The following is a 72089-nucleotide window of genomic DNA, read 5'->3' as shown; positions in this document are numbered from 1 at the left end:
AGTCTCTAAATAATAATAAATAAGAAAACCCTTAACATGATAGATTTCATAGGTTCAAATAAGCTATAATAAAATGTCTCAATGTTACGTGAAGATATGAAAGAAGTCAGGAGTCAGGAATGAGAAATGATACAGTAACAACATTCATCCTGCTGGGACTGACAGAAGACCCCCAACTGCAAGTTTTGGTTTTTATCTTTCTCTTTCTCTTCTACTTGCTGAGCATAACCGGGAACCTGACTATCATCTCTCTCATCTTCTTGGATTCCCACCTTAAAACAGCCATGTACTATTTCCTACAAAATTTCTCATTCTTGGAGATCTCATTCACATCTTCTTGTATTCCCAGATACTTGTATAACATAGCAACAGGTGACAAGGTCATTACCTACAATGCCTGTGTCAGCCAAGTGTTTTTCACTCATCTCTTTGGTGTAACCGAATTTTTTCTCCTGGCTACCATGTCCTATGACCGCTATGTGGCCATCTGCAAACCCTTGCATTATGGAACCATCATGAATAACACAGCCTGCAGAAGACTTGTCTTTTCTTCTTGGGTAGCTGCTCTATTTATTATAACCCCCCCCGCTTAGCCTAGGCTTAACTCTGGAATTTTGTGGTTCTAATACCATTGAGCACTTTATCTGTGATGCATCTCCCCTCTTGAAAATCTCTTGTTCAGATACTTGGTTCATGGAACACACCGTTATAATCTCTGCTGTGCTGGCCCTCCTTATGACACTTACATGTGTAGTTCTGTCCTACATTTACATCATCCAGACAATTTTAGGATTCCCTTCTGCTCAGCAAAAGAAAAAAGCCTTTTCTACGTGTTCTTCCCACATAATTGTGGTTTCCATCACCTATGGCACCTGTATCTTCATCTATATCAAATCTTCTCCGGAAGAATCAGTGGCCATTAACAAGGGCGTGTCAGTGCTCACTACTTCCATTGCGCCAGTACTGAACCCTTTCATTTACACACTGAGGAACAAGCAAGTCAAGCAAGCCTTCAATAACTCAATCAAAAGGATGATATCTTCCAGAAATAAGAGAATGTGAAGTCAAATGAACATGCATGATGAAATTGTCGAATTTTCTAATGAAGTTAGCTTCCTCAGAACATGCTCATTTATCCTCATCTAGTGACATCTTCCTCACAAATCTCTTTTTGGATTTTCCATAAACAGGCATATTAATAGCTTTTTAAAATTTAAATCCTGGCTTTACCTCCAAATTAGCAATATCAAAAAACAAAACACAACAAATAAAACAGAAGTATATCTACAAATTAGAAATATCAAAAGAGAAAAACAAAAGCTAATAAATTTCTACATTTTCTAGCAACAGAATACGTAATAGTTGCTATTGTTTCTTCCAATCCAAAGCTTTCAAATGATTTAGTTAGTGATTCACTTAAATATGTATTGAGTACTTTCTTTGGGCCAGGTGCTGTTTTAGGCACTAAAAATAGATGGAAAAAACCAACAAAAACTTACTCCCCATGTACCCTCAGAGGTCAACAGAAACATTTCTATTTTAAAGAAAGCAAAATAGTTACTTTTAACTCAAACATTTTTTCATGAGAGAGAATTATAAACATTATAATTATGGGAAAACATCTAAAATACTGAAATAAAAATTTTAGGACTGGCAACATATGCACAATTGATAATAACCTAAAATTTTAAATGCTCTAAGCTTTTCTCAAAAAATACTTGAAGAAGGGAAGGTGTTGAAAACAGTAAGTTTTCTGAGGAATTTAAATATTTTGATATTGCAAAAAACCTGCAGATGTAGACACATGTATTGAAATGCCAAGACAGAATGTTGCTAAAATAAGCAAACACGTCAAAAATGGAAATGAAAGAAATCAAGGAAATAAAAGCAACTAGATCTATGGGATCTTGGAGACTTAGAAAAGTTTTCAAGTGGAATATGAAAAGTTGTGCATAAAGGTACTGCATCTTTTGTGGTACAAATACATACCTTGGAAGAACAAAGACAGTCTACTACATTTCCTCCAGAAAAGGAAGCTCATACATTTCATCATCTGAAGCTATTTCCCGCATCCCACCACACTCTAGGCTCCAGGAATCGGAACCTGCATTCCCCCTCTGTGTGCATGTGGAGTCTTTTCTATCTGCTATTTCCCTGTCAAAATATATTTTCCTCATTCTTTATTGGCTCATTCTTTTTTTCCTTCAGTTTTCAATTTAAAAGTCATTTGAGTTCCCCAAAAAGTTAAACATAAAACTATCTTATGATCCAGCAGTCCCAATTATGGGGATACAGTCAAAAGAATTGAAATCAGGGTCTCAAAGAGATATCTGCACACCTATGTTTATTGCAGCACTGTTCACAATAGCTGATATGTAGAAACAAGCGAAATGTCTATTACTGACAAATGAGTAAATTAAATGTGGTTTATACATACAATGCAATACTATTCAGTCTTAAAAAATCAGGAAATTCTGCATCATGTGACAACACGAATGCACCTTGAAAACATTATCCTACGTTAAATAAACCAGACACAGAAAGACAAGTAATTCGTGATTCCGCTTATATGAAGTATCTAAAATAGTCAAATTCATAAAATTGAAGTCTAGAATTGTGTTTAACAGGAGCCTGAGAAGGTTACGATGAATGGGGAGTTATTAACAAAGAAGCATGAAATTTCAGTTAAGCAAGGTGAGTAAGCTCTAGAGATCTGCTCCACAACATTGTACCTGTAGTCAACAATAATGAATTTTGCACTTAAAATTTGTCAAGATCTCATGTTGTGCTCTTACCATAATAAAACTTTTAAAAATACACACGCATTTTTCAGATTAAAAAAAGAAACAAACCTTCATAAATACGATTTCCAATGAAAGCCTAAATCTAAAGCTAGATACAAGTTAACATTCCTTTACTTGATTACTAAGTCATCATTTAGCATACCTATTGTTACTAAAAAGAACCTTCCTTTGAAGTTTCACATTTCTATAACATCCTTAAGACATGTCGATGCTTCACCCTTGAAAAAATTTATGAAAAGAGCATCAGAATATCTACTGCATATTTGGTGAAAAACAAAATAAGCTCAGAAAACAACACGTTACTCATAATTACAACACTAATACTGTTCTCATGAACAATGAAGATCTAGCAGCCTGTGATATTGTGATTTATAAGAAATATCTATTTCGTCTTTGTCCAGTTCCTGGCACAGAGCTCCTAAGATCTTGGGAATTTCCAAGTTGATGAGAACAATAAAAGTGTTTTTTGTTTCATTAATAAGGTGACTTGGGAGTTTCCTAGGTAACTTCAGGGTGGAGGCTGGTTGCCAGAGGAACCAACCTTTGATTCGAGGGTTTGAACCTTCAGTCCCCCTCCCACCGCCTCAGGAAGAGAGAAGGGATGGAGATTAGATTCAATCACCAATAGCCAATGATTTAATGAACATTGCCTATGTAATGAAGCTTCCATGAACATCTGAAAGGACAGAGTTCAGAGCTTCTGGGTTGCTGAACACATAGCGGTGTGGGGAGAGTGGTGCATTTGGAGAGGCTATGGAAGCTCTCTGGCCCTTCCCACAGACCTTGCACTATGCATCTCTTCCATCTGCCTGTTCCTGAGTTATATGCTTTTATAATAAACTGGTAATCTAGTAAATAAAATGTTTCTCTACATTCTGAGTCATTCTACCAAATTAATCAAACCCAAGGAGGGGGAGTCGATGAAACCTCAACCTATAGCCGATGGGTTAGAAGCACAGATGATGACCTGGACTTGGCTTTGAACTCTGAAATGAGAAGGGGGAAGTCTTGTAGGACTGAGCCCTTAACCTGTGGGATCTGATACCATCTTGAGGCAGATAGTGTCAGAATTGAGTTGAATTATAGGACACCCAGCCAATGTCAGAGGATTGCTTTGTGTGGAAACAAAACACACATCAGAGCTGATGTCAAAAGCGTAAGCTGGAAAACAATGTCAATTCTACTGGGAATTCTTTACTGCCCAATCCCACATGACCCCAAACACCAAGAATCACCATGCAGTAAAACTCTATATCACCCCTCTCATAATATTTTCTCTTTTTCTATCTATATCCTTTAGTGTATTGTAAATATTGAAGTCAGAGACTTGTTAATATTGTTCCCTTAAGTATGAATAGTGCCTGCCCTTTCACATATGTTGATGACTTTCTCAACCTCAAAAACATCAAAACTGGTTGAATCATTATTTGTAACAGAAAAAACTTTTTAAAAGCTTTCAACCAAAAAGAGAGAAAAGAATTAAATGTGTCAAATGTTTGAAATCATAGATGGGTTTTGGTTATAACATAAATATGCTTATTCCATTTTTATCTTTGTATGACGGTCTGAGTGAAAATGTAGTTGAAATTTATTAACACACTTATACGCACCTATCACTTTATATGTTATTAGTAATCTTCCAAATATCACCAGACGAATTCTCTTTTCTTACCCTCTTTCATACATGATAGGACAACTACCTAATTTATATAGGATACATAATGGCTCACTGTACCAGACTTCCAAAGTAATAATATTGCATAATAATGAGCTTTATTGTCTCTGAAAAGTCTCAACTGTTACAGCAGCTTTTGTATTTAAAGACTTGATAAGTTCCAGCTCCTTCGATCTCTTGCTGTATCATACCTTTTTGTTACCATCTACCATATTTCTAAGATGTCTCACCACCGTGACCACATTCCAAGCAGAAAGAGGGGAGGCAAGACAGAATATGCAAATGCTTTTTTCTTTTAAGCTATATCCTAGATTTGCAGAGATCATGTCCACTCCCATTATATTGACTAGAATATAGTCACTTGGTCAGCTTCAAGGGAGTTTCAAAAATTAACATTGAGGCCATAATTTCTAAATTCAGATCCTGCTACCACTCTTACTAGCCGTGAGATTTTTATCAAGTTAGTTAACATTTTTTAATCTTTGGGCATTTAGTCCATTTTTAAAAACTAGCTTTGTTAATATATAACATATATCATACAGTTCACCCATTTAGAGTGTACAATTCAGTGATTTTTTGGTACATTTATAAAGTTGTGCATGCTTCACCATCATCGAACTTTAGAACATTTTCTTCACTTCACAAGGGTCCTTGTACCCACCAGCAGTCACTCTCCACTCATCTCTCCCCACATTTCTTCCCAGCCTCAGGAACCCCTAGTATATTTTCTTTCTCTATGGATTTGTCCATTCTGGACTTTTCATATAAATAGAATGATACAATATGTCATCTTGCATAACTGGGTAATTGGTTTCTTTCCAGTCTATTTATTTTAATGTAAAGGTTTTTTTTTTTAGCCCTGCCATGTTGTTAGGTGCTTTCATTTTGTTCCAATTTTTGTGCTTCGTATTTTATCTTTGAAATCTCACTATTAATTTGTACGTTATACAGTCTATTCTTTTTTATATACACTTTGTGTTTCCTCCAGAGTTAAAACTACTTGGTTATCTTTCTAATCTTCTAAGCTACTTTTTATAGGTTTCCATAATATGATTATTTTTTATCTTGTCTTTTGTATCTTTGAAAATAGTCGACATGAATTGTTGAAGTCTATACCTTGTATTTCCATTATCCAAACTACTATGGGTTTGTTTCTGTTGTCCACTTTGCTTCTGTTTCACTCACATGGATTCTTTCCTTCTCATATGTCTTTTAATTCTCATTAAAAGACATATGAGAATGTGGACATTGTACAGTACTTGAGGATTATTTGTTAAAAAAAGGTTAAAGGTAGAATAAGGTTATCATCCTATGAAGAAGATATTTCTTTGATTTCTGCTAAGTGCCTGATTAGCAGTCTGGACACATCTTGAAACAAGCTCAAAAGCAGATGTTGTAAAATTTGGCTATAATTCCATGGCTGGGTTCTTACAGTCCTGACTCACCTTACCCTTTAAATACATTCACTCATGTCACAATCCAAAGAGTTGAGTACTTCACTAGACCCACCACATTGAGATTTGCAAAACGCCATAGGCAAAAGTGGTCAGCAAATACAGAACGTTGCTCAAACTTTCATCTTTTAGGACTTCTTCACAAATGTGTTTGCTCTTTGGTGCTTTGATTGATCATAAATCCCAGAATTCTCTTCGTCAAGTATGTTCAGGATTTTCCTCAAAGTCATCAATCAGATAAGTCACTATAACATAGAATTTCTTAAGCTAAGGCACGGAAGACTTCTTGAATTGAAGAGGAGATTAGGGATTTAGGAGGCTGGAACTTCTTCCTTGTAAGTTCCAAGCACTGCAGCCTCCTTGGAAGAATTAATATTGTTAAAATATCCCTACTATCCAAAGCAATCAACATTTTCAACACAATCCCTATAAAAATTCCAATGACATTTTTCACAGAAATAGAACAAATAATCCTAAAATTTGTGTGGAGACAAAAAAGACATTGAGTAACCAAAGCAATCTTGAGAAAGAAGAATAAAACTGGAGGCATCACATTTCCTGATTTCAAACTATATTTCAAAGCTATAGTAATCAAAACAGTATGGTATTTCTATAAAAACAGATGCATATATCCATTGAAAAGAATAGAGAGCCCAGAAATAAACTCAGACAAAAATGGTCAATTATTTTTTGATAAAAGAGCCAAGAATATACAATAGGGAAAGGATATTCTCTTCAATAAACAGTGTTGAGAAAACTAGATTGCCACAGGCAAAAGGATGAAACTGGACCCCTACCTTACAGTATACACAAAAACCAATTCAAAGTGGATTACAGATTTGGACGTAAAATCTGAAACCATAACTCCTAGATGAAAACATAGGGAGTAAGCTCTCTGACATTGGTCTTGGCAATGATTTTTTTGAATTTGACAAAAAAACAAAGGCATCAAAAGCAAAAATAAACCCATGGGACTACATCAAACTAAAAAGCTTCTGCACAGCAAAGGAAACCATCAACTAAATGAAAAGGCAATCTACCGAAGGGGAGAAAATAATTGTAAATTGTATATCTGATAAGAGGTTAATGTCCAAAATACGCAAATAACTCATACAACTCAATAGCGAAAAAAGATAACAATCCAATTTGAAAAGGGCAGAGGATGTGAATAGACGTTTTTCCAAAGAAGACGTATAGGTGGTCCACAGGTAAAGGTGTTAGACATCACTAATCATCAGGAAAACGCTAAGCAAAACCACAATGAGATATCACATAGCACCTGTTAGAATGATTATTATCAAAAAGACAAGAGAATAAATATTGGCAATGATGTGGAGAAAAGTCAAACTTTGTGCACTGTTGGTGGCAATGTAAATTGATGCAGTCACTCTGGAAAACAGTATGAATGTTCCTCAAAACATTAAAAGAAGAACTACCATATGATCCAGCAACTCCACTCTGAGGGATCTATTTGAAAGAAATGAAAGCACGAAGTCGAAAAGATATATGCACCCACACATTCACTGCTGCATTATTTACATTAGCCAAGTGCTCATCGACAGATGAATCATAAAGAAAACATGAAATAAAGCTATAGATATAGATATAATGGAATATTATTCAGCCATGAAAAGAAGGAAATCTTGCCATTTGTGACTACATGGATGGATTTTGAGGGCATTAAGCTAAGTGAAATAAGCCAAACAGGGAAAGACAAATACTGTGTGATTTCACTTGTATATGGAATCTAAAAATAAACCAAACAAATTCATAGATACAGAGAACAGATTGGTGGGTGCAAGAGGCAGGGTGGGGGTGGGCAAAATAGGTGAAGGTGGTCAAAAGGTACAAACTTCCAGTTATGAAATAAATAAGTCATGGGGAAGAAATGTACAGCATGGTGACTGTAGTTAGTAATACTACATTGTATGTTTGCAAGTTGCTAAGAGAGCAGATCTTAAAAGTTCTCATCACAAGAAAGCAAACTGTATCTGTGTGGCGACGTATGCTAACTAGACTTGACGGTGATCATTTTGCAGTGTATACAAATATCAAATTATTGCATTGTACAACTCAAACCAATATCATGATATACATCAATTCTATCTCATTTTGTTTTAATTTTTAAGAATCAATAGGCTGAGAATGCCAAGTACTAGTAATGACTTGGTGCAGCTGGAAATTTCACACACTATTTCCGAGAATGCAAACTATACAACTATTTTGACACTGTTTGTCAAACATAAACTTTCCCTCGATCCAACAATTGAGAACCAAGGATTTACCTGCGAGAGATGAAAACACGTGTCTATGCACAATATTGTAGATGAGTGTTCATAACCATTTTGTTCTCAATAATTCAAACCAGATGTATTCAAAATTACCATCTATTGTTGAATAAAGAAACAAATTGTGATATGTCTAAATCATGGGATATTTCTTAGTAATACAATTGAACTACTGATACATGCAATAGTAAAGATAAATATTAAAAAACTTATAAGGGAAGAACGCCATGTATGAGTCCATTCATGTGAAACACAAGAAAAAGACAAATCAAATCTAACCTAAAATGATAGAAAACGAATCACTGGTTGCCTGGGAACAGAGGGTTTTACTAGGAAGAGACATAAAGGAGCTTGTAGGAAGACGGAAATGTTCAATGTATTTGCAGTGGTGGTAATAATTTGAGAGGTATATATATTTGTAAAAATTCATTAACTCAAATGAAAAAAACAGTCCATTCACTGTATGTAAATTTTACTTCAATAAATCTGCAACGCAGGCTTGACCCAAATTAGTCCATTAATGGATGAAAGTAATAAATGTTTAAAAGAAAAGAAGATGCACATTCTTGCCATGAGTGTATGCACAGGGACATTCTTGTACACTTGACTTGAAAGAACATATTAATTATTACTTATTACAACACTAGTACATTATAGTTCTCAATATGAAAATAAATATTCTGAAGAAATTTCACTTCTGTTAATTATTCTGACAATGTATAAAAATATTTTCACAAGGATTCTTCTCATATGTTTTTATAATTGTAAAAAATATAAAAGATGCTAAGATGATTTAAGGGAAGTGGAAGCAGCTTAATTATTCATAGAGTGATATTTTACAATGATGAAACTTTGGAAACAGCATACGTTTGCAACAGTGGTAAATTTTGGTTTAAACTCTTACAGCTACATCAATAGTGGAGTGAAATAAAGAAGACTTCAAAGGAAGCATGTCAGTAGCTACTGAGATGTAAGTAGGTTCTCACGTATCTGAGAGGAGAATAGCTGTAACAATCTGTACATCCCAATTGAGAAGTATTTTTCATTTAATGTCTGTGCATCTGCAATTATTACGTGTGACATGCAGGGATGTATTTGCAGGAGGAAAGTATGGAAGGATATGCTCCAAAGTATTTCCTCTTGCTACCTCTAGTTTAAGTCTTTTTCTTTGTTTTTATTTCACTTCAATTTGCTGTTGTTGCATATAATCAAATGTCTCAATATATAGTTTATTCATTTTATAACAAACTGAAGAAGCAGAGAGGGAGATCTGTCATCTTTTAACTCCTTTACATGACAAGAATTTGTTGAAAGAAGGTGGACTAGATTTCACTTTTAATTAGAGTCATTGCTGTCCTACCAGTCTCTTGAAACTGATTCTGTTGCTTTCCCTGTTTCTAAAGGCCATGTCCCCACTGCTATCATGTTAGGGTTTTTTGGGGGGTTTTTTACCGAAAGGTCAGATGATCAAAGATGGTTACACAGAAGATGCATTAGATATTTCTGAACCTGGGTCACTAAGGACTCTTTTGTTTATTAATTTTGTTGCAGATCTGGCAAATCAAAAAATTATAAAGCTTGAAAATGGAAAATCTTCTCTCTGAGCAAAATAGTACCATCAACTCTTCCAAGCTGCCAAAAGTTCCTGTGAACCTGCTTTTCTTTTCAATAATTACAAGTCAAGTTAAAAAAAATGACTACCTAGGCTTGTGATAGCACGGCATCTATTGGGGAGAAGCTGAGGCAACTGGCCGAAGATAAAAATCTCAAAGAAATTTTGCATTCCTGAGCTGCTCTTACTGTGGGAGTCACCAGATTCAATTAGTAGTGACCAAAAATTCTTATGCTAGTTCTCAACATTGTATCCCTTTTCAAGTAGTAGCTATAAGAAGAGTTGTAGTTAAACAACTGGCAGAGAGAGGCAGTGATCAACTGCCAGAGTGTAAGTGTTATAAATTCTGTCATTTCAGTTACATTTCCTTTTTTGAAACTTGTGTCCTATTTGCCTCTAATAAATGAATCTCTCCTCACTGGATAAAATTTAGCAATGGAAGTCCTAATGTGGGTATTAATTAAACATCATATTTAGAGTGCTTTAATCTTGGATAGTGTGTAATCATTGATAAGATTATTTTAAGTTACAATAAGAGATCATCTAAAAGTAGCAGAATTTGAAGGCCTTGATGAAGTAACATACTTCCCGCACACAAATTCTTGGGAACTAAAAATTTAAAACCAATGGTTGAGTATGTGGATTCCCAGCAAAATTGGAGACTGGGGACAGAAGTGGAATGGGGAAACATGGAACACTTGAGGGAAGATTACTCCAGATGGATAATCGAAGTAAGGTGTTTATTTCCATATCTAGTGTATAGCAAATGTTCAGTAAATATAACATAGTAGTTTGAATATAAAAAACACAGGAGGAGAAAGAGTATAGGAGTGTGGAAAATAGAGAGTCTCATTTTGGGCATTTTGTGTTTGGAGTGCATTTGACTATATAGAAGATTGAATACACATTTTTCTTGAGTGCACAGGAATCATTCTCAAAGATAGGCCCTGTGTTGGGAAACAAGGCAAGCCTGAGTAAATTTAAGAAGATTGAAATCATCCCAACCATCTTTTCTGACCAGAATGCTATGAAGCTGGAAATCAAGTACAAGAAAAAAATTGGGAATGTCAGAAATACATGGAGACTAAACAACATGCTATTAAACAACCATTGGATCAATGAGGAAATCAAAGGGGAAATTTAAAAATACCTAGAGACAAATGAAAATGAAAATGTAACATACCAATTATTATAGGATGCAGCAAAAGTGGTCATAAGATGGAAATTCATAGTAATAAAGGCCCACCTCAACAAACAAGAAAAATTCCAGATAAGTAATGTTAGAATACTCCTAACAGAACTAGAAAAAGAACAAACAAAGCCCAAAGTCAGCAGAAAGAGGGAAATAATAAAAATCATAGCAGAAACAAATGAAATAGACACTGAAAAAACAGTAGGAGGCATTAATGAAACTAAGAACTGGTTCTTTGAGAAGATAAACAAAATTGACAAACCCTTAGCCAGACTCACCAAGAAAAAAAAGAGAAGGCTCAAATAAATAAAATTAGAACTGAAAGAGAAGAAGAAATGACAACAGATACTACAGAAATACAAGGATTATGAGAGAATATTATGAAAAACTATATGCCCACAGATTGAATAACCTGGAAGAAATGGATAAATTCTTAGACTCATACAACCTCCCAAAACTGAATCAGGAAGAAAAAGAGAATCTGAATAGATCAACTACAAGTAAAAAGATTGAAACAGTAATCAAAAACCATCCACAAAACAAAAGTCCAGGACCAGATGGCTCCTCTGGAGAATTCTAAAAAACGTTCATAGAAGATTTAATACCTATCCTTCTGAAACTATTCCAAAATATAGAAGATGATGGAATGCTTCCTAACTCATTCTATGAGGTCAACATTAACCTGATACCAAAATCAGACAAGGACAAGACAAAGAAGGAAAATTACAGGCCAATATTGCTGATAAACATAGATGCAAGAACCCTCCACAAAATATTGGCAAATCGAATATAGCAATACATTAAAAGGATCATACACCATGATCAAGTGGGATTTATTCCAAGGATGCAGGGATGGTTCAACATCTGAAAATCAATTAATGTGATACACCACAAGAACAAAATGGGAAATAAGAATCACATGATCATCTAAATAATGCAGAGAAAGCATTTGACAAGATCCAACATCCATTTATGATTAAAAAAACTCTCAATAAAATGGGTATAGAAGGAAAGCACCTCAACATAATAAAGGCCATATGTAACAAACCAACAGCCAGCATCATACTTAATGGTGAAAAACTGAAAGCCATCCCTCAGAGAACAGGAACACGAGAAGGGTGACCACTCTTACCACTCTTATTCAACATAGTAGTAGAGGTTTTGACCAGACCAATTAGGCAAGAAGATAAATGAAAGGAATCCAAATTGGAAAGGAAGAAGTGAAATTCTTGCTGTTTGTAGATGACATGATTTTATATATAGAATACCCTAAAGAATCCATGAGAAAACTATTAGAAATAATCAACAACTACAGCAAGGTTGCAGGGTACAAAAATCAATTTTAAAAAATCAGTTGCATTTCTATACACTAAAAACGAACTAGCAGAAAGAGAAATCAAGAATGCAATCGCATTTACAATAGCAGCAAAAAGAATAAAATATCTAGGAATAAACTTTACCAAAAAGGTCAAAGACACTGAAAAGTATAAGACATTATTGAAAGAAATTGAAGAAGACATAAAGAAATGGAAAGATATTCCATGCTCACGGGTCGGAAGGATAAACATAGTTAAAATAGCCATACTTCCTAAAGCAATCTGGAGGCATCACAATTCCTGACTTCAAAATATACTACAAAGCTATAGTAATGAAAACAGCATGATACTTGCACAAAAACAGACACACTGATCACGGGAACAGAATTGAAAGCCCAGAAATAAAACCACACATCTCTGGACAGTTAATTTTTGACAAAGGAGTCAAGAACATACAGTGGAGAAAGGAATGTGTCTTCGATAAATGGTTTTGGGAAAACTAGACAGCTACATGCAAAAGAATGAAAGTAGACCATTATCTTGCACCATGCACAAAAATTAACTCAAAATGGATTAAAGACTTGAATGTAAGACCTGAAACCATAAAAATCCTAAAATAAAATATAGGCTATTTGACATTGATCTTAGCAGCATCTTTTCAAATACCACATCTAACTAGGCAAGGGAAACAAAAGAAAAAGTTAATAAATGCTAATACATCAGACTAAAAACCTTCTGCAAAGCAAAGGAAAACATGAACAATGCAAAAAGACAACCCACCAACTGGGAGAAAATATTTGCAAAGCATTTACCCGACAAGGGGTCAATCCACAAAATATATAAAGAGCTTACACAACTCAACAATAACAAAAAAAAGACCTGATCTAAAAATGGGCAGAGGATATGAACAGATATTTTTCCAAAGAAGATACACAGATGGCCAACAGACACATGAAATGATGCTCAACATCACTAATTATTAGGGAAATACAAATCAAAACCACAATGAAATATCACCTTACACAGGTCAGAATGACTATAATTACCAAGAGAAAAAAACAACAAATGTTGGAGAGGATGTGGAGAAAAGGAGATTCACATACACTGCTGGTAGGAATGCAAACTGGTGCAGACACTATGGAAAAAAGTATGGAGATTTCTCAAAAACTTAACAATAGAAATGTCATATGGTCTATCTATCCTACTGCTGGATATTTATCGAAAGAACTTGAAATCAATGATCAAAGTGATTTATGCACCGCAATGTTCATTGCAGCGTTATTCACAATAGCCAAGATGTAGAAACAACACAAGTGCCCTTCTACAGATGAATGGATAAAGAAGATGTGGTATTTATATATAATGGCATGCTACTCAGACATAAAAATGACAAAATCATGCCATTTGCAACAACATGGATGGAGCTTGAGGGTATTATGTTAAGTGAAATAGGCCAGACAGAGAAAGACAAATACCACATTATTTCACTCATATGTGGAAGATACAAACACATTACCAAAGGGGGAGAGGGTTGGGGGTGGGCAAAAGGGGTAAAAGGGCACATATGTACAGTGACAAACAAAAATTAGACTAATGGTGGTGAGCACAGTAGAGTCTATTCAGAAACTGATAAATGATAATGTACACCCAAAATTATACAATGTTATAAGCTATTATGATCTCAATAAAATCACTGGGAAAAAATGACACTTATGAGATATCATATTCCCAAGAGCATAATGCTCTATCTGTCATCATTGAACTATTTTCTTGACTAAGTAATCGATTTTGTGATTTCTTTCAAATAGTCATTTTTGTCCAAAAACATATGATCCCAGCCATAAACGTCCCATTTATGTGCCAAGTTCTGGAAAAGCACCTAATATGCAAACTCGTACAGAGCCTCACTGAAAACATTTATTTCATACAATAAGATCTGTGGAAAATATAACATTGGAAATTCTGCATTTCGAAAGCTGATAAAGGAACACGTTTATAGAAGAGAATTTCTAGCCAGAAACGATAGCATGGAAAGAGGCCCAAAATGGGCTAAAATAACTAATATGATACATACAGAATAAGACAAAGTAAACCAAGATGAAAAGGGGACATTTGTATGCATTTTACGTTCATATTTTTTAGAATTTTCTCATTTGTTTGAAGCAAATGGATGTTTCTGGACCATGTCCTTAAAGGCCTGTTTCACTTGCTGGTTCCTTAGGGTATAAATGAAAGGATTCAATAGCGGAGCAACTGAGGTATTGAGCACGGCTACTCCTTTGCTTAAAGTCACTCTATCATTCGCTGATGGTTTTATATACATGAAGATGCAGCTACCATAAGAGATGGAAACTACAATCACGTGGGAAGAACAGGTAGAAAAGGCTTTGGTCCTTTGCTGAGCAGAAGGGAATTTGAGAATCGTCTTGACAATGTAGCCATAGGAGAGAATCGCTAACATCAGTGTGACCATTAGTGACACCACTGCCAACAAAAAGGATATTAGCTCTAGGAAATGTGTGTCTGTACAAGAGATCTGCAGGATGGGAGAAGAATCACAAATAAAATGGTCAATGACATTGGAAGCACAGAATTCCAATTTGAGTCCCAAGATCATCGGAGGAAAGATAATCAGAAACCCAGTTACCCAAGATTAGAGTACACGTTGGTAGCAAACTCTGTTGCTCATGATGGTGGGGTAATGCAGAGGTTTACATATAGCCACACAACGGTCATAGGACAGAACAGCCAGAAGGTAAAATTCAGTTACTCCCAAAAAGATAAAAAAAATAACTGACTCATACAACTCCTATAGGAAATAGTTCTGTCCTTTGTCACAAGGCTCCCCAGGAAACTGGGAATACAAACGGATGTGAATGAGATTTCTAGAAAGGAGAAATTTCGTAGGAAGAAGTACACTGGTGTCTTAAGGTGGGAATCTAGCAGAGTAAGAATGATGATGGTTAAGTTTCCTGACACACTCAACATGTAAGTAAAAAATAGAAAGAGGAAAATTACAACCTGCAACTCAGGGTCATCTGCAAGACCCAAAAGAATGAACCCTGTCTGCATTGAATGGTTCATCATTTCTCTCTTCTGGGTTTCAACAAAGCTGGACAAGAGTTTTAAAAAAAAAAAAAAGAATGGCTAGGATTAGCTACTAGAATCAATGAGAAAGAATAAAGAAGGAGAGAGAGAAGCTAACATTCATTGATCATCCACACTGTGCCAGTTGCTATGTTTGGAGATTTACGTAAGTTTTCTTATTAATATCGCCAACCACCCTCTTTGAGTAGAGTATTACCATCCCCACTTTTTAGGTATGGAAGTAGAGTCTCAGACTAAAGAGTTTGTCTGGGGTATATATCTACATCCTAGCTGTCTCACAGAAAGATGATGAGTCTTTAACAGAGATAAATGCCCAAGGCACAACCCAGACAATCTATTTGAACACCTTGGATGAGATCTAAGCATTTGTATTTCTACAAAGTGCACAGGTTCATAGCCAAATGGAGAAGTCTTGTGTTAGTAATTCAGTTGGGAATTGAACTTAAAGCCTTTTAAATATTACCCCCTTGCTCTTTTTAACCTTATCATACGTAACAGCCATCACAAGGTCTTAGCCTTTAGTACATGGAAAAATTTCAGAATCTTAGTGAATGCACTTAAATTCTATGGAAATTGTGTCTGAGGAGGGCATGCATACCTTTTTCCTTAAAGAAAGAGCACATGACACACAGTATGTTTAAGACTCACTGTGATATATATCATTGCTTCATGAATGGCAACAATAAGAACATAATTCAAAACTCCATGCCAATTGGGTGAAAAGTCAGAAAATTATAGATAAGACCTAAAAATCATAGAATGTAGTCACAGCATCTGAGAGCTTTTAGAGATTTTGTAGATCATTTGCCCAATCTTGTGCATAAAGCTAAAATCCTCTCTACAAAATTAAGGAAGCTATCTATTTATCCAAAATTTACTTTTAAAGATTGTCATTATGATAATTGAGAGACTTTAAGAATAACAAAAACTTTAGAACATAAGTAAATGTACAGAAAAGGGAGAAATCATTCTATAAATTCAAAAATGTACCAACTCTTGCAACCACATTTTAAATAGCGATTTTTCAACTCTCTAAACACATTTTAGAAATCAGCTTTTTTGCTTGTAAGACCGATATCAAGAGTTTTTCTTCTTCTTCAGAATGTTTTTTTAGCCAGGTTGTGGACCAGTTGAACTATTTACATATAGAATTCAGGATTAAAATGATCCCTAAGAGAAAAAAAATCACACACACGAATAAGTCAAAAATTACATTTTCACTTCTTTAGAATTATCTTTGTGAAACTTTGGACTATTGGTGATGACTCTCTTTCCTAATATAATCAAGTGCTCAGCTGTCTTTTAAAATCTACCATATACATAAAATTTATAACATTTTAGGTTTTATTTCTTTTTCTCAATTCCTATGTCAAAATTTATGCCTGCAGAGAACAATTATGTATTCTTCCCTAGTAGTTTTCCCCTTGTTTGATTTGAAAAAGTAAAGCTTGACCTAGTCCAGACAGTATATCAGAATATCATAGCCATTTCCAGAACCAAGTAAGAAAGAACTTAGAGTAATTCATGATATCTTCTGTGGCTAAAGCTACTTTGTGTTTAGTGGCTGCTAAATGAAAATAGCATATTATTTCTCACATATATTCTCTTGTAATCAGCGTCTTCTTAACTTCTATTTTTCAAATTAAGGAATAGAAAAATATCTCTCTAGGAAGATGTAATCAGGCAAAAAGAAGTTGGTAACTAAATTGTCACAAACTGATGGCCGAAGGGGAAGATTTCTTTCTTTCCGGAGATCATTTCATTAGTCTCCTTTTCTCAACTTATCCATTGCTATATTAAATTTATATATTTAATTTTAAAAAGCAATGGATAGATTTAGGTGCATTTTATGAATAGGTAACTCCTATACATTTTATATTTCTATACCAAAAATGATGTAAAATGATTAACCAAAAAGAAAAAATCAAACAATTACTTATAAATATCTGCCTTTGATTTCCATAAAAGTTACCTTAATTTACTATCAAAAATAAAAGATCCAAACTCTCACACACTTACCTCAGTTCCTGTATTTTTCAGTATTTCCTTGTAGGATGTGAAAATGGAGAAGAAAGGAACTAGTAAAGGATTATGAATGTACTCAACTCTAGACAATATTATTTCAGCAAAACTTGAAAGAAAAATGACTTTTGAGCTGTAACTCTATGCAAAAAGATGGAGTGTATTCTGTCTTTCTGTAAATTTTCCACCTCCCGCCTCACTCTTGTATGTGAGTTTTGACTTAGCCCAAAGTTCTGGGCTTAGGTAGTGGAAACTACTATATTTGGTTTTATCTAAGATAAATTTTCTAGCATTTACTGTGAATATGTGCAAATGCTATCATATCTATTATTAAAACAAGTGAAATATATTCTTATATTCTTTACGTTTGGAAATGAAAATAGAAAAAATCCAGGAATATCTGAGAAAGTGTTATCAGATCCTCCTAGTAGGGAGTATTTCACTAATAATCTTATAAGCTAAAAATGTGAGCATTCTTTTATCATTTAATTAATTACATACTCAAGGGATTCCATTGAGAAGGGAAAAGAAAAAAAGAACACACACAAAAATTTTCCCCTGGGATTATGATTAGAAGAAAGTAATGATGTACAATAAAACCAACTCATATAGCATATTGCATTAGAATGTGGAGGGTGAACATACCTAAGGAAAACTGAGGTTATTAAAAATCTATAAAACAGTGAACAAGAGAAATTCTGGGGTCTTGATCACATTCATTTTATTATTCAATATTTACCTTTACTATTTCAGGTTAGAAGTATAAAATTCCATTAGATTTACCATATTTAACATCTTTCATTCACAAAAATCTTGCTGAGGTGGTTGTAAAGTTACTCATTTTGTCTTGTGTTGTGGCATGCTCCAAGCTAGTTGATTTGGGGATCCATTACCTCAGTACATAAAGTCCAACACGAGGAGAGCAGAATCTCAAGCCACAAAAGAAATATCACTGAATGAAATGAGATGTGAAGCTAAATGATGATATGAGAGTTGTAGCCAAAAACTATAAAATATGGGATACTTTTAGTGGCATAAGAAATTAAGCAAGGATGACAGACATAAGTAACTTTAAAGTATTTCTCTCAAATATTTTAAAAAATAAAAATATTAAAACAAAGGATGTCCTAACCCTTGACTTACCACATTTGAAATAAATAGAAAACCTGTGAAGCAGAAAATAAATGCAGTATAACTCCAGTTACACACCTTAACACAGCATGGCAAAGACTGGATATTTACATGGACAATGAGGCCATCAGAAGACACAAATGAGAAGGCGCCCCATGATGCTATTGACTCTTGCTTAGAAAGTTCTGCCAGGAAAATAGCAGAGCTCTCTTTCATAAGGATGGCATTCTTGCAGGCAAACAATAGGCATTGTTCCTGATAATTCCTAATATAACAAACTATGAAATAAACTCTATTACATGATTACCTGTAGCTCTGAATTACTTTTGACTGTAGGATTCTTTCAAGGATAAAGAAAAGATTTCATAAATCCAAACTTCAAGTTCTCCCATTAACTGAGCTAGGACTAAAATAAGTTTTAAAAAAGGCATCTTTAGCCTCAATAATGAATAACCCAGCCATTGTGAGGAAAGCATGAAAAAAAGGGCAATCTTAATTGTGTCACAGTTGAAAAGAAAGGAAAAATCTGAGAAGTAAGAGAAAATATTCTGTTATGAAATTAAATTATTGTAAGGAATAAGAAAAACATTAGGAAATGAGTAATTTGTGGTCAAATGATACAAGAAGGCATTGCATCTCTGAAATAAAAGCAGAGATCAGTAAATGGAAAATATGAACTTTCATAACGATAGAACAGAAATGAAAGCATAATTTCTTTTTTGCTGTTGTCTTTGAGATATTAGCATTTTTTCAGGTTTTAGAAAATCTAAATTAAATATTTTCCTCTCTGAAAAAGTTTTGATGTCCAAGGGGAGAGGAGGAAACAGCAGGAGGTGGTAGTGAATTGCTTTGATCTTTGCTGTTTGAATTTTTTCCAGATTCATTGACATATATATAATTGGCATATAAAATTGTGTAAGTTTAGGGTGTACAATGTTGATTTGATACACATATATTGCAAAATTATTACCACCATAGTGTTAGCTAACACCTCCATCATGTCACGTAATTACCATTTCTCCTTTTGTGGTGAGATCATTTAAGATCTACTCTCTTAGCAACTTTCTAGTGTATAATACAGTCTTATTAACTATAATCACCATGCTGTACAGTAGATCCCCAGAACCTGTTTTTTAACTGAAAGTTTCTACCCTTTGACCAACATCCCTTTACTTCTCCCAATCATCAGTCCCTGCTAACCGCCATTCTACTCTATCTCTATGAGATTGGCTTTCTTATATTCCACATATAACTGATATCATAAAGTAGTTGTCTTTCTCCATCTCACTTAGAATAATGCTCTCAAGATCCACCCATGTTGTCTCAAATGGCAGAAGTTCCTTTTTTCTCATCGCTGATCAATATTCCATTATGTGTCATCTCTTTTATTAATTCATCTATATATGTACACTTAGATCGTTTCCATATCTTGGCTACTATAAATAATACTGCAATAAACAGGAGGATGCAGACATTTCTTCAAGCTCCTGATTTCATTTCCTTTGGATATATACCCAGAAGTGGGTTTAATGGATCATGTAGTAGATCTCTTTTTAATTTTTTGAGGAAATTCCATACTGTTTTCCCTAGTGGCTGCACCAATTTATATCCCTACCAATAGTGCACAAGGGGTCCCTTTCTTCATAATCTCACCGACACTTATCTCTTGTCTTTTTGATAATAATCATTCTAATAGGTGCGAAATAATACCTAATGGTGGTTTTGATTTACATTTCCTTGATGATTAGTGGTTTTGAGTACCTTTTCATGTACCTCTTGGCCTTTTGTCTGTCTTCTTGGCAAACTGTCTATTCAGTTCCTCGGCCCATTTTTTAATCGGGTTGTTTGTTTTTTGCTGTGTTGTATGAGTTCTTCACATATTTTGGATATTAATCTCTCATCAGATATATAATTTGCAAAAAATTTTCTCACATTGTGTGGGTTACCTTTTCATTTTGTTGACTGATTATTTTGCTCTGCACAGGTTTTATTTTGATGTAGTCCCACTTGTTTATTTTTGCTTTTGGTGCCTGTGATTTTGGTGTCATATCCAAGAAATTTCTGCGAAGTCTAATATCCAGGAGGTTTTTCCTTATGTTTATTCTAGGAGTTTTACATTTCAGGTCTTAAGTTTAAGTCTTAAATCCATTTCCAGTTAATTTTTGTGGGAAGTGTAAGAGAAAGGCCCAATTTCATTCTTCTGCATGTAGTTATCTAGTTTTCGCAGCACCATTTATTGAAGAGACTGTCCTTTCTCATTGAGTATATTTTGCCCCCTTGTCAAATATTAGTTGACTGTATATTCAAGAATTTATTTCTGGGCTTTTGATTTTGTTCCACTGGTGTTTGTGTCCATTTTTATACCAGTGCCATACTCTTTTGATTACTATAATTTTGTAGTAAAGTTTGAAATCAGGAAGTGTGATGCCTCAAGCTTAGTTCATCTTTCTAGGATTGCTTTGGGTATTGGGGGGTCTTGTGGTTTTATTCAAATTTTAGGATTGTTTTTTCTGTTTCTATGAAAAATACCATTGGAATTTTGATTGGGATTGAATTGACTATAGGGATCGCTTTGTCAGTATGGACGTTCAATAATATTAATTATTCCAATCCATGAAAATGGGATATTTTTCAACTTATTTGGGTCATCTTAAATTTTTTTCATCAAAGTCATGCCATTTTCAGTGTACAGATGTTCTTCCTCTTTGGTTAAATTTATAGCTAAATATTTTATTGTTTTAAACTATTTTAAAGTTTTTTAAATTTCTTTTTCAGATAATTTATTTTTAGTGTATAAAAGCAAACTGAATTTTTATCCTGGAACTTTACTGAATTTTTAAATTATTTCTAATTTTTTTTAGTGAAGTCTGTAGGATTTTCTGTATATAAGATCAAGTCTTCGAAATCAAGAAAATTTTACTTCTTCCTTTCTAGTTGGATTCCTTTTATTTCTTTTTTCTTGCCCGATTGCTTTGGATAGGACTTTAGATTCTTTTTTGAATAGGAGTGATGAGATTGGGAACCTTTTTCTTGTCTCTGATCTTAGAGTTAAAGCTTTAAAGCTTTCACCATTGAGTACAATGTTAGCTGTGTGCTTGTCATATATGGTCTTTATTATGTTGAGGTATAGTCCCTCTACTCAATTTGTTGACTGATTTGTCATGAAAGGAGGTTGTATTTTATCATTTTATTCTTCTGCGTGCATTGAAATGATCATATGATTTTTGTCTTTCATTCTATTAATGTGGTGTATCACATTTATTGATTTTGTATATTGAATGACTCTTGAATGCCAGGGATACAAAATTCCCTGTCTTTGATATTTGACAATTTAATTGTAATGTGTCTTTGTGTAGCCCTTTCAGGTTCAATCTATTTGTCATCCTTTTGGTATCATGAATCTGGATATCCATTTCTCTTCCCATATTTTAGAAGGTTTTCAACTATTATTGCTTAAAATAGACTCTTTTTCCCTTTTTCTAGTCTTCTTCTGAGAGTCTCATAGTAGCAGTCCTGAATGGGAGATTATCTGCTGATATAACTAAGGTCCCTGCCCTCTTTAAAATGTTCCGTCTCCAAAAGACAAAAGAAGTAAACAGAAATCAGGCAAACAACAGCGTCAATTTTGAAGATATTTAGGAATAAAGACATGGCCTCGAGTTTCCATAGTTGAGGAAGATAACAGTTAGATGTCTCAAGACTGGAGAAGTGAGAGGTACATGGGCTGTATATGTCATCTTTTCCTATATCTCAAGTCTATTATTCTATTTCAATATCTTATTACTTAATCTGTTGTTAATATTTATTTGATTTATTGTTACTTATGTGACACTCACATTCTTGGGAGTGCCCCAGCTCATCCTAAAACATTAAACCAGGGTCAGTCCTCCATCTCGCTAATGGAGCCTGTAAACCCTGGTAGATTTACTTACTATGGGAAATGGGCACAAGGTGAGTATAGAGTATCCCACACTTCTGCAGGAAAGAAATATTTTAAAGCAATCAAGCGAAACCTTCACATAGTCAATTAACTGGAATTTCTAAAAGAAATCATGTAGTTGTTTGAAAATTTATGGATGATCTTCGACAAGCAATGGGGAGTGAAACCATTTCAGCAGACGTTAGTGCATTTAGTTAGCGTCAGCTGAGGAACAACCATAGAGTAACTGTGGGTCCAAGTCCATAATGTAAGAGTCCTGAATCTCTGGTGTTCTTATGTCTCTGACAGGAGTATTGAGGGAGCATAAGGAGTAGCCATAAAAGGAAAGCTATTTCTCCGCCAAACACAGTGAGAACCCAGGTAACACTTTTTGCCTTCATGCAGATATTTTACGTGCTGGGTAGGTGGTCAGGTTGTGATGTGATTTCAGAGCCATTCAGAACATTTCCTCCACCAAACGTAAAAGCCAACAAGAATCCCCTCAATTAAAGTCCGGGATATGGCAAAGGAAGGGATGTGAGAGTAGTTTGAAGATTGAGTCCACATAATAAACAATACAACTTGATCTAGGTCTGAGGGTAAATATTATCTTGAATTAACTCTATGTCTAAGACTCCTCCATCTCTGTGATCATTACACTACTCCTTTCCCCAATATTTAAGAGAATTCATAGCATTTAAATTTTCAACTTGATATTCACCCAGTGCAACTTGGCCTGAATTTTCAGCCTTTTCCCTCCCACTTTTTCCTTGTGGGGCAGGCTGTGGAACTAGCTTCCATAACGTGAAGCAAAGGAGAGTCTTCCCTCTCAAGCACTGGGAAAAAATATTGCCTGTCCCTGGAAATGTTTTAAGTTGTGCTAGGACTTACTAATGCTCAGCCAATCCTAGTGAAAATTTTCTTTAACTATTTCTGCTGTTATTTCTGGACGCTCTTCCTCCTGATGCTCATGTGGATCCTGGTGTCAGATGATGGAGCAGCTGTTCAGAAGTCTGTTCCTGCTGCCCCCACCGAAGTAGGTGTCTCTGCTGCCCCTCTACTCTCTCCACTGTCCTTCTACTCAGTCCACTTGGTGCTCCTCCACTGAGGCTTCTCATGGTGATGAGCCAAGTCACGTCACACCTCTGTCATCCCACTGTTGGCAGAGGGTGGCTGGAAAATTTCTACAGCAGAAAGGATGGGTGAGGAAAAGGAAGGTGTCACTCTATACTTCAAATAATCTTTTGAAGAATATCCTGATGGGCTGCTGTGGCAGAGACTGGTTTTTCCTGTCCAGTATTTTCCTTCCTTATCCCTAGCAACTGAACTCCAATTTAATTCAGGGTGAGACGTGCCCAGCTAAAATACTACCCAGCTTCCCTTACAGCTAGCATGCCTGTGTCACTAACATCACCAACAAGGATATAAGAGCTGAGGTACTGAGCGTGATTTCTGAAAAGGCTTTTAAAAAGAACTAAAAGTTGGAATATGATTTTTTTTTCCCTTTCTAATTTCTCCTTCTTGTTTACTGCAAGGTGGACCTGACGTCTGCACCTCCTTCAACCACCTAGGACCATGGGGCTAACTTAGGACTGGAAAACAGAGGCTATGCATGGTGGATAAGAAAAAGAAGAGGAATCTGGACTCCACATGACTGTTAGTCTACTTACAGACTTCTACATGAGATGAAATATGAAATTTTAATGTGTTTAAACGACCACTATTTGTGTTTTCCACTAAATGCAGCTGAACCTAACCTTGACTGCTACTCCTGCCTGTCTCTGGATGTGGGCGATAGCTGAAATATTTCCCTCTTGGAAGAAATATCCTGCATGCAGTGCTTAAGTTTCCAGCTTCATCTATGTCTGTCCAAATGTCTCATTACTCTATCTCAGAGTCCCATTCTTTGCAAAGGCTTTCCTCATCTTAGCATAAGATACTTGGCTGGCTTGCAAGTTTAATTGGTGCTGAAGCTGGAATGCTTTAAAGCACTTCTTTACAACTCATAGAAAGCTATTCTGATTTGCCACTCATGCTTTTAATTAATTTTTTTCCTCAATGTGCCCTTCAGACCAGGCATACACAGCCCCTCACCCCAAAATTATTTTTATTTATGTTTTAATTAAACTTTTTATTTGAGACAATTGTAGGTTCACATGCAGTTGTAAGAAATAAAAGAGAGATACATGTACCCCTCACCTAGTTTCTCCCAGTGATAACATCTTGCAAAACTATAGTACATCAGAGCCAGTATATTTACATTTATACATACAAGATACAGACCATTTCCGTCATCACGAGGATCCCTCATGTTGTCCTTATATAGCCCCACCCACTTCTCTCCTGCTCCCACGCTTTCCTTAGCCCCTGTCAACCACTAATCTCCATTTCTACAAATTTGTCATTTGAGTAGAGTTATAAAGATGGTATTATGCAGTTTGTAACCCTTCAATAATGACTTTTTTTAACTCAGTATAATTCTTCGGAGAGTGAGCCAAATTTTCACACGTATCAGCAATTTTAATTGCTGAGTAGTATTGCATGTTGTGCATTTATAACAGCTAGTTTAATCATGAACCTATTGAAAGACTTCTGGGTTGTGTCAATTTTTGCATATTATGAATAAAGATGTCATGAATATTTGTGCACAGGTTTTTCTGTGACCATACATTTTCATTTCTATGGGATACAATGTCCAGGAGTGCAATTGTTGGGTTGTATAGTGGATGTATGGTAGTTTATAAGAAGCTGCCACAATTTTTTCCAGAGCGGCTGTACCAGTTTACATTCTCACCAACAATGAGTTAGTGATCCAGTTGCTTCACACCTTTGCTAGCCTTTGATATCATCACTATTTTTTATTTTAGCCATTCTGATAGGTGTGTCATAATCACTGTGGTTTTAATTAGAATTTCTCTAAAAGCTAATGATGTTGAATATCTTTTCATGCATTTATTTGCCATCTATATATCCTCTTTTGTAGAATATCTCTTCATGTCTTTTGCTCATTTTTTAATTGGATTGTTTGTGTTCGTACAATTGACTTTGAGGATTCTTTATGTATTTTATATAGTGGTCTTTCATCTGATATATGATTTGCACATTTTCTCCCAGTCTTTGGCTTATCTTTTTATCCTCTTAATAGTGTATTTCACAGAGCAAAAGATTGTAATTTTGATGAACTCTAATTTATCAATTTTTTCTTTTATGTATTGTGCTTTTGGTTTGGGGTCTAAGATCTCTTTACTTTGCCCTAGGACCCAATGACTTCTTCATAAAAATTTTTATAGTTTTCTGATTTACGCTTGAATTAGTGATGCAACGTCAGTTGATTTTTATATAGGGTATGAAGTTTAGGCGGAGATTCTTTTTCTGGGCTATAGTTGTGCACTTGCTCTGGTACCATTTGTTGAAAGGTTAGCCTTCTCGCTGAATTTCTTTTGCACTTTATAAAGAATTAGTTAAGCATATTTGTTTGCATACACTTTTGAGTTCCCTCTTCTGTTCTATTGATCTATGTATCAGTACTCTGTGGACAGCACAGAGTTTAGAACACAGTAAGTCAGAATAAGTCTTGGAGTCCTGTAGACTAAGTCCTCGGAATTTTTCTTCTTTACTGAGCTGTTTAACCTCTTACGCTATTTTCTTTCTCCCTGCAAATTTTAGATTAATTTTATCCACATATGTAAAAAATCTTTCTGCGGTTTTGACAAAAATTGCATTAAACTTGTATATACAGAAAATATATGGCATTAATAATTGAACATTAAATTTTACTAGGCAAATGCTCGGAGAAGTACAAGTGCCTATATTAATATTAATACGAGCATGGATATAAATCAACACAAGAAAGTATCAAGACGTATGTGTATTAATAAGAGAAATGAGTCTACATGAACAAATATATGTAATGAAGATTTATTCCCCTAAAATATTCAGAATCTAAAATTTTTACAAACACAAAACCACACCTCAAAAATGAAGAACTTCCCTATAAAAGGTTAAAAAATAAAGAGGTCAAAGTATTAGTTTTGAACACTGCAATAAACAATTTTTATCTAATAAATCAGGGCCTAAGTGATTTTTACATCTTTTGAACAGTGTAATTTAAAAAACTGTTTCTGTAGGGATTATGGGCAAATGGTTTTTAATGTTTTTCAAAGGCATGTAAAATTAAACAAAGTATAAATTGATAAAACTTGAAAAATAGACAGTATAGAGGATCAATATGAACTAAAATTATTTGAAAATATTAATAAAATTGATAAATCATTGGCAAAACAAGAATGAAAAAGAAAGAAAATAAGATAAACAAAAAACTCCAATTAAATCAGTTATAAAAAACAGTGAACATCTCTACAAATACTACAATAAAATCAATAATAGGATATTATGAACAGATTTATGCAGACGTATTTGACGATTTAGGTGAAATGCACAAGTATGTTGAACGACCCAAAGTATCAAGAGTGACATAAGAAGATATTAAACATCTATTAAAGAAATCGAATATGTAATTCAAAATCTTTTCCAGGCCTAAGTAACTCCACTGATAAAACGTTCAAAAATTTTGGGAATAAAAAACACCAAACTTTACACACAAATTTCTGGAGCATAGTTAAAGAAGATAAACTCCCTTTCTGTTTTGATGGAACCAGCATAACATTGATACTGGTACCTGTTGAGTTAAAGAAAATAAGATAAAATTATATGCTAATCTCTCTTTAACATATGGCAAAGTTTAAAAAGTATCAGAAAATTAAATCCAGTGATATGTAAAGTTGATGCTTCATCATGATGCACTTGAATTAATTCCAGGTATGTGAGATGAGTTGATATTAGAAAAAAAATTAATGCGATTCATTAGATAAACAGATGAAAATCTTATGTTAATCTCAGTAGGTTAGAAACTTAGCATTTGATAAAATTGAATACTCATTTCTCACAAAATTCTTGACAACTGAAGAGTAGAGGAAATTTCTTTATTTGGTGCAGAAAACCTAAAAAGTAAAAGTAAATCCTATAGCAATTACCATAATTAGCGGTAAAATACTGAAAGCTATCCCTCTGAGACCAGGAAAAAAACTGACTCTCATTAATTATACTCAGCATTGTATTCATATTTTTGGCTAGTTAAAAGAAGCCAAATAAAGAAAGAAATGTAAATGAACTGAAAAAGGAAAAGTTCGTGTCATTGGTCATAGATGACAGGTTATGTATATAGGAAATCCAAATGAATCTAGAGACAACATTTAAGTAAACACTAACTTTAGCAAAGTTGCTGAGATCAGATACAAATATAAATTGTATATCTGTACTTGCAACAAAGAATTAGAAATAAAAATAAAATAAATTAAAATAAGGATACTATTTACAGTGACATAAATGAAATACCAAGGAACAAATCTATTAAAACGTGCAAAACAGCCTCCGTGGAGCCAAAAATCTTTATTACAAGAAGCAAAAATGACTTAAATAGACGGAGGGCTATGCCATGGTCATGTATTGGAAAGTTCAGTATTATAACAATGTCGATTCTCTCCAAATTAATCTATTGAATCAATACAATGCAATAAAACCATAGCACTTTAATTTTAATGCTTCACTAGCTGATTCTAAAATTTAGGTTGAAACGCAAAAGATAAAATACATTTAAGGCAATCTTGAAGAACAACAAATTTGCAAGACTTACGACAAATATCGAAACTTGTTATAAAGCTACAGTGTTTAAGATGTTATGGTATTGGTACAAGAAACAATAAATAGAACAAAATTGACCGGTGAAATAAAATATGAATTCCAGTAACAGATCTACAGCGCCTGATTTACAGCAAATCTACAGCTGCAAAGGGAAAGGAAAGATTCAATAAATAATGCCATGTCAATTTGATATTCCTACGGGAATAAAGAAATGAAATTTAACCTCTACATTACACCCTAGTATAGGGGAAGTTTACCAAAGTAGTTGTACTGATTTACTCTCCCACTGGCAGGTTATGGACCACATTGGTAAACAATTTGTAAACAATTGTCAGTTTTGCCTGTTTTAGTTAGGCTTATATGCCGAGATCAAGGGATGAATTATAGCAGTTACTAACATGTCCTTCCTGACTTTTAGACACAGCGTGCAGAGAAATGATTACTAGGAGGAACAGTGGATCCATGGATCCACTGCAAGATGCCTAGACAGGATTCCATCCCCTGGCCTCCAAACACACAAGCTCTATCAGCATTTGTGTCCTGTGATGTCAGAGTCAGTGTCAACAGAAACTGAAAGATTAATTTCAACAGACCTCAAACGACATTGGGTATCCCTTTTCCCCAGGTCTAGAGTTACTCTGATAAGTGACATCATGTCTCTTTGGGGAAGGACTGACTGAAAAACTGTCTATTTTCGGTTGCATTGCAGGGTCCTCCCGAAAGAAGACATGGCTTTTCCTTCAATGATAGGTTTGACCGTTGAAAACTGGCTCAGGTATGGAAATTGGATAAGGGACTGTGAGTATCCATTGGAGTGCCTTCCCTCGGCCTTCTTTTTGAAACTTCTTGATTATATAGAGCAAATAATACCCTCTTTTGCTGCCCATTTCAGTCCTACTCTATTAAAGGTTGCCGCAGACATCTGTGGGTCAGTGACCCTGGGTTTCCATTCCCAGGTAAATGAAAATTAGGAAAATGGTGCCCATCTTGCCCTTGGCAATTAAGTGTTGTTGCCTGGCCTCTGATATTCTGAATCTTTTCATTGACAAATAATACGCTACCCCACCAAAATCCTTAGTCTACAAAGAACAGCCACCACTCAGCTCCCAGTGATGTCAGTGTTGCCTCCACTAGAACATTGCTTATTTGTTTTGTGAGAGGAATTTCCTTTGCCTTCTCATAGCTAGCATGTTCTCTGGTTTTAGTTAGTAAATCCAGTCTAGCATTCCTAACTCTTTGAGACTTTTGCACCATTTATAATGTAAAGCTGTTCTGGTATCTCCACCTCACTTACTGTGAGCTCCAATGTGTCCAACCTTCAGGGAGTCAGACTAGCAGTACAGTAGGACTGGCTTCAGGCATTTTTGTTAAATCCTGAGTCACTTAAGAGTGGCCCTATATCAATAATCTCTCACTTATTCAGCATTTTATTTAACCCTTGCTCCAGTCGAGCACCCTCACGATTCACTTTTATGTGTTATCTTGATTCCTGCAGTATGTATTAGCTATTTTGCTGAATAATTATTTTCCTTCTATAGAAGAGAAAGTACTTCCCTGGCAAGACCATGTTGAGAGTTGATCCTAGGTGTTGCTATAGAAGCCATAATTTGAAGAGAGGGCAGATTTTAAGGAAAATAAACATCATCTTCCAATGCATTTTCCTCAACGAAGACTTTACATATTCTCCAAGTAGGAAGAGGCTGCGATGGTCTAGCAAGGAAGAGTGGACCACCTCTTCAAGTCAGAGAGTGCGGGGGAGTCTAGGGCTCCAAGATTCTCAAGCACGGTCACCCAGATGTTTCCATACTATCGTGGAAACTCTGGGCATGCCTCAGAGTTCTTCCACTTGAGGGTCAAGGGAGAAGGGATATTTTTACAGCGATTCGTCTCAGTCACTGGATGAGTGCTGCTCTTGAGGAGTTTTGATTTTAGGAGCTTCTGGCCTGCCTCATAGATGGGCACAGTAGCTTCTATGGCCAGAAAACAAGCCCTTGGTCCTATGTGGCTTCCGGTGTTTGTAAGCGAAAAAGTCAGCTGGTGTACATCACAGCAGGATGAGCGAGGAGGTATGGACAGGGCGTTGCAGCATCTCCTACAGGCTTCATCTAGCCACAAGTGTCCTAAAAGTGTATATGCATATGGGCATTCAGGAGGGGGCATATGATGTAAGCTACAGAGAAACTCTGGCCAGAAATGCCACTGGATTTTAACTCACAGCATTTCCACATTGAACAGGAATGCAGCTGCCTCCTAAGAGAGTTTGTCACAGAGAAATTCCTAGAAACTTTTCTAGAGACTGTTGACATATTTTATTCTTATGTCTATAAATAATAGAATATATAGATATATAAGTATATTGACCTATATTCTTTATTTTACAGATATATTTATAGAATAAATCTTATCTGAGAAGATGGAATAAATTTGAGAGTATAAGCAATTAAAATGCTCCATCTTTTTTCTATAATTTTCTAGTCCCTTTCTCTGGAGATAATGAAAGATTTCTGCGTTTTGTTTATGAATTTTTATTATATAATTTGGGGGCTATCTCCTCATTGTACTGGTATATTTGTTGAAAATAGAAATGGAGAAGTCTTCTCTTAAACTATGCAAAGGTTTTGGGAAAAGCATGACTTGTGTATCTAGAGCAGTAACTAGAACATTTAAACTTGGGTTTAAATGAAGTCTCGGGGCCGGCCTGGTGGCACAGTGGTTAAGTGCACACGTTCCGCAGCCTATGGGTGCGCTGGTTCCCACTTATAAAGCATAGGAAAATGGGCATGAATGTTAGCTCAGGGCCAGTCTTCCTCAGCAAAAGAGGAGGATTGGTGGCAGACATTAGCTCAGGGCAAATCTTCCTCAAAAAAAAAAAAAAACAAATGAAGTCTCAACTACCTCCCCAGACTCAATTCCTCCTTTTTTAAAAGAATTAAGAAGAAATTAATATCCACCTACACAGTCATTGTGGGTATAAAATAAGATAATCCGATTAAAGTGCTTAGTCCAAGGAAAGGTGTGTATATTATTTTGCGTATAATATTTATACACAAAAATATTAACATTAAGATATTTTTAGCTCTTTTAGATATTTTGAGTAGAATTAGGAGACCACGTAAAGGGGTCTCTGGAACTGAAAAATGCAGGAGGCCTAGAACCACGCTTGTAGACCTAATTATCGTCAGAGCTGAGCATCTGAGCCCATCGGGCTACTGTTCGTGCAGCTGCAGGATGGACCCGACTCCTACGACACCCTCAGAGACGCTTCCAGCACCCCTATGGCCCATGGCAAATCAGGGGGTACCTGCAGACTTTTAGAAAACTGAAAAATAAACTAATAGAAAGAAGGTAAAATATTGAGTTATAAAAAGTGCCACTTTGTGCCGTTAAGGCACTCCGAGATCTGTCAAATTAAGGTTTTCTGTAAAGAAGGCCAGTCAAGGAAATGTGGGGAAGTTTGGAAAAGGGGCCCAAGTTAGTGGCAAATTTTGAGTCAAGAGAATTTTAGAGGAGATATCTCAAAAATGATAGAAGAAATGACAACGAAACCATTCGTGCATTGGCTACCAGAGCATTCCTCTGTTAGAAGCAGCTCTCTCAGGACACTGGACAGCCTTTTTCTCCCTGCTGCCTGTCCTGTCTCCTTGACTACAGTATGCCTCAATCTAGGAAGCAGCATGGTCCTGATATTCATAACTCCTTCATTATAATTATTCACAGTTAATTAAAATTTCAATACTCTTTTATTTATTGTTTTTTTACAGGAGAACTTGTTTTTTTTCGGATGTACGTCATATTTCGAATTCTGTGTAGATTACATCATGTTCACCACCCAAAAAATTAATTATCGTCCATCCCCTCACTTGTGAGCCTAATCACACCTTTCAATACCCTTTTAAATAAGGTCTGTGCAATGCTATCAGGCTCATCTTTATTCCAATCTTTAATCATTAATTTATCATGATAATCTAAAAAAAGTAAACATTTTAATTTGGTTGTGTTCATGATACATATTCAAACAAAATTAAACAAAATTAGTGCTATTGTAGCAATGCAAATTTTACATTAATATGGTGTATTACTTGGCTGAGGCTTTCACATATTGTGTTGGTTTGATTTTCTGAATTTCGTCATGAGTACATCAAGTTTCCTTTGATTCGCTGTCACTTGCTTGCTTTGGTAAGCTACAGCTTGGATTTGAAGATTCAATACTTGCTTCAGGTCTTTGGACGCTTTTTACATTACTAATAATCACACTAATTCCTCAAATTCAATTACCGTTTTTATCTTTTTTCTTATAACTTATGTCTTTTGAGAAGAGCTTTTACACTTTCATTTGGAAACTTGTGATTTTAATAATTTCAGCATTATAGATCTATATTTGATTTTCAAGAGTTGCTGCTTTGGTTGTCTTTCATTTAAATTTTGTCTCAAGAGTCTTAATAGCTATGCTGATTTACATTTACACTTTAGGTACACATTTGTTCTGTGATATATGCTACATGAAGACAGGATCATTGCTGGTTTTATTCTGTGTTTTATTTCAATTATTTAACATGAAGGAGACACTCAGTGAAGACACCTTTAATGAATCCAAGGACTGTTTGAGAAGCTGTGGATAGAATTGTTAAAATGAGCACTATTGCCTAATCAGTTTATTGAAAATCTAATATTTTATTAATATTCACATTTAGTTTTTCAAAAATTTTGTTTGATTTGCACTTTTTGTAAGTCTGGATAAGATGTGGTATTTTTGTCCCTTCTGGAAAACTAATAATCAGAATGAAGAAAAGAGGTTTATTTGCAAGAAGTGACCTTATTAAGTAAGAGAAGCACTAGATACAAGGAAGATTTTGAGAAATTTAATTTGAATGGACTTCAGATTAGGAAGGAACAAATCATTTTAGGAGCTTAATGATAAATGCTTTGGGAAGCCAGTCTCTTACAAAGACTTGAATCACTAACATTAGCATTCCTTTACTTCTGGGAAGATAAGACAATTCTTTTGATTGAGGCATTGAAGGCTTGTTTTACTTGCTTGTTTCTCAAGGTGTAAATGAAGGGGTTCAACATAGGAGCGATGGAAGTTGTGAGGACTGCCACACCCTTATTAATAGCTGCTGATTCCTTTGCTGAAGGTTTGACATAAACGAAGATGCAGCTGCCATAGGTGATAGAAACAACAACCATGTGAGAAGAACAGGTAGAAAAGGCTTTTTTCCTTTGCTGAGCAGAGGGGAATCTTACAATAGTCTTGATTATGCATATGTAGGAGAGAACTACACAAAGAAGGGTTGTGATGAAGGTCAACACAGCACAGACTATAACCATCTGCTCAACGACCCACGTGTCTGAGCATGAAATCTGCAGGAAGAGAGACACATCACATAGAAAGCCATCAATGACATTAGAGTCACAGAATTCCAGATTTTGACTCAAGCTAAATGGTGGGAGTATGATTAACAAGCCAGCCATCCAACAGCAAAGGATGAGTCTTCTGCAGACTGTGCTGCTCATGACGGTAGTGTAATGCAGGGGTTGGCAGATGGCAATGTAGCGGTCATAGGACATGGTGGCCAGGAGAAAAAATTCAGTCACTCCAAAAAGATCAGCAAAAAATGCTTGAATGAAACAAAAACAGTAGGCAATAGTCTTGTCACCTACTGATAGGTTATATAAGTATCTAGGAATACAAGCCGATGTGAATAAGATCTCTAAGCAGGAAAAATTTTGTAGGAAAAAGTACATTGGTGTTTTAAGGTGATGGTCCATTAATGTAAGTGAGATGATAGCTAGGTTCCCAGTTACACTCAATAAGTAGGTAAAAAATAGAAAAATTAAAAGCAGACCCTGAAGTTGTGGGTCATCTGTTAGTCCCAGGAGAATGAATCTTGTTACTGTATGGTTTCTCATATATGACTTCTGATTTTTGTCCAATCTTCATGAAAATTAGGTTATTTTATTAGAATATAGAGATGTCAAAGTTCAGCAGTGATAAAGAATGACAAAAAAATCAAGCAGATAACTGGTTCACATGAAGTTTATTATTTAATTCAGCGATTGATATTGTTAATGCTGGTGGACTTAGTTTGTAAAGATTCTTTCTGTAGTTTTTGAAGAGAAATTTCTTATAGATCAATTTAACTGTGTCACGATCCAATATTTTATAGATTCTATGTCTCCATTGCATTTTTCCAAATCTATTTTAATGTTTTTGTCTATATTCTGGGTTGGTTTTATTCTGACAGTGCATTATGATGTCATCAATATTAAAATTTTCTTTTACTCTCGTGCATTCTTCTCTATTTTGAAGTTGATATCTTAAACTTCACCAGCAGTTTCCTGCCTTTGCTTGTAGCTTGGTCCTTGACAAAACACAATTACATAACAAATGATTTAGACTTGCTATAGAGGCTCTCCAAATTCCATGAATCAACTGTCATTTTATGGTCAGCCCCAATAACTAAATAACGTTTCTGCCACATTGTGTATAATGTATACAATCACTTTGGGAGGTGTATGCATCAAGTCCTCTGATTTCAAATAGAAACTGTGTGTGATAATCCTTCTATCTGTATAGTTAGAAGTGATCTCTTTTCTGAAATTCAGTTATATACAGCCATAAACACCTCATATTGAACACATGCAAAGTTGTTTCATGTACTCTATTTTCCTATCCTCTTCTTCCCATGTGTTTCCTCTAATAAATCTAATTTGTTAGGTAATTGAGGTCACAGACTATACCATGTGTTGTACAATAACTTCAGAGGAAGCATGTCTCTGGAACAATCCCACCTCCGATCCTTTCCCCTTTTTCTACTCTATCTTTCTTTAACATTTCTTGAATTCGCCTTGAGGACACCGATTTCTCTTTGATTTTCAGCCTAAGCATTATTTCTTTTGGAAAGACTTTTGAAACCTGGTAGCTGTGTTGGGTCTCCCAATCCGCATTTATGCGCCATTGCCAAACAATGCTTATTTCTATCATGATACTTGCCTGACAACATAAGTCTATTGAGGTTAGGAATTGCGTTTTTTTGAATGGGGTAACCAAGAAAACTAACAAAACCCAAGCATGTAGTTGATGCCTAACAATGATTATTGGTTGAATGCCAACATGAATATTTTTCTCCTGTCAAATACAAAGGTTTTTTCTTTCCTGTTTGCACTTCTTCTTAATATTGTTCTGTTACTGAATTTACTTTTTAAAAAATTTCCACACACGTGGATCTCATATTTTGTGTTTTATTTATTCATGTTTTTAATTTTTGCATTGAAGTGGAGTGTTGGCTGCTGAATTGTCATACCACATTTTCTGCTAATATTCATTGCCAAAGAGATAACTGGCTTCTCTTCCTTCTCTTGTCTGCTGTGTAAATCAGTATCTTTGTGAATCTCCATTTTGCTTCCTTGAGATATCTGTTAGTAAGATAATAAAATAATAACCCAACTTAGCAATACTAGGTTTGAGTCAATAGCTCCTTTATAGTTTGTCATTTCCACTGTCACAAAGTAATTACAATAGCAAGCAATCAAATATTTTCAGTGTCTTTAGGGATTGCTGTTTTTCCTGCATCAGTGGATGAAAATGAATTTTCCTGGGAGACTTCAATTGCATAGTTACAAGAATGGATTCAATGCATTAATTAAAATGTTCTTTCCTTACCAAGGTGAGTACAGGGTCAACTCCAACCATGGGTCCAGTTTTCACAATTATGCCACTGTCTCAGGGAAATGGCATTAAACAGGCTCTTGGTTTTCTTGGGAGCTAGAAGTCTGAAAGGTAGTGCAGTCACATAGGAAACAACCTCAACGGATCATATTAACATGTAGTGGAGACTCACTTCAGGAGCCCACCTACGGCCTTTGAATCCCATTCTCTTCAGCTCAAGACACCAAATGCTTCACCACGGTATTAAGCTGAGCTCTACTCACTTTGGACAACATTAGAGGCACCAGGAACATAATTATTTTACTCCAATTACAAGTAATATTATTCCATGAAAAAACCATCTATCTACACAGTATGTCAAGTTTTGTCAAAATGATTGGCTCTGAATGTGACTAACTGATATCTTTTCACTTTATTTTTCATATATTTTATATTTATAGTGCATGTAGGGATCCCTAATAAAATGATATCCTCTAAGGTCCTATTTAGTTTGAAGTGTAGCACATGATGCTACTGCATGACAATAAATAATATGACATTTTGATGGCCTCTCTTCATTGCAACTATTAATGACTATAATGTACCCAATGATAGTGCTCTTGTGCCTTTAAAAGTTACTCACAGCTTCTCCTCGCTTTGAGACCACAAAAACTGTTAAGCACACAAAATTGAAAATGCATGTGCAGTTGAGGCTTGTATTTGAACTTATAATCAATCTTGCTAAGCACATTCACACACAACCCTGGGAATTCATTGTGTTTTCTATCTGCAATATCATGCAAAAGCATACCCTCAATGGCTTTTCTGTCCTTAAATGTGTAGGCAAGATTTTCTTCACTATTCTCCAATATTCTTCATTTTTGGAGGAAAAAACTTTTCAAAGTGAGTGATGTTAGGAACAACGTCTTTGGGAGGAAAATCTATCATTTGAAATTCTGTGGGCTGAGAGGTTATTACATTACCAATATGACATTTGTAATTTAATTAAGTTGAAAGATCCTAAGGTTTTACAACATAGCTTCAAAAGTTACTAATGGATCTTCTGTGTGTTGAAATGTTAAAAAAAAACCCTAACAATAATCAATAATGACAGTATCCTCAGAGAAAAGAATAAGAATCATTAACATCTGACACAGGCTGCCAGAATAAAATTTTAAAGTACCAATCTAAATTATTTTTATTTATTTTCATACATTCTAAGGCAGTTTGAAATTATAACACCTCCCATTTATTCCTAATCTTCTTTACTATTTGGATGATCTATAAACTAGAAAAATTTTCTCAGATATATTAAACGAGGAAAACAATGTAAAATATCATAGCAGAGATAGCAAATATTTTGGAACATAAGCTTTTAGATTTTTCTCCTACAAATGTACCCATATATTATAAATAATAGAGAAATATAAACAGTAAATACAAAACTTACACAATTAAGTATATAATTTGTCATATGCTATATACTTTACAATATCTCATGGATCTATTTGCATAATCTGTTCGATACCTTAGTTATAACACCAAAACCAAGGAACAGAAGGATACCTGGGTTCTTCTCCCTGTCTTAGGCAAATATATCATCTTCCTCTTATTGTTGCCATTGATGCCTCTTCAATTCATCTTTCTGTAACATGTTAATATGATCTTAAGGACTTGTGCCCTGAGTTGGTGCCAGTAGCTCTTCCATAATTCTTTCTCGACAATCACCAATTAACTACAAAAAATCTCAAACATGTTTAATCTTGAATCAGTGTCTGTAAAATTTGAGATCAGTTTATATCAATGAATGGAAATGAATTTTCCCTGGAGGCTCTGATTATATTGTAACGTCAATAGCTTTTGTTTCGTTCTTTACAATCTTTCCTCCATTTAGAATTCAGAGCAGGGTCAGCTGCGAGATGTGTCTAGTCCCCAGTAAAACCCCAGAGTATACAGGCACCATCATAGAGAAGGAAGACTGTTCGGGGCTTTCTGGGGAGTTATGACATTCCTAGTGATTGTAAGCACACATTGGGAATAGCTAAGTGGATCAAATTAGGAAGTACTGAAGGGTTATCTCTACAGCCCACCTAGCCTCCTGTCAATCCCTTTTCCTCATCTTACAAGCACTTAGTGCAGTATGTGCAAACACAGCCCTCGCCACACGGAGCAGAATCCCTTCTCTAAAATACCTATCATTTCTTCCAATCCTTAATGCTCTACTCTTTGCAAAGCACTAAGACACAAAGTTTGAGAAAATTATAGAGAGGGAATTGTAATTGACCTTTCCATGTTTTCTATGTGTCTTTCAAATACTTTTTTTGAATTTTAAGAGCGTAGAGGCCATCATTATATCACTAACTTTTAGTTAATGAGTCAAGTTTAGAGGTAGCTTTTCATATGAACATGCATTGCTTTCCCTTTGAAGGGCAGGGTGAGTTCATGTCAGACAACAGTCAGGTAACCACCTAGATAACACTCCTTATACACTATCTTGGCTAAGCTATGTATTGAAAGGTCATGCTTTCTACAGAAAATACAAGCAGAATGTACAATTAATTCTTTCCACGATTTTTCAAATAGCTATATACATCACTGATTTTGATAAATGTAAGTCAACTTTGTTCCTCTAAATAAATCTTGATCTAATCTCTCAAAAAGTGAAATCACAAAAGTCATACTTACTTTTCTGAGAGTCGATTAATAGCGTCCACTGGAAGTTTAAGAATAAATTTCCTGCAGAGTTCTAGGAAGAGTGGACCTCGTTAGCCACGGCTGGTGTTTGGACTCCTGGCCACTCTTGCTCCTGGCCCCGTACTCCACTACGGGCTCTCTGGAATGCCTCTGGGCTCTGAGATTGTCATCTCCAACATATTGCCCAATTTTTCTCATCAGGGACTTGATTCCATTTTAAAACCCTAAGATTGAAAATAATAAAATAAAGGTTTTTGGAATATCTGGAGCTCTCTCTGATTTCAAAGGGTTGATATTCTGAATCCTATGGATAGAGAAGTTTTACATTAACAAGATTAATAGCTGTTTTATTTGCCAAAGCTAAAGTGAAATGAATAAACAAAAGGGACCTAGGTGACCCAATTTTTAAAAAGTCACTGATGAATCTTCTGCCTAATGAACTTGGCAGAAATCCTGAAACATGGAGCAGCGAGGACAGTGTCCTCAGAGAAAGGAAGATACAAGCATAGCATCCAATACAGGCCATCTTACGGCATTAAAAATCAGATGGTAGAGGACATGTCTGTCTGTCCTGCATTTGTGCCACACCTCCTGTGGCTGATATAAGTTCACCAGGACCTAGTTTTATTCCTTATCATAGATTGATTAAAAGAGGTAAAAATTTCAGGCAATCAGAAGAAACCATATGAATAATCACAAATTTAGTGATAAGCACTTTTACTATGTCTGTACCTGATCTGTCCAACTTTCCCATGCACGAATATCAACATTTTACATATGTAACATGATGTAAATATTTCTTACATAATTTTTGTAACTTGTTTTGTCACATAAACATTTAACATGAAATTATTTTCAAATAACTATTTGTAGTTGTGAGTCATCATTTTTGATAACTTTGCAATATGTCATATTTCAGGATTCTATCAGTTTTTCATGCCATTCCTAAATCTTGAAAATTTGTTTGAATTTTTTGTTATTATTAAATAAATGGGTGCATATAAGTAAATTGTATGGTTGTATAAGTTATTTTTTAAAAATTTAGTTTCTCCCAGCAAATCATTCTTCTATAGATATTTTTGCAAACTTAACAGTTTTAGAATGTTAGAAATAAAGTGTATTCACATTTCAAGGCTTTTATATATTATCAAAATTCTCTCTAAAAGGTCATACTGATTTACATATGCAATCTTAATTTATGAGAGCGTTCCTGTGTCAACACTCAAATATTGTGTATTATTATAATTTTCAAGTCAATAAATACTTCTATTCTCATATATGTAGGAAATATTTTCTTCTTTAATTATCATTGGTCTTTAAATTTATAAAATTTTTTAAAATTATGGTATTTCTTATTACCCCTTGAAGACTTGTCGTTGTAGTTTTAGTCATTTTATAATTTGTACTTAAAAACATCTTGTAGGGACCAGCTCAGCAGCTCAGTGGTTAAGTTCACACGTTCTGCTTCAGTGGCCACGGGTTCACTGGTACGGATCCCTGGTGAGGACCTACGCATTGCCTGTCAAGCCATGCTGTGGCAAGCATCCCACATATAAAGTAGAGGAAGATGGGCATGGATGTTAGCTCAGGGCCAGTCTTCCTCAGCAAAAAGAGGAAGATTGGTGGCAGATGTTAGCTGAGGGCTAATCTTCTTCTTCAAAAAAATTAAACATCTTCTATTACATTTTTCAAATTGTTATTTTCATTCCCTCCAACAGAAAAAGAAGCTTGCTTCTACTCTTATTTTACTAAGAGTTTTGTTGATAGTAAATTTTAAATTTTATCAACTATTCCATATTCATTGTGATAATCAAATGAATTTTCTATTTTAATAGATTTGTTTTATTTATTATTTAAATTTGTTTTAATATTTTTATTATTAACAAAAATGTAAAGTACATATTTTAATTTATTATTAATCAACCACTAAAATTACAAAACAAAGCGTTATAGTTAATAACTCATTAAAGAAGATGTGGTAGATGGAATAATATCCTCCCCGATCCTTGCCACCCCAAACGATGCCCATGTTCTATCTCCGAACCCGTGAATATATCGTCTTAAGTGTGAAAGGAAGATTAAGGTTACAGAGGACATTAAGGTGGCTAGTCATCTGCCTCTAAAATGGAGAAGTTATCCTGGATTATCTAGGTGGGCCCAAAGCAATAACAAGAATGCTTAAATGGAAGAGAGAAGCTTAAGAGGAGAGTCAGAAGGATATTTGACCATGTAAAAATGTTCAGAGAAGTACAACGTTGCTGACTTTGAAGATGGAAGAAAGGATCCATTAGTTAAATGATGTGGGCAGTCTCTAGAAGCAGAAGAATCAAGGAAATGAATTTTCCCCTAGACCATCCAAAAAGGAACACCTTTATTTTTAACCCAGTGAGTCTCATGTTGGACTTCTAACCTAAAGAATGGTTAGATAATGAATTTGTGTTGTTTCAAGCCACTAATTATGTTCTTTGTTATAGCTGTAGTAGGAAGCCAATATATGAGATAAAATCAAAATATAGAAATTCATTTAATTCAAAGGTACACATAAAAAAGAAAAAAGGAAGCAAGTTACAGATAGTACAAATAGAAAACAATTAGTAAGATGTTAGATTTAAACTTGGACAAATAAAATTTCCATTACATGTAAATTGTCTAAAACCTCAGTTAAAAGGCAGAGAGTATCCCGTTGAATAAACAAGCAAAACCCAACTTCATGTTAGGTACAATAACTCTTTATTAAATATAAAGAGACAAATTAGATAAAGCTAAAATGATAGAAATGAATGAAACGTGCTAGAACTAATAAAAAGAAATCTACAGTGGCTATTTTAATACTAGACAGACTGAATTTTAGAGTAAAGTTTACCAAGAATAAAGAAGCTCATTTCATAGCGATTAAAGGGGTCAGTTTACTCAAATGGCACAGAAATGCTCACACTTTTTTCTCTCAATAGAGTTTTGAAGTGCATGAAGCAAAAACTGATAGAAAGCAAGGAGAAGTAGACACACAACTATATTAGGGTATTTCAATACTCCTCTTTCTCAGTAATTGGCAGAACAAACAGAAAGTCAGTAAGAATATGGAAGATGAACAAAACTATCAACTAACGACTTATCAATAGCACAACTAGGCAGAAGATCAACAAGGAAATTGGAGACTTGCACAACTGTAAACCACTGAGACCTAACAGACATCTACAGAACATTCTGCCCAAAAATGGCAGAATATGCATTCTTTTTGAGTGCACAGTGAACATTTGTCAAGACAAACTATATTCTGAGCCATAACACAAGTCAAATAAGTGTAAAGGCATTCAAATCCCACAAAATGTGTCTTCTGACGACACAGGAATTGTATTATAAATCAAAAGAGAGATCTCCGGAAAACCCCCAAATATGTAGAAATTAACACTTAAAAATAACTCATGTTTCAAAAATAAATCTTGGGGAAATTATAAAGAAGATAGCTTCCCTGGTGAATTATACTAACCATTTAAAGAATTAATGCCAATGTTTTTCAAACTCTTCCAAAAATTTGAAGAGAGGGGAACACTTCCAGATTCATTTTCTTAGGTCAGTATTACTCTGTTTTCCAAGCTAAATATGCTACTTCAAGTAGAGAAAACTGTTACAGGCTCTTATCAGCCCTGATATCAGTTCCCCCACACTGAACCCAGAGTATACAGGGTTAAAACTAAAACCCACCACCCCCTTTCCTGCTTCTCTAGCTCCACTCATATGTAAATACCTGTTTCTTTAAACTTTGACTCCTTGAGCTTTACAACTAAATGGGAGTTACACATTGTTCAAAGCCCAGGTGGCCTGGAGTTGGAGGCGCACTAAAGTTTAGCTGATCATGTGTCCTTGAAGTTTGCCAGGAAAGCCGCTGTCTCAAGAATATCAAGGAGCAGAGGCTTCCCAGACCTCAACTCCTCACTCCCGGCGCTGGAACCCGCCTCAAACAGGAAGACAAGACGGCGGCGAAGGATGCCCACCTGCCATCCTCCTACCTCACCATCCCCCTGCCTGACTGCAAGCAGCCTCTCAAGGCCAAACCCAGGCTGGTGTAAAAGCACCGAGCTGCACAAGCTACATACTCCCCCTCCCCTACCCAAAACCCCAAATAAAATCCCTACCCATTCCTCACCAGGGAACTAGCAATTTTTAAGGCATCAGCCCTTGTTTTGCTCCCTGTGCCTGTGTTTTGCTTCCCTGTGCTCCCATAGTAAAAACCTTTCCTCTTCCACTCAAGACTCTGTTCTCGTTATTTGGATTGGCATCGGGTTCAGGGACCGAACTTTCGGTTACAAAACTACAGGCCAGTATTTCTGATGAACATAGATGCAAAAATCCTCAATAAAATTTTAGCATGCCAAATTCAACAGCACATTAAAAAGATCATACATAGTGACCAAGAGGGATTTACCCCTGGGGTGCATGAATGGTTCAACATATGAAAATCTATATACGTGATACACCACATTAACAGAACAAAGGATGCAGATCACATGATCATGTCATGTCATGTGATGCAGGAAATGCATTGAACAAATTCAAACCCTTTCATGATTAAAATCACTTCTCAAAGTGGCTATAAAAGGAAGCTACTTGACATAATAAATGTAATATATGTAAATCTCAGAGCTAACATTATCCTCAATGATATAAAACAGAAAGCTTTTCCTCTAAGATCAGGAACAAGACAAAGACGCATATTCTTGCCACTTCTATTCAAAAGATTATTGGAAGTCCTAGCCGGAGCAGTTAGACAAGAAAAAGAAATAAAAGGCACCTAAATAGGAAAGGAAGAAGTAAAAATTATCTCCGTTTTCAGATGACTTCATCTTATATGTAGGAAACAAGAAATACTCTACAAAAAAGACATTAGAACTAATCAACAAATTCATTAAAGTTGCAGGATAAAAATTAATGTATAAAAGCCAGTTACATCTCTATACACTAATAATGAACCATCTGAAATGGAAATTAAGAAAATGGTTCCATTTACAATATCATCAATAAGAATAAAGTATAAAGATAAACTTGATTGAGGAAGCAGAAAATAGTTGTACACTGAAAATCGTTAAAACTGATGGAAGAAATGAAAGAAGGTGCAAATAATTGGAAAGGCATCCTCTTTTCATGGATTGGAAGACATACCAACAAAATACCCATCCTACTCAAAGTGATCTATAGATTCGTTGCAATCCCCATCAAAACCTCAATGTCATTTTTTATAGAAATAGAAAAAAATTCCCAAAATTGATATGGAACCAATTCAAAAGACCCCAAATAGCCAAAGCAATCTGGAGAAAGAATAACAAATCTGGAAGCATCACACTTACTGATTTCAAAACACATTATAAAGCTACAGTAATCAAAACAGTATGGTACTGATATAAAGGTAAACACATAGACCAATGGAATAGAATAGAGAGCCCAGAAATAAATTCACACATATAGGGTCAACTGATGTTTGACAGGTATGCTAATAACAATGGGGAAAGAATAATCTCTTCCACAAATATTGAGAAGAATGAGATATTATCTCTCACTATATACAAAATCAAGGCAAAATGAATTAAAGACTTAGGGATAAGACTTGAAACCACAAAAATCCCACAGGTTTCTTGACGTTGGTCTTAGCAATGATATCTTGGATATAACAATAAAAGTATAGGCAGCAAAAACAAAAATAGATAAGTGGGACTGCATCAAACTAAAAAGCTCCTGCACGGTAGAGGAAACCATAAACAAAACAAAAAGGCAATATATGGAATGGGAGAAAGTATTTGCAAACCATATGTCTGATAAGCAATTAATACCCAAAATGTATAAGGAATTCCTACAACTCAATAACAGTAAAAGGAAATAACCTGATTAAAAAATGAGCAAAGGACTTCTATATACATTTCTCCACAGTAGAGATACTGATAGCCAACAGGTGTATGAAAAGATGCTCAACATCACTAATCATGAGGGAAATACATGTCAAAACCACAATGAGATATCACTTCACTTCTGTTAGGATGGCTAGTATCAAAAAACAAAAGATAACAAGTATTGTCAAGGATGTGGAAAAATTAGAACCCCTATATACTATGTTTGGAAATGTAAAATAGTGAAGCCACTAAGGTAAACAGTATGGAGTTTCCTCAAAAAAATTAAAAATAGAACTATCCTATGACCCAGCAATCCTATGTCTGGGTATATGCTCAAAAGGATTGAAATCAGTGTTTCAAAAAGATATTTGCACCCCATATTCTCTGCAGTATTATTCATCATAGCAAAGATATGGAAACAACTTAAAAGTCCATAGACAGATGAAGGGATGAAAAAATGTGGCATAAACATTCGATGGAGTATTATTCAGCCTTAAAAATGAATGAAATCCTGTCATATGATACGACATGAGGACACCATGGTAAGTGTAATAAGCCAGTCACAAACGCTGCGCGAGTCTGCTCATATGAAGTATCTAAAACAATCGACCTTACAGAAGTAGAGGGTGGAATGGTGGTTGCCAGAGTTTTTGAAGAGGGGAAGTGGAGAGGTTTCTGGACCAAGCTACAACAATATTCTCTCCTTTGTATACACAACTTGGTGGACTTCATACTTTTTAATGCAGAAACTTCATGATAATCTTCCTCTGCCTGGCAAATTGGGGACAGCTGGCTCAATGCATGGATGAATTTGTTTTGTTATCCGATGATTTTTCAATTTTCAAATAGTCTGAGTTTGAGAATTCCGCTAAGAGCGTTTCCATTTTTTTTCTAGTAGGATTAAGTGTCTCATTTTCCGAGGAGCAGGGATGGAAAAGGTAGAAGTCTGACACCAAGGAGCAGCCTGGAAACCAGCCCTCAGCTGACATCCCTCTTTGAAGGGGCTTCATGTTTTATTGCAGAGTATCGTTCTCCTTCATTCTTGGTAGGTTAATTTGCAGTGAGTGTTGTCCTGACAACCAGCAAAACACTCATACACATTGGCTTTATTTTTTCATTCCAATTTTTATCTCTTTCTACTCTGAATTCCATTTTTAAGGTTCATTTGCCTCTTTCTTATTACCAGAGGACTAGCTTTTCTTTATTCAATTACATATTTTAAACATTATATATTTTTGCAAGATAATGAATACAGTGTGTTATTTCTATAAGTAATTGCCATTTCTAGCATCATAAATTATCATATCATATAAAGATATTTTTTATTTTGAGTAAATAAATTTGCCCAATTATAAAACTATCAATATATATTTGTTAAAGATTTTCTTGATCTAAACATTGGGAGTTTCAAATAAAATATGTTTTCTTGAGATGTTCCTTGAGGTAATTTTGATGATTATGTGTGCAGTCCTGGAGTGGCAGTACCATTTCCCATAGGAACGATAGATCTGTTTCAGTAACATGAAACAGAATTGAACACTGCCTCCAACACTGACTACCATTACTTAGTATTCCCACATCTCAACTTGCCAACCTATGAAACAAAGATTGAAAGCCAGCTCCAGTGCTTTTGGAAGCTTACCCATTTAAAACTACAATTTATACACTATGTATATTACAGAGAGAGAGAGAATAATATTGTAGCAATAGGTAAAGTTAGTCTAAATCAATCTCTCAGTAAACTACAACTTTTGTTAACTTGTCCATATCTTAAAATATAAATCAAATGCAGCAGGGTTGTTAAATCTTCATTTAAAGTCCCTTAAAAATGTAGAGCATATTCTACCCATGTGATTTTTTATGATTGTTTTTTCCTATCAGAAATTAGCATTTTTCTTCAATAAATAATTATTCTGCTTCTTTTTCAGGGTTTGTGAGTCTTTTTGATTCAGTATATTTGAAGGTAATGTATTCAGTATCATTTATTTCCTAGGTTTTACATACACTCAAGTGTACGTAAAAATCAAGTTTTTGCCTTCGTGGCAGATTTTAGATACAGAACCTAACAAACTTTTAGTGTAATTGGTGACACAGGAAAGACAGCTTAAGTTGAAACAGCAGGAAGAATAGAAATTTCCCCAGACTTGCTTTGTATGTTTGTATGAGCAGGAAAGGAAAAAACAGCTTTAAGTGGAAATGGCATGTAAATTAAAATCTACATGAGAAAAAGAAGCAGAATGGAAGAATGAGGGAAAGAGCACTTTTTTACAGAGGCAGCAGCAAGTGCCAAATCTTTGAGACACCGGGAGAGAGTCCAAAGGATGCGATGTGGCCTGCAGTGCAGAGCGCTCACCAGGATGAACATTTATTTAGCAGTTTTATGAAATCTTTTGAAAAAATTGATAGACATTTTGTGGTCATCTAATCTCTAAACCACTTATTTCCTACTATGAAAAAAATTAATGATTACTTTAGTTGTAACTTTTCATTTGGACTTCCTTTTCAATTCTTTTATATCCATGCATATTGCTGGTTTGGTTTCCTTCATATTTTTAAAAACTCTGCTTCCATAACACAAAAAAACTTTATTTCTTATTTTAGCAATATTTTCAGTTTGGATATTTATGTTCTACTTTAGCAACTGAATATTTTTTTTTAAGATTTTATTTTTTCCTTTTTCTCCCCAAAGCCCCCTGGTACATAGTTGTGTATTCTTCGTTGTGGGTTCTTCTAGTTGTGGCATGTGGGACGCTGCCTCAGCGTGGTCTGATGAGCAGTGCCATGTCCGCGCCCAGGATTTGAACCAACGAAACACTGGGCCGCCTGCAGCGGAGCGCGTGAACATAACCACTCGGCCACGGGGCCAGCCCCTAGCAACTGAATATTTTTGACAATCTTAATAACTTCTTTAAATCCTCAACTGAAATGAACATTTTGACATTGTACTTATAATTTCATATCCTAGAAAAGAGCTTTTCCTTACATTTATTTAAGATATTATTTATTCTGTATAATCTATAAATCTTTTCATTTTTAAATTTCAGCATTTTATGTGTATGTGTGTCTTTATGAATAAACTCCAGGATCCTAGATATCAAATTCTGCTTTCCTTTAAAGCACATTTATTTGGACATGTACTTATTTTTGTTTTCTTTACTCTTCAGTTATATCATGTTACTTCTTGCTAATGATGCTTTATAAAATCCTTTAGAGGGGCCAGCCCGGTTGCCGAGTGGTTAAGTTTGCGCCCTCTGCTTCGGCGGCCCAGGGTTTTGCCGGTTCCAATCCTGGGTGCGGACATGGCATCACTCATCAGGCCATGCTGAGGCTGCATCTCACATGCCACAACTAGAAGGACTCACAACTAAAAATATGCAACTGTGCACTAGGGGGATTTGGGGAGAAAAAGCAATTAGATTAAAAAAAATCTTTTAGAAATATAGGATTATTAGGGAGCTAAATAATTTTAAAGATAGTATTAATTTTTAAAAAAATTTATGCTTGGAACTTGACTGCCAAGAAATAGGCATTCAATAAATTTTAATTTAATCAGTTAATATTTTCAGCAACATTTAGATTGGAAGATGGGAGGAGCACTTTAAATCAATTATTTTCTCGCAAGTCCAAGGAAATACAAGATAAGCTATTTATTTCCTGCTTGATTTGCATTTGTTTTATTTTTCTTCATTTCAATTTTGTTTGCTAGATGGATGTAAAATCAGGTTTACATTTACTGGAAAATTATTATCATGTCTTCTGATTGGGATCTGACCCTGCAAGTGGTCTGTTTGAAGGAGGACTAAAGGAGTGAGCTCACGTGCTGGAGGGGCTCATTCTGGGCACGATTAATAGATGTTTCAGACACGTAACCCGAATAGAGATCAGATCAAGAAGAGACAAACGGATGTAATGGTTTATGCTTAGCTTAATATTTTATTTCTGGACATGAACATTCTCCAGTTTCTTTGAGAAAGTGCAATTTTTTTGAGGGAATTACTGAAGGCTTGTCTCACTTGTTTGTTTCTCAGAGTGTATATGAATGGGTTCAACATAGGAGCAATGGATGTGATTAGCACTGTCACACCCTTATTAATGACCGCTGATTCCTTTGCTGAAGGTTTGATATAGATGAAGATACAGCTTCCGTAGGTGATGGAAACCACAATCATGTGAGAAGAACAGGTGGAAAAGGCCCTTTTCCTTTGCAGTGCAGAGGGGAATCTTAGAATGGTCTTGATGATGAAAATGTAAGACACAATAACACACACAAGGGTCACAATGAAGGTTAGCACAGCACAGGCAACAACCAACTGCTCTATGAGCCACGTGTCTGAGCATGAAATCTTCAAGATAGGAGATGAATCACATAAATAATGATCAATGACATTGGAGTCACAGAATTTCAAGTTTAGGAACAGAATAAGTGGGGGGATTATGATCAACAAGCCAGACATCCAACAGCAGAGGATGAGCCTCCTGCAGACTCTGCTGCTCATGATTGTCTGGTAATGCAGGGGCTTGCAGATGGCCACATAGCGGTCATAGGACATGGTGGCCAAGAGAAAAAATTCTGTTACTGCAAAGACATCAGTGAAAGATGCTTGAAGAATACAAATATTATATTTAATTGTCCTGTCACCTGTTGCTATGTTGTACAAATATCTAGGGATACAAGCCGATGTAAAGGCGGTTTCTAAAAAGGCAAAATTCTGTAGGAAAAAGTACATGGGTGTTTTAAGGTGGCAGTCCACTAAAGTGAGTGACATGATGGTCAAGTTTCCAGTTATACTTACCACGTAGCTGAGGAATAGAAACATAAAAATTGGAATCTGAAGTCGAGGGTCATCCGTCAATCCCAACAAGATGAAGGTTGTTATTGTGTGGTTTTTCATCACTGACTACTGAAATTTATCCAATTTCATGTAAAATTTAGAGATATCTTATTTGAATAGAAGGCTATCAAAGCCAGATAGCAGTAAACAGTGACAACCAGAGACAGCAAACTGATTCACATGTAGATTCTTCTATAAATTACTAATCAATATTGCCAATATTCTGGCGGGATGGCTACTCATTTATTTTCTTTTATTGCTTTGGCAATTTTGCGATAGATTTTTAAACACATTCTAAAAAACTGTTCTACCATACCAGTTTCCTCTTTGATTTCAGTTTCAATCTATATCCAAGACCGGATTTTCTCATATGATTAGACTTGACCCACAATGTGCATGCTTTAACAAAATTATGATTTCTTCTTACATCCAAAGTTTCTTCCTTATTTCAAAGGTGAATATTTAAGTGCAATAATTTGTTTCATGTCTTTTCTTGAAGATTTGCTCATGATAAAATGTAAATATGTAACAGCTGTATCTGGGCTCCATCAGACTTTGTTGATTCAGCTGCAACTTACATTTTACATTTTGCCGCTATGACCAAGCACGTGTTTATGTTGTTTTGTTTTGTGTTTTAACAGGCAACTTCCACGTTGTTGGATCACTCCTCAGACTCTCCTAGGCTTCTCTGAATGTGTGTAATTCACACTCAGTGTCCACCGGATGCACAAAACAGGGAGTATTTTACAGCGCAATTTATTTGCTACAAATGAAGAAATGTTTGGCCCAAAGATATACAGCTGGAAATAACGACGTATTACTTTTATGCTTTCTGCTTGTTTAGTTAAGCATGGGAAACACTCTACCACCTTGTTATCACTATCACTAAGTTCAAAATCAAATTTAAAGTACTAAATATACTCTCCACACACCTGTCTTTAATCTCTCCCTCAGTCTTAGCCGTAGTGACAGCACAGTGTTAAGAGCAGACCTTTTGTAGCAAGATGTCCATTGTTCAACACCTCGCTTTCTTGCCTACATCCGTATGATCTTAGGCAAGTTTCCCCACCTCTCAGGTCTTCCATTCTTTAATCTATAAATGGAGAGAAAAATGGCATCTACCATATACAGTTAAAATGATTAGAAGAAGTAAAGCATTTATAATAAAATCCGAAGCATGGCATGCATTTCATATATGTCAGCTATTATTCTCTGGACTTCTACAGATAAGTCATGTGTTGTGAACTCAAAACCATAAAATCTCAAGTGGGATTTACACTCTCTGTAACCCCGATCTTTCTCTTTATACTCCATGTTCCTAACAGCAAAAAGAATAAATTATATTTATTGAGAATTTACCATGTGATAGGCCTGTAGTAAGCACTTCACATGGATTATCTGTCTGAAAAAAACATCCCCCCTCCTGTCACGCTCATTCCACACTCCGTCTTTAACCCCGGTCTCCCGAACTACCCGGTACAGCTATCAATTGTAATTTTCACTTTGAGCGTCACTTCTACTGGAAAGTCTTCTAAAACTCAATTGTCTGTGTTAACTGGTCCTCATTTGTGCTCCCGTAACAGATAATTGTTACTTATGTCTCAGCACCTCCTCTGAGAAAGTAAATTTGTTGAAATCAAGGACTGTTGCCTTTTTTACTGGGATAGCTGCCAAAACTAACAAAATCCTATATTCATAGTCAATGGTAAGACATATCATTGTGTAAATACATTATCTCTTCTTCACTTGCTTACACATTCAAACCTATCTTCTGTCCTATTTGAGTTTCATCTTGAAAGTGCTTTGTCACTGATTGCAATTGCTTAAATTTTATATGTCCCTGTATTTAACATTGAGGTTTTTTTTTTTTTTGCATTTGAAACAGCAATTTCACTAGTGGATAAAGTCATGCCTACCAGGAAACTATCACCCTCTTTGCTTTCGTTATTACCTTCCACGCTGGCCAAACTGTTAACTGGCATCTCTTCCTTGCTTTAGCTGTCAGGCAGATAAACAGCTGTATGTTTCTTGGTGGCTACTTTTGTTTCTGAGGAATCTGTCAGTAAGGTATTCAAATTGGAGGTCAAGGAATTTGCACATCTGAATACTTAATTTTTCACATGTTATTCATCTTAAGGTAGATTACAAAATTTTTACATTTCTATAAGATAATGTATTTAATTTCATTCCAATCCAATGTATTTGTATAGCTTCAATTTTTAAATCTTTATTTTTGTAAATTCTTATATTTCAAATTTTCACCTATATTGAAATAGCTTTATGAATGCATCACAAGTTTTAAATCAATTTCCAGCACACTTTCATATATCTCTTTGTTTTCTACAATTGTTAAAGTGTCTGCAAAACACATCTTTTTATAAAACTTATTGCATGATTTCATAACAATTCCTGGAAATGAAATTTCAAGGTAAAAGGAGATATTCATTTGAAACTTCTGTATACATTTACCAGTGTATCATTTACAAACTATGTATCACATTTTCTTTCAACTCACTGTGTGACCATATAATTGTATCCACACTGAAATTACTACAATATATCACGTGTCTTTTTTCAAGATTATTGACACTTTTATTTTATACAGGTTTTGGAGCCATTGGGTCTTAACTCACATAATTTACACCTTGGAATATTTATCTTTTCAGTCCGCATTTAATGCTTTCGTCCTTGTCTTCTGCAGATAAATAATTTTCCCGTAAATTTTCCATTTACTTCTCTTCAATGCATATTTTCATAATATTTTTTAAACCAGAGTTTAAGAATTTTCTAATTCTTACTTTGGCTTAGTAGTTGTTCTATAGTTTTTCCTTAGTTATCACACTAAGTTTTACTAACATATTCAAATATTATTTTAGTTCTGAACTAGTATTTCCAGAGTGTGACTGTCTTCTATACAAATGAACAGAAAACAATTTGCTTTTCAATTTCTTAGTAAAACTCAATTAGCTTGTTATAAGATTTGTTCCTTTAAAATATTCACTGTCTTCAGAGATTAGGGCAGGATCATCTCTCATTGTATGACCAGTCACTACAGCTAAACCCCAAGGTTGCTGTCACCATCATTGGAAAGGAAAGACAACAGTGATTTTTTGAAGAACTTTGACATCCTAGGAACTGTAGGGACACACCATAGTAACTACAGCAGATAATTCAAGTAAAGGGAAGGATACTCCTTTCAATCTTCCTACCCTCCTTAATTCATTACTCCTCAACCCAGTGAGTCCTGGGCTATCCACGGTAACACGCTCTTTCCTGCACCCTCTGGGTGGTAGCCCTTGTTCCAAAATATTCTTCACTTATTCCATTCATGAATAATCCTAGTTTTTAAGAGACAAAGTTTAAGAAAATAGCTTGCATCTTGTGAGGATTTTTATATTTTAAAAAAGTGCAAAGATAACTAATCTTGTCAATATTGTTACATATAAGTTGTCAAATTGGGTGATTTTAAAGTAGAGATACATTTTTTTTCTTTTTAAAGATGCAAGTGAGGGTGTGGCAGAGATAACTTCTCACTGCACATAAATCAACACTACCTTTATGTAAACTATAAAAAGTAGCATTCAAAAAATACAGCTCAGAAAGTTCTGTGGATCTTTATATAATAGTTCAAATAGTAACCACATTGATTTTGGTAAATCATGTCAAACTTGCTTCCCAGAGAAAAATGACATATAGATTTACCGAAGATGAAAGTGAATGAAATGGCCGCTGTGCTTACTCTTCTGAGAGCTAATAAGAGCTTCAGCAAGAGTCCTAATGGCTGATTTGATGGAGAGGATCTGTTAGGAAAGGTTTGTGTGGGGTCTACTTGGTTCTCAGCTGATGATTCCACTTACCCTGACTGGTGCTCTGGGAGGGCCTACAACTCCGAGTTGTTTCATCTCCAACACAACGAGAAGATTTTCAAACCAAGAACTTTGGTCCTCTTAATGCCTAGGAAATATTTTCTAGCTCTCTCTGTTGAAAGTAAAATATTGTTCAACTATTTCTTCCTCTTGCATTAAAATCATTGATATTATGACTTCTCTGGATAGAGCAAGAGGTTTTTACACTATTAAGATTTATAGTTTATTTATTTGCTAAACCTCAAACTAAATAATAAATAACTGGATCCTTGGTGACCCAACCTCAAATGTTAATGAGTCTCCTTTGTAACGACCTTGGGCAAAAATCCTGAAAGACATAGCTGTGGGGACAGTGCCCTTAGAGACACAAAGATGCAACATTAGCAACAGGCACAGGTCAAGATATAATAGCAAAAAACAGGCGGTCAAGAAGTAGTATGCCTTTCCTGCATTTCTTCCCTACCATCTATGGAAGCTGAAAGAGCACTATTCTACCACCAGCTACTTTTCTCAATCATTAAAAAGGATAACAAAACAGGAAAATGTTAGAAAACTCAAATAAAGTGGTAATTCTTTTTAATATTCTAAAGAATTATATGAATATTTAAAAATTAAAAATACTATTTCCATCTCCCCTTTTCAGCACTTCCTATGGTGTGGTCATATATGGATTCATGTAAAGATAGCTTTCTTTTAATTCGTGTAAAGATAAATTTTCTTTCCACAATAAACTTAATTATAGATGCAATTATCTATAGTTTTCACATCACAATTCTTATGCTTTCTTTCACAATAAATACTAGTCTGAGTGTTCTCTGCTGCTTTTCATTTTCCATATTATTTGCTCGGATTAATCCTGTGCACTTTTTTAAATTGTAGTACACACTCTACTAATTTCTCGAGATGTGGGTTCTAGATGTAACTTTTCTTTCAGGTTAGATAGTAGAGGGAGGGAGAAAGAGAGAGAGAGAACAAATAACGCATAGGTCAAATAAGAAAGCAAACATCAAGAGGGTAGATTTAAACACATTACAGCAGTGATTACAGGGGAAAATCTATTAAAAGTTGTAAGACTAAAGAGAAACAAAAACCCAATTATGTGCTTTTTTTATAAGACACTCATAATAACAATTTTCTGTTTATAAGAGACATTTTATATAAGTACACAAAATGATTAAAAGGGTGAGAATTTTGGGAAGAAATATGCTGCAAACACTAATGAAAAGAAAGCTTTATTAATCGCACTATTGTCAGACAAAGCCATCCTTAAGCATGAAATGGTACTAAAGATTAAGAGGGCCATTTCCAATGACAAAATGGTCAATCTAATAAAGAGATGTAAGAATTATAAATTGTAAGGATCTTATAATATAGGTTCCAAGCATACAATACCAAAATTCACCAAAGTGTAAGAAGAAATAAACATTCTTGGAGGTTTGAACACAATGTTTTCAGTAATGACAAGAGAAGAAAATAAAAAATGAGTCAGGATTGAGATGATGAGAATAATTTGACACTACAGATGTGCTAGAACACTAATCCCAGTGATTGCTGAATATACATTCTTTTCAAGGACACATGACATTTGCTAAAAGAGTCCTTATGCAAGGCAATAACAAAAGTCTCAACAATTTCAAAGAATTGAAATATTACAGAATATAGTTTCTGATTCCAGTGGAATCAAAGGAATCAAACTGCAAATCAGTAGCAGAAGGACAAACAAAAATGAAGTAGCATGCTTCTAAATCACTAGAGTCAAAAATAATCACAATGTATATTAGAATATATTTTGAACTTAATTATGATAAAATACGATGTATCGAAACTTGTCAATATAGGGGTCTGCCCAGTGGCATAGATGGTTAAGTTCATGTGCTCCTTGTTGGCAGCCCAGGGTTCAGAGGTTCAGATGCCAGGCTTGGACCTATACACTGCTCATCAAGCCATGCTGTGGCCTCACCCCACATATAAAATAGAGAAAGATTGGCATGGTTGTTAGCTCACACACACACCAAAGGCAGTATAGCTAAAGTATTATTTAGAGGGCAATATTTTAAACACATAGTTTAGGGAATCTGATGTGTTGAAAAATCAGTGATCTAAGTGTTCATTTTAAGACACTACAAGAAGAACAAAATAAATAGAAGCAAGAAAATAAAAATAAAAGCAGAAATTAGAGAATAAGTATAAAATATAATAAGCACAACCACAAAATAATTTTTATAAAAGGTTAAATTGACAAACCTCTTGCAAGTATGTTCAAGAAGAAAGGAAAGAGAAAAAAGGAAGTTATCCAAAGTGACGATGAAAAACAAGAACATCACTCTAGACTCAACAAATATTAAAAGAATTAGTAAGAGTACGTCCTAAAGAGTATTAGGCCAGTAAAATAAACAGTTTCCATAAAATAAAGATATCAATTTATGTTTAAAACACAAGTAAAAAACTGAGGCAAAAAGAAAATATGAATATTTCAGTGTAAGTCTAAATCATTGAATACATAACTAATAACATTTTCACACAAAAATTCAGTGTCGAATGCCTTCAGTAGCAAACTTTTTCAAGCATTTAAAGAAAAAATAACATAAATTTTACATAAAGTAATCCAAAGAGGAGTAAAAGGAATAATTCTCAACTTGTTTATGAGGGCCGTATAACTTTCATGCCAAAATTGAAAAGAATTTTTCAAGAAGTTAAATTACAGGCTGATTTATGCCATAATAAACATAAAAATCCTTAAATACGAATTATCAAGTTCAATGGAGTGATACACGTAAAAGGATACGTATAATCATAAAGTGAGGTTTGTTACAGAAATTCCAGGTTGATACAACCATTGAAAATCAACCCATGTAATCCACCACATTAGCAGAATAAAGGGAAGAAAATACAATCATCTCAATAAGGCAGAAAGATAGCATTTGATAAAATACAATTCCTACTCATTAAAACTTCTCAGTAAACTTGGAATAGAAACAAAGTTTGTTGTCTGATGAACGGAATGTTGAAAACATCATATATTATTTTAAATATTGAAAATTTTTCTGTTGAATTTAGGTAAGTAACAGGATGTCCACTCCCACCATTTCTACTTACCATTGTATTGAAGGGGCCAAAACAGAGCAATAAAGAAAAGATAAATAAATATAATAATCTGCCATTATTTACATATTATTTGATTGCATCTTGACATTTTTAGAAGATATCATGAGTAAATCATTAGAATTAATTATTAAATTTAATAATTAGTAATTACTAAATTTGGAAAGTTTCCTAAACGAAGTCACTACACAAAAACAATTGTACCTGTACAGACTAGCAGCAGTTTTATAAAAAGAAAATGTAAGAAATCCATATAAAATAGCAATACATTATCAAATACTTAGGAATGAATCACCAAAATACTAAGTAATGTCTGTCAATAGTGCAAGGCCTCTACACACTTAAAACTCTGAAATATTTTTTAAAGTAACTAAGGAAGACACAAATGGGAGTGGGCTATACCATCTTTTAATGGATTAGAATTCTCAACATCATAAAGACATTAATTTTCCCCAAAGAGGCCTCTAAGTTCAATGCAATCTTAAAATAGCTGGAGAATGTTTTACTTGTTTGCAGAAATGGCCAAGGTTTATAGAGTTTTATGAAAAAACAAAGCACTGAGAAGAGCAAAGCAAACTTGAGGAAGTAGAACAAAGTTTTTGAATTACACTGCTCAACATGAAAACATTATAAAGCTGCTATAAACAAAACAGCATAGTATTGAGTCAAAGATAAACATATCAACAGAATTCAGTGATGAAACCTGAAAAAGATTCACTTGTGTAGCAACAGTTGATTGTGACAAGGTTGCCACTGAATGCAAGGAGCAAAGGGCAATCTTTTCAATAAATATGCTGGGTTATTTGAATATTCACACGGAAGACATGAACATTGTTCCCTGTCTCAAACCATAGGAAAAGTCAAGTTCAAGGCCATTAACCTTAATTTGAGAGATCTGTGAGTGAAACTTACAGAACATAATTGCCTACTTTCTTGGCAGTGAGTGAGGCAAAGATTTCTGAAACATGAAACAAAGAGCCCCTATCAGCACCGGAAGGTAAATGATGAACTGGACTTCATGAGGATTAGGAACTTTTGATTTTCAAAGTCATCATGACAATATGAAAAGGTAAGACACAGGTAGAGGATAAATAACTTCAATACATACCCAAGATAAACGACTGATATATAGAAAATTCAGAAAACTCCTAAAATTAAATTTTAAAAAGAAAGCAATCTCATAAAAAAGGACAAATTATTTGAATGAGCACTTCACAAAATAGGATGTTTGATATCTAAAAAGCACATAAAAAGATTTCAGCATTAGTCATAATATGGCTGAAATTAATAGCTTTGGCAAAGTTACATGTTGGCAAGAACATGGAGCGATTACAACCCTTATACATTGCTCATAGAAGAATAAATTGACTCACCGTTTTCAAAAATTATTTGACATTGTGAACTAAGCAATCATGGCCACCATATAGCCTACTGATTCCACTTCTAATTGGATATTCTAAAAATATGAATACCTATGTCTGCTCAAAACATCTACAAGAATATTCTTAGCAATTTTATTTATAATAGTCATATATGGGAAACAATCCAAATATTCATTAATAGGAAATGATTAAAATCAACTGTGCTGTATTTATAGAACTGACCACAACTTACAAATTAAAAGAATAAACTATGGCTAACATAATAACGCGGTCAACAATCACAGACATATTGTTGAGCAAATGAAACCAGACCCAAAATAGTACCTTCTGTGTATTTCTATTCATATGATGGTCATGAATATACAAAACTTATCTTTGGCATTATAAATCCACAAGGCATGTCAAAGTCTGAGAACGACTCAACTACGTTAAGCTACACATATCGGAATAATATAACTACTATTGCTTATTATTACATTATGATTTGGTAAAGTTGAAATTCTGCCAATTACCTTACTATCTAGGTGGCGGTTCTCAGTGCCTTTGAGAGGATTCTGACTCCTCGTGACCCTGTGGACAGCACAGTGGAACCCTGTAAAGATTTTTGCCCCATCCTCTCATCTTCTGGCACTGTATCAGACAATGCTCTGTCTACAAGTCACAGCACTTTCATGGCCAATTTTTTCAGCTATGAGTGACCAGGTCCTTCTTCCTAGTCTGTCTTATTTAGAAGTTCTGCTGAAACTTGTCCCTGGTGGGTGACCCTGCTGACATTTGAAACATGGGTGGCATAGCTTTCAGCATCACGGCAACTGGCAGTCACCACAGTCTGACAACCCACAGATAGGGGGTGTGGTTCCCTGACCAGGAAGGGAAACCGGGCCTTGGCGGTGAGAATGCTGAATCTTAACCACTGACCACCAAGGCTGGTTTAAGAAGCATGGCTCTTCCACATTTACTGAATGAACACAAGCAAAATGTTTCAGCCAACTTAACCTCGGAACTTGTAGGATGGTAAAGCTGCTTCAAAGAAGTATTCATGGGATAGAGATTTTATACTCCAAAGACTGCTGAAATAGTTTTTCTAAAAGATACTGAACTGGTTAATGTCCAACAGAGCTTTAACATTGTAATCTTTGTATGATCTTTTCTATGGAACAAAAATCTACACGTTAATGTACAACCTCGCAGTGTTTGAACACTAAGCAAACAGTGAAAAGAAAAGTCTAAGGCAAGTGCATTTTCCTGTGTAATCGAATACTTCTTGGGTGAACTCGTTAAGCAATGACATTGCAAGAACAGGTAGTCATTCTGTTTTATTCCAAGATTTTAACATTTTTTTCTCAATATTTCGTTTGTGCAGTTTTTCTAGCCTCTATACTCCCTATATTTTCCCTATCGTATAGACTATACTGTGGAGAAAAATTATGATGCAAATGTATAGTTATTAACATAAAAATTATTGACACTTTATTGACTGGTAACTGACTACATATGTTACTTTCATATATATTTATATGCAGATATAAAACAATTTTTTGTCTTTTGGTCACACTTTGTTATTTAAGAGTTGCTGGAATTTTGTCTTTTCATCTGGCAATTATAACGCACTTGGAACGTGTCTCATAAAATTGCTGCATCTTATTGTCTCCAAGGAAACAGTTCCCACTGACCCCTCTGTTAGGTTTTGCCAAAATTCAGTTCATCTTAGATTCTTTAGTCATGACTGAACTTTGATCAAGAAGATCCTGTATTTATTCACACAGATGGCCCCTGCGCCACCATAAGAGACCAAGATAATAAAACATCCATTTTACTCCATTGTGCCAAAACCTATCTTTGCCCAGAGATACCAGAAATCATCTCTACCTGAATCTTCTAGAAATCACCTTACATTTAACATACACTTAAATAGATGTGTTTTTATTTCATTATAGAGATTCAAGAAATTATTTCACAGATTTAAAGTGGAATAGGATCTCCAAAGGGTGTGAGCTGTGGTAAGAGCTGGTGAAAGCTCTGACAGCACTGTCTATTCCCAACAGTGCTGTGGGAACATGTAAGGCTCCACGAGAGGGGCATTTATGAATGTACGGACTCCACTCATATTTTCAGTTTCATCTGGGACTATCAGGATTGCATATTGAACTAAAGCCATTGCATTTTCCTTAAGAGTAAGTAAGTTTTTGTTTGGTAATTACAGTTTCTTTCTTCATTCAACATTCTATTTCCTTAGCCTGAGTAAAATATCAGAGTTACATGTTTAAAAATAAGATGGCAATAATCAATTTGGATATTTCAGGAAGAGAAAATAGGTATTTCTGATGTTATTTTGTTCTAGAAAAGTGAAAAGTAAAGGGATTAGAGTCATTAGGAATATTTATTACATGTATCAGTAAAGACACGTGTCAGTTCCTGTTCACTCTTTTTATCTTCTGTGGCTAGATTAGGACCAATCATATAATAAGTTCTCAAAAAGTATGTCTTCAATGAATTCATGGACACTCATTGGAAGAGAATAATTTGAGGGACAATCAGAAGTGATCTGCTCCACAAGGTAACTTTCCCAAATCAATATTTATTTATACCAAGATATAACTGTATCATCCTTCATTAGAGTGACAAATTGGCTGCAATGTTGTCATTAGGGAACAGGGAGTTAATTAAATGTAAATATTCCTGGAAATACACTAAATGGAAAGTACATCTGAATTCAATTACTTTATTAGAACATTCGTTAGAACATATCACAGAAGATAAGTCCTGGTGATTAGGAACGGGGAGTGTTTTAGAACCTGGGGCACTGCTTTGACTTAGGATGTCCAGTGAAGTCCTGAGGGCTTAAGAATTTTCTCAGTTTGTTTCAGAGGGTCATTTCTATTAGATTCTATCTAAAATGGTGCCTGATTACCAGATAATTATTGTTCCTCCTGAGCTTGGATTATGCTTCTTTCTTGTAATGGTACCTATAAACCACAGATATTTTTCCCACATAGAGAAGACAGGTGGTGTCAGTTGTTATTGGCTGGATGGAAAAAAATGTACCTAAATCAACTAGACACTAGGAAAACACACATTTAATGTTTTTTTGTTGGTATAATTTACAGCAAATAGGTAAAAACCATTGATATACCAAACTAATGATATTTTCAGTGGGAGATCTTTTTTGCCTTAGCATGGAGGAAAGTCAGAGGACTTAGCTTCTTTGTTTATAAACAGAAATATCTTCCCATGTCATCCATTCATAATTATTGTCGAGAAAGAACTGTGGAAAACATATTGCCTCATATCCAAAATTGTAGAGTCTCTGAACTCCAGCCTTAATACTCGCTAACAGACATTGAACATTCATGGTCATCAAAATTCACCTGCTTCATAGAGAATGCAAGAAAGAAAAGTCACTCAGCACGGTGGCTATTGCTCATAGCACAAATGCATTAGCATAAGTTTTAGAGTAACTTATGGGACAAATAGAAGAAGATGAGGTGGACGAGGAAAATAAAGGAGAGAAAGAATTAGGGAGAGAGGTTTTAGCTTACTATCTGCCAAGGACTCTGTGTGAGTTATCTCAATTAATCCTCAAAATAATTCCATGAACCAGATGTTGTTGAGCAAACTGACTAAAATGAACCCGGTCAGTCTGATTCCAGAAACTGTAGAAAGCACAAGAAGTCCGCTTCTTAGTAGACATCCACCTACAGGAAGGCAATACATTTGGGGTCATATCATTTCATATATGTCAGTTCATATATGTCAGTTCATACATGAAACCCACTCTTTCATTGTTTCCACAAACTTCTAAGGAGAGTTGTCATTGTCTTTCTGCTCTGAAGTGTCACTGTAGTTCTTCATGGTGTTTGATGAATTGGTCCTCTTCTGGTGCGTTTGTGGTACTTACCATCTTTCTTATTTGAGTACAGCTTTGCCTCTGAGCCGCTTCTGGTTGTATCTGAAAGCCTGCTCTTTCCACCCTCCACTGCCTCTGCTAGAGGCATCGTCAGTGTCCCCCTTGTGCAGCTTATGCCTCTGAGGTTGCTGGTGTCTTGCTGCTTAGGATGTCCCTCTAGTCTCAGGTGTCACCACCACGGTCACCAGGCTGTGAGCGTTTCTGCTGCTTCTGGGGTCCCCTTGGTCTCATGGCTGGCTCTCTGTGGCCTTTCATTGGCTTGGACGCTGCTGCCCTGTGCACCACCTGTGCTGCTGCTCCCATGTTGTCTGCGGATGCTGGCTGCACCACGGCCGGGCTGCTGGGTTCATGGGTGTTGCTGTCACTGCCAGGGGCTCAAGGTCCTGGGGATGTGTGTGCAGCCCCCATTGCCAGTGGATCTGGTGTCAGGGATGCTGCCACTAGGGGCTGGGTCACTCACTAGTTCTGTGGTTCCTGAAGCCCCTAGCTACAGGTTCCACCTGCCACCCCTGGGAGGAAGCAAAGGCTAACCTGGGAGAGGTTGCTGCTGTTGTTCCCTCCTGCATCCTCTGGTGTCTGGAATTAGCAGATTGTTTTGAAACGTAGTTTAGGGTGAAATGCAGGAACTGAGCTGGGAAAACCCAAGTTTTATACACTATCCCCACTGTTGGAAAGACTTGGCCACTTCCAGCGGAGGGGAGTTGCATGTGCTGGATCTGCTGGGTGACCAAAAGGGAGCAAGTCGCACCTAGAATTCCTAGGGAATTACCAGGGAAGAACGTAACCTTGGAATGAATGCCCATATTTCTTTAAATCATTTTTTAGTTAATTTCAATTTGGCATCGATTTTAAGAGAGATTGGTGATGTACTTTTGAATTCACTCCTTTCCCTCACAATTTGTACTACTAAATTTCTATTATGAATTATTCTTTTCTGTTTTAAAACTTCACGGTTGTTTCTATATATTCATAGTGCAATTATTTATTGCTGGCTAATACATTGTATATTTCCCATTAAATATATTTCCCATTGTATATTTCCCTACCTTTTTCATAATTAAGGTGTCTTTGTCAATACAATTATTTATTACTACTGCTGAAGACTACTTTATGTGTTAATGTTTTAAATGATGCTTTAAAAAATATATGTATACGTTTTTAAGGTTTTCCTTGAAGTCACATTGCTGTTACACTGGAGAGACTGTGTCATATACTGGCATAGACATACACGTTGGAGGAAATGCTACTGGGTGCAAATAATATTTTTTAGCAATTACTGGTAAGACATAGCCTTGCTAGATGTATTCAAACACATTTTGTAAGAAAACACATGCAAATAAAAAAAAAACTTCTGAAAATACTAAAGAAGATGCCTGGGAAGACTGAGGAATGGCAATGGGAAATGGAAATAAAAGAAAAAAAATTAAAAAGCAAAATAAGTGAGTGGGAATACCTAATGACAATTAAAACATAGCAAAGGCCGAGAGAAATGCCGATCGACCTTCTACACATGAGAAGGAAATAGGAGTCATTAAACTCCAATTTTGCCACTCAAAACATTTACCTGGGAAGGTTATTTTGAGAATTAGGAGATTTATTTCACGTGGGATAATTTTTTACTTTTTTTTTTCAATTTTTTTTAATTGAGTTCATAATAGTTTACATCAATGTGAGATTTCAGTTGTACACTATTTCTTGACTGTCACCACGTAAGTGCTCCCCTTCACCCCATGCCCACCCCTTACCCCCTTCCCCTGGTCACCAGTGAACTGTTTTCTTTGTCCATATGTTTGTTTATATTTCACATATGAGTGAAATCATCTGGTGTTCGTCTTTCTCAGACTAGCTTATTTCGCTTAGCATAATTCCCTCTAGGTCTTTCCATGCCATTGCAAATGGGATGAATTTGTCTTTTTTTCTGGCTGAGTAGTATTCCATTGTAAATATATACCACATCTTCTTTATCCAATCATTGGTATATGGGCACATGGGTTGCTTCCATGTCTTGGCTATTGTGAATAGTGCTGCAATGAACACAGGGGTGCATACGTTACTTTGGACTGTTGATTTTAAATTGTTTGGGTAGATACCCAGTAGTGGGATAGCTGGGTCATATTCTAGTTCTATTTTTAGTTTTTTGAGGAATCTCCATACTGTTTTCCATAGTGGCTGTACCAGTTTGCATTCCCACCAGCAGTGTATGAGGATTCCCTTTGCTCCACATCTTCTCCAGCATTTGTTATTTTTAGTCTTATTGATTATAGCCATTTTAACAGGCGTAAGGTGGTCTCTTAGTGTAGTTTTGATTTGCATTTCCCTGATGATTAGTGATGTTGAACATCTTTTCATGTGTTTATTGGCCATCTGTATATCTTCTTTGGGAAAATGTCTGTTCATCTCCTCTGCCCATTATTTGATCGTGCTGTTTGTTTTTTTATTATTCAGTTGTGTGAATTCCTTACATATCATGAAGATGACTGCTTGTCAGATATATGATTTGCAAATATTTGCTCCCAGTTGGTGGGTTGTCTCTTTGTTTTGATTCTAGTTTCTTTTGCCTGGCAGCAGCTCTTTAGTCTGATGAATTCCCACTTGTTTATTTTTTCTTTCGTTTTCCTTGTCTGAGAGGACATGGTATTTGAAAAGATCCTTTCTAGTTCCTTCCAGGAGTTTTATAGTTTCAGGACATATCTTCAAGTCTTCCATCCATTTTGAGTTTATTTTTGTGGATGGCGTGAGATAGTGGTCTACCTTCCTTCTTTTGCATGTGGCTGTCCATTTTTCCCAACACTGTTTATTGAGGAGACTATCTTTCCTCCATTGTATGTTCTTGGCACCTTTGTCAAAGGTTAGCTGTCCATAGATGTGCGGTTTTATTTCTGGGCTTTCAGTTCTGTTCCATTGATCTGTGTGCCTGTTTTGGGACCAGTACCATGCCGTTTTGATTACTATGGCTTTGTAGTACATTTTGAAGTCAGGGAGTGTGATATCTCCAGCTTTGTTCTTTTTTCTCAGGAATCTTTTGGCTATTTGGGGTCTTTTGTTGCTCCATAAAAATTTACCTGAGAGGGTTGTTTTGAGAATTAGGAGATTTATTTTACATGGAATAATTTTTTTACTTTTAGTATATGGTTATCATTGTTATAATGAATGAAAAATTTCAAAAAGCATTTTAAAATTAAAACAAAAGTTTGCAGAGCACTTCAGTTATGAGTCAAATTCCTTTTAAATTTCACATAAATTACACCTACCTTATTTGTCTCTATGGTTCTGATTCAAAGTTAGAGTCATTATAGACATTTCCTCTATAAAACGTTATTCTTTGCTGTTTTCTATGGGATTCATTCAACTAATATTCATTAAAAATTAACCTGCAAAGCAACACTAATCACCATTGACTTTCCTGGGATCCATATGCATACTAAAGAAATAATATATTAAAGACAAAGTAGGGAATTATAAACTATAGGGGAATCATAGTGTCTGATGAAGCTAGATAGCAAAAATGGCTGTCTCTCTCTATCCCCACCCTTTGCAATGTGTTTCTCCAGCTCTTTCCATGAATAGGTGATTCTATTTATCTCCCTTGAATTTTGGCTGGTCTTGTGCCTTGCATGGCTAATAGAATGTGTAGAAGGGATATTGTGCCTAGGACTCTAGAGATCTTACTTGCTTCCACTCTCTCCCCTGGAGACTATGATCTTACCATGTGAACAAGTGTTGGAAAGAGTGTAAAACACTATCTGGAAGAGAACTCTGTTATCTTATTAAAGAGTCATTCAACTTCTAAATTTGTGAATGAGGGTCTACTAGTCAGCAAGACCGAGACATCTGTAATGACAATCCTATGAACAAGCTCAGCCAAGATCAGTTGATGTCTGCTTAAATTAGCAGAAACACCCATTTGACCCATAAGACAGAATAACAGAAGAAAAAACAATTAATTTTGTATGTATGAGAACCCCAAAGATATGAGGCTCCCCAACAGTCAGGCAATTGAGGCTTATATGCCATCCTGAGCTAAGGAGAAGGGGGTAGGGTTTTGGTATTTCAAAGGGCAGGGAAATAATTCACAGGAAAATGGGAAGAGAAAATGTTTGGTAAACAAATGTTTGCCATGCCCTGCACATAAGTCTTTCTGATGTAAGCAGTTGTATCTGGTAATGGCTCTCTTCCTGGTTCAGGCCCCCTATCTAAATTCTTTAGGCAGTTAAGGGGGAGGTAAAAAGCTCTTCTTGGGCTGTTGGGCCTTAATTGTCTACAACTCGAAATAATCCACATGCCCAAATGACACATTCTGGAGCGGCCTGCCCCAAACCCCAGCAAGGTCTATGGTAAGAAATATGAAAGATGGTAAAGAAAAAAGTAATCAAATGCAGAAAATCTTTCTTAAGAAATATTAATGAACGTTATACCTTATGTTCTTTCAATATTGATGATAACCTTTTAGGAAACAATTATGATTTCATATTGGATTTTTTTTCTCTAATCCATGGTTTCCACGTACTTTGCTGGTTTCATTTGCTTGATGACTAGAACTTTAATTTGCTGAGAATTGTCGGCTCCTGTTGGCTTAATTTAGCATTAATTAGGACTTGCATTGCATTATGCATTTCAGCACTAGTCTTGCTTTGCCACTGTGAAGATGCTTTTATTGTCTCAGTAGACTATCAGATCACTGCCATCCAGGTGATGAATTCATGTGGAGGCTGGGCTCTTTTTGGAGAGAACCCAGCGAATCTGAACTCTAAATCTTTGGGCTTTAAATTTTCTTTTCCAAACTAGATGTGGATCTCTACATGTCTAAACTTACATGTTTTCCTCTTCAGTGTTAAAATCCATTCTTTTTTACTCAAACTAACTCATTATTATTTAAAAAAATTATCTTATCCTTGCTTGAGAAGAGTAATAATATATATGCTTTTTTTTCTGATGCAATTTCGATGTTTACACTGAGAAAAAGCAATAAATACTCCATTATTTTCCTGTTAATTCAATAATTCAATTTTTTTTGATATAAGCTTTAATAGTGTTTTCATTTCTCAGTACCAGGTTTTGATACCAACCCTGATATCAGTTTCCCTACATTAAACCCAGCGTATGTGGGGTTAAAACCAAAACACTCATTCCCTGTTTACTCCCTGGCTTCCTGGCTCCAGACTCCACTATTCTCCATGGAGACAGACACTGCCAAGGACAAGCACCTGGATTATCTCCTCCCTGCAAAGAGATACAGGCTTGTGGGGAAGCTGCTGACCAGCAAGTTCATGGGTTCCCTCCTATCTGGAAGTGTCTCAAGGCCAAAGACAGACTGGTGGGAAAGCTCCGACCATCAAGGCCATACGCTCCCTCTTCCCTACCTAAAATCCCAAATAAAAATCCTTCCTTTTAGCTTTTCAGGGAGTTTGGGATTTCAGCGTTAGCTGCCCTCTCTCCTTGCTCAGTGCTGTGCAAAAATAAAATTCCTACTTCCTTCCACCACACCCAGTGTCAGAGATTGGCTTGCTGTGCAACGGGTGAGTGAACTCATTTCAGGTTCGGTATCAGTTTGAGTTTAGGTAAGGCCCTTTTCATGGAAATCTGATTTCATGTTTTCTTGATATGAGATGTTACCTTGGAGAAAGTTTATTTTGAATGTGTCGAAGTGACTCAACTTGTCTATTTCAACAAACATTGAAATGATGAGTCTGTGTCTTAGAATCAATAAGAACAGCATGTTAATATGAACAGACTGTGGACAAGGTACAATAATTAAGAATTTAAAACTATGAGCTTAAAGCCCGCTGCTCTTGTCTGATATATTTAATGCTCAGTTTCAACACCCCTTTACTTCAATGATGTTCTCTTGATTGAGTCTGTGAAAACTTGTTCCACTTGCTTGTTCCTCAGGGTATAAATAAATGGGTTTAACATGGGGTCAACAGAAGTAGTAAGCACTGACACACACTTATTGATTGCCACTTCATCCTTTGCTGGAGGTTTGATATAGATGAAAATACAACCACTGTAGGTGACAAAAAACACAATCATGTGAGAAGAGTAGGTAGAAAAGGACTTCCTCCTTTGCTGGGCTGACGGGAACTCTATGATGGTCTTGATGATATGCATATATGACATAACTACACACAGAAGTGTCATGATGGTCAACACAGCAAGGACAACAGCCATCTGTTCTATGAACCATGTGTCTGAACAAGAGATCTTCAGCAGGGGAGAAGTATCACAGAGAAAATGATCAATGATATTATAGTCACAGAATTCCAGGTTTAAGCCCCGGCAAAGTGGTGGGAACATGACCCAAAACCCCGCTATCCAAAAGCAAACAAGCCGTCCACAAACTTTGCTGCTCACGATAGTTGCATAATGCAAGGGTTTGCAGATGGCCACATAGTGACCACAGGACATGATGCCCAGGAGAAAAAATTCTGTGGCTCCAAGGAAGATGACAAAAAGTAGTGGAGCAAAACAAGCATAATAGGAAATGGTCTTGTCCCCAGTTGATAAGCTGTATAAGACTCTGGGAATGCAGACCATGGTGAATATGTTTTCTAAAAAGGAGAAGTTTTTGAGGAAAGTACATGGAAGTTTTAAGGTGAGAATCTACCAAAGAGAATGTAATGATGGTCAGATTACTCAATGTGTAAGCATCAAACAGAAATGTAAAAATCAGGGGCTGGCCTGTGATTAAGTTCACATGGTCCACTTTGGTGGCCCAGGGTTTCGCCAGTTCAGATGCTGGGTGTGGATCCGGCACTGCTCATCAAGTCATGGGGTGGTGGTGTCCCATAGAGCAGAACCAGAAGGACCTACAACTAGAATATACAACTATGTACTGAGGGGCTTTGGGAAGAAGAAGAAGAAGAAAAAAAAGAAATATAAAAATCAGAACTTGCATTTGAGGATCATCTGTCAGTCCCAGAAGTATGAACGTGGATAACGATGTACGGTTTCTCATGATTCGCTTGTCCCTCTTCTCTAACTCCTGGCAAACTCTAGTGACATTAAACTGAGGAAATTTGTGTGAAATCACATGGCCATGGCCATTGGGTAAAAAAATCCAATCGTTTTTGGTTGTCAGCTCTTTTGATGTGCATTATAGGTCTCCTCAAGATAATGTTTTTCTTAAATATTAGTTAACGGTACTACAGTCCATATTTTTATACCCTCCTGCATGTTCTCACAACTGTATTTTTCAATTAATCTAAAATCTGTCATTCTCTGAGACGGATTTAACTATAGAATTAGAAAGGATCATCTGTGTGACACAGATCCGCCCGCCGGGTGCCTGCTCCCTTGCATCCTCGCAGGGTAGGGACCAGCCAGGGCCTATGTTGGTGGGGCGCGGAGGAACAGTGGCAGCAGCAGCGTCATCATTGTCTTCCTGGCCTGGCCACCTCCCAGGGCCGCCCTAAAGTCTGTATCTTAGTTATTGGTGTTTGCAAACAATGTTAAAGCCTTACTTTTAAAAAATGCTCTACAATTATATAAGATATACCTGTTGGGGGAGCTGGGTGAAGGATATCTGGGAACTGTCTGCACTGTGTTTTCAACTCAAGTATAACATTATTTCATAATTAAAAATTAACCAAAAAAACCCAAACTCTAAAGCTGAAAAGACAAACAGCAATTGGTAAGCGCTTTCTACATACCAGGCAGTATACTGTGTCAAGTTTTCACATGGATTATTTGTCTGGTATATACTCTCCTCTAATCATCTGTGCTGCTTCAACCATTTTTTATGGTGATGTCAGTTTCGCTCTGTTTATAATTATGTAAGTATATCATTTGAAATTAATGTTTACAGTTAAATTTATGGATTAATTTTATTTAGCAATAGCCGAATTGCATGGATTTCATCTATACCTAAAAGCCAAAATTATAACATCTACTAATAAGACCTGAAATGCTTGGAGTTTTTGACCACCGAGAGTACCCTCATGTGATGATGATGTCAATATTTAGAAAGGAATATTACGTATGAAATGCTGCCACCAAGGGCAGGCATTCCCTTTCCACAAACCAAAACAACACATCTACAGATTTGAGTGGAGTTCATTTCCTGATACAACTCACTTCATTAACAACTTCCCACCCCTGTCCTTACCTTCACTAGGCAGATATGGATACATATTTCACGTTTTGGCTTAGTGTCACTTCCTGTGAAAAAGTGTCTTGACTTCTGTGTCTATATGCCCCTCTTTTTTGCCCTCTAGCACACTATGCTTCTCTCTGTTATCACTAAACATGTGGATGTAGTTTTATTGAGGTTGGACCATGTGTTGTTCAGTGAGATTCCACAACAACTAGCCCTGTTCAAAGTTTATCAAGTGCTCAATAAATATATTTACTGTAAAATTAATAAATTTATATTTACTCTTCTGACTCAAAGCAGTCTGTTTTCTCATTTAGTGAAAAGTGCATTCTCTTTTATGGGACTTTCTTTAATATAAGTATGTAATCTCAGATGGGAGTCCACAAATTGTTTTCTACAAAGGGTCCATTAGATTCTTTGTTGTTTTAACTTTATTGAAGTATAATGGATATTAAAAATGCACATATTTAATGTACAGGCCACATATAATCTCTGTTGCACATTCTCCATTAATTTTTTAGTGAGTCCTTTAAAATGTCAAAATCATTCTTTGCTCCCTGGCCTTACAAATAAAGGCTACAGGTCAGATACAGGCTTAGACTGAAAGAAAAAAAGTCAATTATTTGAAACTTTTTGTTTAGGTCACTAAGCATTATTTATTTATCTGATTACGTACATAGTAGTCAACTCAAATACTTCCTATAATCAGTCACTGTCTGGATATATCATCATTTTCCTGCATTGCTGAATGAAAGAGCATTTGCTTAGAGGCTTCAATTAGATGATTACATGAAGATTCGCTTGGTTGCTTTAACAAGTTTCCTTCCTAACAATTAGGGAGGTTAGATGTCAGCTCCCACTTCACACCTAGTTCATGGTTTAGCCTAAAGAGTTTACAGAAAAGCAAAATAAGGGAAGAACAGGTCACAGTTTGCTTAAGAGTTAGCCTCCCGCCTCAGTGTCAGGTTACAGGTCATAAAGTGACAACACAGTGTTCAAGGTGTAGAAAGGAATTGTGTCTGCAGCCCAGAGACGTCCCTCAGTTCTCGTCACCACAATGTAGATATCTCGCTCACTCTCAGGCACCTCATTCAGCCTGCAAGAACAATATCTTTTCTTCCAAAAATACCACTATTTCTTCCACTTGTTAATATTCCACATTCTTAAGAACACTGTCGTGAAATTGTCATTGATATTAAGATACAGAGATTAAAAATTGAGTTTACATTAAAATGTGAAAGGCTACTCCAGGGCAGGGTCACAGAGTGTTGATGGAGATAAAATTTACTTATTTGATACACAGTTTTTGTTTAAAATGAGGGTGAGATTGCGGCAGAGGATGCTTACGAGTGCCACTCCCCCAAATTCTACTATATTTACATGACCTTCATCGTATTGATGCATAAAAACAGATTGTCAGTGACTGTCATATATTTGTCACTCATATTGAAAAGCCACACTTCGCGAATGTTTGTTGAAACCTTTCATAAAATATTAAAATAATAGATCATATCAGTTATTTTGTGTCGACGAAAATAATCCATAACCAATCTATAAATGAAAATTTGGGAGAGTTTATTCTGAGCTAAAATCTGAGGACCATGGCCTGGGGCCTTTCTTCCCGAAGGAAGAAAGGGCACCGAAGAAGTGGGGTGCACAGAGCAGTTATATACCCCCAAACAGGATATTTCACATATGATTGAAATGTCCCTCCCACAATAGTCACAAGATTGCCCTGTCAGCACGGCACTTGATGGACACAGCAGGTAGTGGGTCTGCTATCTTGGTGGGCGTAGCAGGAGGCAAGTCTATTGTCTCAAGCTGGGTGGTCACAGGTGAGCGCAGCAATCAGTTCCTAGGCTAAGGAAAGATGCTTAATCCTTAAGGAAATGCCAACATTGGGAGGGAAAGGGAAGTTGCACCTTTGTCTCAAGGGCCTTTGTTCTTGCCACAGGGAATATCTAAAGCAGATATACAATGCATGCTCAATGGCCATGTCAGGCCCTTTTGGAAAGACAAGGTCAGGCCGAATTGGGTTTACATCAAATGGCTTCCTCATATACTCCAACATATCTTATTACTTGCCATTTTTATTTGTCATTGTTATGGACACTCTCCTCAGAGAAAAGCATCATTCTAGAGTTCAAAAATGGAAAAGAAAATCATACAAAAATACTTGCTTCTCTGAGAGTCATGACTTCACGTGTTTGCTGAACCCCAAAGTTGCAGAGGGTAAAACTGGTCATCCAGGAACGTCTTACAGTGAAGAGAGGTGGTGGGCTCTGATAGCTCATTCTCAGGACCACACGCTCACCCTCCCACCCTGCAATTCCAGTTTCACTGTCTTCTACCATCCACACAAGATGAAAGCCTACCTCCTTGTGAGCCCGGGAAATATTTTCTTTCTTCTCTAACTACAAAGTTAGCAATAATTTAAACGGCTAGGTAGGAATCTTTCCCTGTTGG

General features: G+C 35.6%; 4 protein-coding genes and 1 pseudogene across 4 annotated transcripts; 1 reads left to right on the top strand and 4 right to left on the bottom strand.

Annotated features, from left to right (window-relative positions):
- Positions 1 to 119: 119 nt before the first annotated feature.
- On the top strand, positions 120 to 1062 carry LOC103541452 (olfactory receptor 6C2-like). The gene is given in 2 exon segments (XM_008508282.2): positions 120 to 581; positions 583 to 1062. Coding segments are annotated over 2 exon segments (942 nt in total).
- A 13428-nt stretch (positions 1063 to 14490) lies between these two features.
- On the bottom strand, positions 14491 to 15428 carry LOC103541451 (olfactory receptor 6C6-like; annotated as a pseudogene).
- Positions 15429 to 33195: 17767 nt separating this feature from the next.
- On the bottom strand, positions 33196 to 34131 carry LOC103541448 (olfactory receptor 6C2-like). Its single transcript, XM_008508279.1, has one exon. The coding sequence runs from the start codon at positions 34129 to 34131 to the stop codon at positions 33196 to 33198; it is 936 nt and encodes a 311-aa protein (XP_008506501.1).
- A 14231-nt stretch (positions 34132 to 48362) lies between these two features.
- LOC103543723 (olfactory receptor 6C2-like) lies at positions 48363 to 49334 on the bottom strand. The gene has a single exon (XM_008510585.2). The coding sequence runs from the start codon at positions 49332 to 49334 to the stop codon at positions 48363 to 48365; it is 972 nt and encodes a 323-aa protein (XP_008508807.2).
- An 18023-nt stretch (positions 49335 to 67357) lies between these two features.
- Positions 67358 to 68486, bottom strand: LOC103543724 (olfactory receptor 6C2-like). The gene is given in 3 exon segments (XM_070619715.1): positions 67358 to 68105; positions 68107 to 68163; positions 68365 to 68486. Coding segments are annotated over 3 exon segments (927 nt in total).
- Positions 68487 to 72089: the final 3603 nt, after the last annotated feature.

The sequence above is a fragment of the Equus przewalskii genome, chromosome 5 (assembly GCF_037783145.1).
Source record: "Equus przewalskii isolate Varuska chromosome 5, EquPr2, whole genome shotgun sequence".
NCBI classification, from domain to species: domain Eukaryota; kingdom Metazoa; phylum Chordata; class Mammalia; order Perissodactyla; family Equidae; genus Equus; species Equus przewalskii.
Note: the sequence above shows the minus strand (reverse complement) of the source record. Positions and strands in the feature narration are given on the sequence as shown.

Excerpts from the sequence above, each read along its gene's own strand:
- LOC103541448 (XM_008508279.1), bottom strand. The coding sequence starts at position 34,131 with ATGAGAAACCATACAGTAACAAGATTCATTCTCCTGGGACTAACAGAT.
- LOC103543723 (XM_008510585.2), bottom strand. The coding sequence starts at position 49,334 with ATGAAAAACCACACAATAACAACCTTCATCTTGTTGGGATTGACGGAT.